Genomic DNA, 72,089 nt, shown 5'->3' with positions numbered 1-72,089 from the left:
TGTGTTCCTGATTACTGTACACCTGTCACTGTGTTCCTGATTACTGTGCACCTGTCACTGTGTTCCTGATTACTGTACACCTGTCACTGTGCTCCTGATTACTGTACACCTGTCACTGTGCTCCTGATTACTGTACACCTGTCGCTGTGTTCCTGATTACTGTACACCTGTCACTGTGCTCCTGATTACTGTACACCTGTCACTGTGTTCCTGATTACTGTGCTCCAGTCACTGTGCTCCTGATTACTGTACACCTGTCGCTGTGTTCCTGATTACTGTGCACCTGTCACTGTGTTCCTTATTACTGTGCTCCTGTCACTGTGTTCCTGATTACTGTACACCTGTCGCTGTGCTCCTGATTACTGTACACCTGTCACTGTGCTCCTGATTACTGTACACCTGTCACTGTGTTCCTGATTACTGTACACCTGTCACTGTGTTCCTGATTTCTGTGCACCTGTCACTGTGTTCCTAATTACTGTACACCTGTCGCTGTGCTCCTGATTACTGTGCTCCTGTCACTGTGTTCCTGATTACTGTACACCTGTCACTGTGTTCCTGATTACTGTGCTCCTGTCACTGTGTTCCTGATTACTGTACACCTGTCGCCGTGCTCCTGATTACTGTACACCTGTCGCTGTGCTCCTGATTACTGTGCACCTGTCACTGTGTTCCTGATTACTGTGCACCTGTCACTGTGCTCCTGATTACTGTGCACCTGTCACTGTGCTCCTGATTACTGTACACATGTCACTGTGTTCCTAATTACTGTACACCTTTCGCTGTGCTCCTGATTACTGTGTTCCTGTCACTGTGCTCCTGATTACTGTACACCTGTCGCTGTGCTCCTGATTACTGTACACCTGTCACTGTGCTCCTGATTACTGTACACCTGTCACTGTGCTCCTGATTACTGTACACCTGTCGCTGTGCTCCTGATTACTGTACACCTGTCACTGTGTTCCTGATTACTGTGCTCCTGTCACTGTGTTCCTGATTACTGTGCACCTGTCACTGTGTTCCTGATTACTGTACACCTGTCGCTGTGCTCCTGATTACTGTACACCTGTCACTGTGTTCCTGATTACTGTACACCTGTCACTGTGTTCCTGATTACTGTGCACCTGTCACTGTGTTCCTAATTACTGTACACCTGTCACTGTGCTCCTGATTACTGTGCACCTGTCACTGTGTTCCTAATTACTGTACACCTTTCGCTGTGCTCCTGATTACTGTGTTCCTGTCACTGTGCTCCTGATTACTGTACACCTGTCGCTGTGCTCCTGATTACTGTACACCTGTCACTGTGCTCCTGATTACTGTACACCTGTCACTGTGCTCCTGATTACTGTACACCTGTCGCTGTGCTCCTGATTACTGTACACCTGTCACTGTGTTCCTGATTACTGTGCTCCTGTCACTGTGTTCCTGATTACTGTGCACCTGTCACTGTGTTCCTGATTACTGTACACATTTAAAAAAATATATATATATATACTGTACTTTTTCTCCTGATGAAGTCCTTTAATCCTATGGACGAAATGCGTTGAGGTTTCATTTGTTCATCTTGATACTCTGTGGACACTGGATGTACTTATTTCTAGGGATGTGCACCGCCGACTTTTGGTGTCTCGTGTTTTGTGTTTTGGATTCGGATTTTCGTGATGTTTTGGGTTCGTATTTGTTTTGCAAAACACCTGCCGAAAGGTTTTGGTTTGGATTTAAGGTTTTGGATTCGGATTTTTTTTGAAAAAAGCATAAAAAGTTCAAAAATCAAGTTTTTGGGCTTATTTTCACTCCTACGCTATTATTAACCTCAATAACATTCAATAACAAGCATTTCCACTAATTTACAGTGTATTCTGAACACCTCACAATATAGTTATTAGTCCAAAACGTTGCAACGAGGTATCTTTCTGGACTGCGTAGTGGAGTGGTCCCCACAATATAATAAGAAAACCATCAACTGGTCTTAATCGCACCAAAAAATGTACCTGGACTGCGTAGAGGAGTGGTCACCACAATATAATAAGAAAACCATCAACTGGTCTGAATCGGCACCAAAAAATGTACCTGGACTGCGTAGAGGAGTGGGTCACCACAATATAAATTAAAAACCCTGAACTTGTATGATTCGCACCAATAAATGTATCTGGACTGCGGAGAGGAGTGGTCACCACAATATAATAAGAAAACCATCAACTGGTCTGAATCGCACCAAAAAATGTACCTGGACTACGTAGAGGAGTGGTCACCACAATATAAATTAAAAACCCTGAACTTGTATGATTCGGAACCAATAAATGTATCTGGACTGCGTAGAGGAGTGGTCACCACAATATAATAAGAAAACCATCAACTGGTATGAATCGCACCGAATAATGTACCTGGACTGCGTAGAGGAGTGGTCACCACAATATAAATTAAAAACCCTGAACTTGTATGATTCGCACCAATAAATGTATCTGGACTGCGTAGAGGAGTGGGTCACCACAATATAATTTAAAAACCCTGAACTTGTATGATTCGCACCAATAAATGTATCTAAACTGCGTAGAGGAGTGGTCACCACAATATAATAAGAAAACCATCAACTGGTATGAATCGCACCAAAAAATGTACCTGGACTGCGTAGAGGAGTGGGTCACCACAATATAATAAGAAAACCATCAACTGGTCTTAATCGCACCAAAAAATGTACCTGGACTGCGTAGAGGAGTGGGTCACCACAATATGATTTAAAAACCCCGAACTTGTATGATTCGCACCAATAAATGTACCTGGACTGCGTAGAGGAGTGGTCACGACAATATATATAAGAAGAAAACCATCAACTGGTATGAATCGCACCAAAAAATGTACCTGGACTGCGTAGAGGAGTGGTCACCACAATATAATTAATAAAAAACCCTCCACGGCTCTGAATTTCCCCCAAAAAAATTCTGGACTGTGTAGTGGGGTGGCCCCGGTACTAAATTTGATGCCGGGGCCACAATATAATAAATAGTTACACCCTCAACTGGTCAGAATTCCACCAAACAATTATCTGGGCTGCGTAGTGGGGTCGCCCCGGTATCAAATTTGATACCGGGGCCACAATATAATAAATAGTTACACCCTCAACTGGTCAGAATTCCACCAAACAAGTATCTGGACTGCGTAGTGGGGTGGCCCCGGTACTAAATTTGATACCGGGGCCACAATATAATAAATAGTTACACCCTCAACTGGTCAGAATTCCACCAAACAAGTATCTGGACTGCGTAGTGGGGTGGCCCCGGTACTAAATTTGATACCGGGGCCACAATATAATAAATAGTTACACCCTCAACTGGTCAGAATTCCACCAAACAAGTATCTGGACTGCGTAGTGGGGTGGCCCCGGTACTAAATTTGATACCGGGGCCACAATATAATAAATAGTTACACCCTCAACTGGTCAGAATTCCACCAAACAAGTATCTGGACTGCAAAGTGGGGTGGCTCCGGTACTAAATTTGATACCGGGGCCACAATATAATAAATAGTTACACCCTCAACTGGTCAGAATTCCACCAAACAAGTATCTGGACTGCGTAGTGGGGTGGCCCCGGTACTAAATTTGATACCGGGGCCACAATACCTCCTCCAAGTTCCAAGTGTAGTGTTTATAACATATTAACACTACATTAATTCTAGCACGTCAAACCCTCTTGTTTTAAATAATGACAGGGCATTTAACTTTTCATTAAATTTTTTGAATTTGTTGACATTTTCTTTTACTTTTTGAACATGGCAAACGACTGTTGAATGGTCACATAATGCCCAAAAAAATAGTTGCAAGATGGAATTGTCCTTGGGCCCTCCCACCCACCCTTATGTTGTTGGAATAGGACATGCACACTTTAACAAACCAATCATTTCAGCGACAGGGCCTACCAAACAACTGTGGCTGAAATGATTGGTTTGTTTGGGCCCCCACACCAAAATAACAATTCATCTCTCCCTGTACAAACTAAACAGGCTCTAAATGGACCACGTTACTTTGGTGGCTATCTATGCCCCCCCCCCCCCTACCCCCGCCCTACACTTGTAGTTGAATATAAAAAAAGCAGCCTGCATAGACTGTAGAACTAGAAATTCAAATATACAAAGAAATGGACAAAGGCAGTTTGGTATCTGTCTGCATCAGATCCCCTCTCCACTAGGTGTACAATAGAAAACTATTCAGCCGTTATATAATCTAGAATATAAATAGAAATTGAGAAAGGCAATTTGGTATCTGTCTGCATCATAATCATCAACATCCTCCTCAGCGCCAGCTACATCAATATCCTCCTCCCGGTGTACAACATTCACACCTTCATTAGCCAGATCTGTAACTGGACTGTGGGTGATCCTTCCAGCATATGCAGAGGGCGTGCTGCAAATGCTGGATGGAGTCACCTCTTCCCGTACAGTGATGGGAAGGTCAGGGTTCACAACCAACAACACCCTTGGACTCGCCTTGGGGATTTGTGATGTCATCTGTTTAGAAGGCAGAGTTCTTTGCTGTTTTGTTGTTGTTGCTGACAGCATAACTCTCTTAAATTTTTTGTAGGGGGGGGAGGAGGAGGGCTTAGATCCTTGGGTGAAGCTGGACCACTAGTCATGAACACGGGCCAGGGCCTAAGCCGTTCCTTGCCACTACGTGTCGTAAATGGCATATTGCCAACTTTACGTTTCTCCTCAGATGATTTTAAGTTTCTCTTTTTGCTATTTTTTGAGAACTTGGGCTTTTTGGATTTTACATGCCCTGTACTAGGAGATTGGGCATCGGGCTTGCCAGACGATGTTGATGGCATTTCATCGTCTATGTCATGACTAGTGGCAGCAGCTTCAGCATTAGGAGGAAGTGGGTCTTGATCTTTCCCTACTTTATACTCCAAATTTTGGTTTTCCATTATATGTAGCACAAGAGAGCGTACCCCGAAGCCACACACACTCGGCAAAGCCTTTAAAAATGATATGCGGCACAGGAGAGTACCACTGGACTTATACTGCTGAATCAGTGAACTTTGTAATATATCAGTACCACTGGACTTATACTGCTGAATCAGTGAACTTTGTAATATATCAGTACCACTGGACTTATACTGCTGAATCAGTGAACTTTGTAATAACAGTACCACTGGACTTATACTGCTGAATCAGTGAACTTTGTAATATATCAGTACCACTGGACTTATACTGCTGAATCAGTGAACTTTGTAATATATCAGTACCACTGGACTTATACTGCTGAATCTGTGAACTTTGTAATAGCAGTACCACTGGACTTATACTGCTGAATCAGTGAACTTTGTAATAGCAGTACCACTGGACTTATACTGCTGAATCAGTGAACTTTGTAATAGCAGTACCACTGGACTTATACTGCTGAATCAGTGAACTTTGTAATATATCAGTACCACTGGACTTATACTGTTGAATCAGTGAACTTTGTAATATATCAGTACCACTGGACTTATACTGCTGAATCAGTGAACTTTGTTATATATCAGTACCACTGGACTTATACTGCTGAATCAGTGAACTTTGTAATATATCAGTACCACTGGACTTATACTGCTGAATCTGTGAACTTTGTAATAGCAGTACCACTGGACTTATACTGCTGAATCAGTGAACTTTGTAATAGCAGTACCACTGGACTTATACTGCTGAATCAGTGAACTTTGTAATAGCAGTACCACTGGACTTATACTGCTGAATCAGTGAACTTTGTAATATATCAGTACCACTGGACTTATACTGTTGAATCAGTGAACTTTGTAATATATCAGTACCACTGGACTTATACTGCTGAATCAGTGAACTTTGTAATATATCAGTACCACTGGACTTATACTGCTGAATCAGTGAACTTTGTAATATATCAGTACCACTGGACTTATACTGCTGAATCTGTGAACTTTGTAATAGCAGTACCACTGGACTTATACTACTGAATCTGTGAACTTTGTAATAGCAGTACCACTGGACTTATACTGCTGAATCAGTGAACTTTGTAATATATCAGTACCACTGGACTTATACTGCTGAATCAGTGAACTTTGTAATATATCAGTACCACTGGACTTATACTGCTGAATCAGTGAACTTTGTAATATATCACTACCACTGGACTTATACTGCTGAATCAGTGAACTTTGTAATATAGCAGCACCACTGGACTTATACTGCTGAATCAGTGAACTTTGTAATAGCAGTACCACTGGACTTATACTGCTGAATCAGTGAACTTGGTAATATTGCAGTACCACTGGACTTATACTGCTAAATCAGTGAACTTGGTAATATTGCAGTACCACTGGGCTTATACTGCTGAATCAGTGAACTTTGTAATATATCAGTACCACTGGACTTATACTGCTGAATGTGTGAACTTGGTAATATTGCAGTACCAATGGGCTTATACTGCAGGATTGGTTTTGCAAATTTTGTTGTAATTAATTTTTTTTTTAATTTTTTATTTGTCTTTTTTTTATAACTTTTTTTTAATTTTTTAAACACTTGGGAATAATGGGGAAATAACTATGCCCTTAGAAGCACAGAGCACAGGACACAGCACCACTGGACTGAACAGGACACAGCACAGGACCCAGCAGCACCACTGAACTCAAAATTGACAGAGCACAGCACACAGCACCACTGGACTGATACTGCTGAATGTGTGAACTTGGTAATATTGCAGTACCAATGGGCTTATACTGCAGGATTGGTTTTGCAAATTTTGTTGTAATTAAAAAAAAAATTAATTAGTTTTTTGTATTTTTTTTTATAACTTTTTTTAAATTTTTTAAGCACTTGGGAATATTGGGGAAATAAGAACTATGCCCTTAGAAGCACAGGACACAGGACACAGGACCACTGGACTGAACAGGACACAGCACAGGACCCAGCAGCACCACTGAACTCAAAATTGACAGAGCACAGCACACAGCACCACTGGACTGATACTGCAGAACACAGCACAGCACAGCACAGCACAGAACTAAACAGCACAGCACGAGATCTACCAGGACAGAGGACCACCTAACACACCCTCCCTCTACCCTGATCAATGCCCGAGTGAAGATGGCGGCGACTAGCGGGGAATTTATAGGTTACGAGTATCGCGAGATCCGACAGCGGGTTTATGACTCCGAGCCTCGGTTTCAAGTTTTCATTTGGCGCCAATACCCGGATCTGTCTCGGATCCGACTCGGATCGGCAGCGTTCGGGTGGGCTCGGATTCAGGAAATCCGAGTGCGCTCATCTCTACTTATTTCCAGCTAAGCGGCTGTGGGATCACAGTAAGAACTTTACGCTGTAATTCCACAAGAAGATATGTTTTGCCAGATGAATATTATTGAAAGAAACCTTTATGTGCATTTGCCTTACTATTTCATATAAGTGGGATACTTACTGTTTTATTAAAATTAGTGTTTTACAGTATTACACTATTTTAGTCTTTTTATCATGTTTATGCTCTGAGAATCCATCTGTAATTGATGATTGTCCCACTGAGAAGTGGTCCTTCTACATCATAGCTGATTCTGGAACATCACCTGCTTCAAGTTTGAGCTTGTTAAGTTCTCTATCTGGTACGCAGAATCGCTTATCAAGGGTGATCTCACTTGGGAATTAACTTGTTGCACTCAGTATTGTGGTTTCCCTATACTATTTGCACCTTGGAATTCACCATTATCCCTATAGGGAATCTATTTTGGTATTTCCTATTTTTCAACTTAATATTGTGTTTGGTAATACACTATGTGGCGCTCTGTTCTTTTTACATTATTATATATATATATATATATATACTTACCACGTTGCAGCGCCGGCGCCCCTCCTCTCTCCTCTCTGCTCTGTTCGCATTGAATGTCAGGCGTGACGTCATCAAGCCCGACATTGATTGAGGAGCGGCGCAGAGAGGACCCAGCATGGAAGAAAGAGGAAAGAAGACAGAAGAGAAAAAGAGAAGAAAAGAAATGAAAGAAGCCAATAGGAGGGTAAGTAAAAGAACAGAGACAAGGGGAGGGAAACAGAAGGCGACAAATTGATGAAGAAGAGGGGCGGTTGCACAGAGTGATGAAGAAGAAGAGGGAGGGAAGGCACAGAGTGATGAAGAAGAAGAGGGGGGGCTAGTCACAGAGTGATGAAGAAGAGGGGAGGAGGCACAGAGTGATGAAGAAGAGGGGGAAGGCACAGAGTGATGAAGAAGAAGAGGGGGGCTAGTCACAGAGTGATGAAGAAGAGGGGAGGAGGCACAGTGTGATGAAGAAGAGGGGGGAGGCACAGAATGATGAAAAAGAGGGAGTGAAGGCACAGAGTGATGAAGAAGAGGGGGAAAGATACAGAGTGATGAAGAAGAGGGGGGAGGCACAGAGTGATGAAGAAGAGGGGGGCACAGAGTGATGAAGAAGAAGAGAGGGGGGATGGCGCAGAGTGATGAAGAAGAAGAGAGAGGGAAGGCACAGAGTGATGAAGAAGAGGGGGGTTTAGAGTGATGAAGAAGAGGGGGCACAGAGTGATGAAGAAGAGGGGGGGAGAAGGTACAGAGTGATGAAGAAGAGGGGGAGGAGGCACAGAGTGATGAAGAAGAGGGGGGAGGCACAGAGTGATGAAGAAGAGGGAGGGAAGGTACAGAGTGATGAAGAAGAGGGGGAAGGCACAGAGTGATTAAGAAGAAGAGGGGGGAGGCACAGAGTGATGAAGAAGAGGGGGAAGGCACAGAGTGATGAAAAAGAGGGGGGAGGTATTGAGTAATGAAGTAGAGGGGGAAGGCACAGAGTGATGAAGAAGAAGAGAGGGGGGAAGGCACAGAGTGATGAAGAAGAGGGGGGGTTTAAAATGATGAAGAAGAGGGGGCACAGAGTGATGAAGAAGAAGAGAGGGGCGGTTGCACAGAGTGATGAAGAAGAAGAGAGAGGGAAGGCACAGAGTGATGAAGAAGTGGGGGGGTTTAGAGTGATGAAGAAGAGGGGGCACAGAGTGATGAAGAAGAGGGGGGGAGAAGGTACAGAGTGATGAAGAAGAGGGGGAGGAGGCACAGAGTGATGAAGAAGAGGGGGGAGGCACAGAGTGATTAAGAAGAGGAGGGGGAGGCACAGAGTGATGAAGAAGAGGTGGGCACAGAGTGAGGAAGAAGAAGAGAGGGGGGATGGCACAGAGAGATGAAGAAGAAGATGGAGGGAATGCACAGAGTGATGAAGAAGAGGGGGGGCACAGAGTGATGAAGAAGAGGGGTGGAAAGGGCACAGAGTGATGAAGAAGAGGGGGTGGAGGCACAGAGTGATGAAGAAGTGGGGTGGAAGGCACAGGGTGATGAAGAAGAGGGGGGAGGCACAGAGTGATGAAGAAGAGAGGGGGGAGGCACAGAGTGATGAAGAAGAGGGGGGGTACAGAGTGATGAAGAAGAATAGGAGGGCGAGGCACAGAGTGATGAAGAATAGGGGGGAGGCACAGAATGATGAAGAAGAGAGGGGGAGGCACAATGTGATGATGAAAGATGGGGGGCACAGTGTGATGAAGAAGAGAGGGGGAGGCACAGAGTGATGAAAAAGATGGGGGGGCACAGAGTGATGAAGAAGAGAGGGGGCGTCGGCACAGAGTGATGAAGAAGAGAGGGGAAGGCACAGAGTGATGAAGAAGAGGTGGGGAGGCACAGAGTGATGAAGAAGAGGTGGGGAGGCACAGAGTGATGAAGAAGAGAAGGGGGGGGGTCACAGAGTGATGAAGAAGAGGGGGGCGGAGGCACAGAGTGATGAAGAAGAGGGGGGAATGCACAGAGTGGTGAACAAGAGGGGGGGAGGCACAGAGTGATGAAGAAGAGGGGGGGCAGAATGACACAGAGTAATGAAGAAGAGGGGGGCAGAAGGGGACAGAGTGATGAAGAAGAGGGGGGGAAGGCACAGAGTAATGAAGAAGAGGGGAAGAGGCACAGAGTGATAAAGAAGAAGAAGAGAGGGGGAAGGCACAGAGTGATGAAGAAGAGGGGGGAATGCACAGAGTGATGAAGAAGAGGGGGGGAGGCACAGAGTGGTGAACAAGAGGGGGGGAGGCACAGAGTGATGAAGAAGAGGGGGGGCAGAATGACACAGAGTAATGAAGAAGAGGGGGGCAGAAGGGGACAGAGTGATGAAGAAGAGGGGGAGGCACAGAGTGATGAAGAAGAGGGGGGGAAGGCACAAGTATTAATCGTGGGTACTAGTGATTTAACGCAGGGCCTGGTTTTAATTTTCCCCCAACATTCCAGGATCCAGACAAGCTGCAAATAAGAAACCAGCAGCCACAGGTGGTGAAAGTGACAAGAACAGGTAATACAGTCTATCAAATATTCTGATTCTAGTGGGACAATCCCGATTTTTGGTGACTGTTCCGCCCAATCTAAGGGGCAAATCAAGACTGTGTACTCTTTATATACACACTGCATTCTTTATATACTACACTATGGTGCCTGCTGTCCTTCGTGGGCAGACCACTCCCCCTCTAGTGTCTGGTCTCGCCTCTATGGTGGCTGGCCACACCCCTTCTTGTGCGCCCCTAGCATTGCAGTCCCCCGGTGGGCCCTTCATGCCCCAGTCCGACACTGCATAGAACTCACTGAATAATGAACCCAAAAAGCTGACAATGTCTAAATTTAAACTTTTCTTCCTTGTCCAAACCACCCTTCTCTATGAAATCACAGCAAGATATATACTGGTATACTAAAGCCTGTCTTACAACCATTTTATTGTCCTTTTGTCCAAGAACAGTTTTAAAAATGGGTTCTACAAAGTAGAATATAAATTTATTCTGGAAGATAGCAGAAATTGGGCATTAATTTCACTAAACATGGTATGCTTTTTCACACTTATACATATGAAACATGATGATGTTATATTGATTACCCCTAAGATTTGTTATGTGGTCTGTATGTCATTGCCACATTTTATCTGGCTAGTTCCAGGGGTTACACATTTGTATGGAGGTATTTTCAATCATGGAAAGTATTGCATTTATCCATTACATTTCTTATAAGGATTATACACTGAACTTGGGGTGAGCTGAGTATGATCCTTTCCAGCTAAAGGAATTTTATATTATTTTTCGGATCTGTGGGGTTCTTAACTGGGCAATAAAATGGGTTGATTGTTCTTTGGTGATAACAGGCGTCTTTGTATAGGCCAAGTGATATTAAGCCTCTAGAGCATGTCTACCTCCTTCATCCAAATTATTATTATTACTCTTTATTTATATATCAGCGCAAACTTTCCGCAGCGACGCACAGAAAACAGACGTTGGACCATACAGTGTAGTACAGTACAGTAAACAAAAATACCAGTACTTCAATAGCTCCAGACATAGCTAGTATAGTAGAGATGGAGGTGAAGAAGAGGTAGAGAGACAGAGGGGAAGAGGACCCTGCTCGTAAGAGCTTACATTCTAGAGGGACGGCAAACAGACCGTAGAGGGGGAGTCAGACATCTATCAAAATGCATTAACCCTTTGACTGCTGACAAACAATTATTTGCCTGAAATCCTGTTATCTAACCTAACTCCAGATTTTAGGATAGGTCATGGCCACATTAATACATTATGTAACTAATTATCCTAATTGGGTTATAATTCTGACCCTCCTAGTGGTTCTGCCGGTGTTGGAATTAACGTTTATACTGGTGCTAATGCTAACATTACCATGTCTGACATGGTCGGCAATAGGGCCCTTGGCAAGGGGCACCCCCTGCATAGTTCTGCTAATTGGAGAAAGGAGGATTTATTAATCTATTTGCTATATACTAGTGCTATTCTCCGTAGTGACTGAATATATACGTCTCTGTCCCATGTGGGGGCAGAGTTACTCTGTAGCTTAGTTTGCCATGTCGTTGATTTATGCCAGCAGGGTGATATTTGGCAGAGAGCTGCCCGGTAACCTTCACACTATACATTCTGGCATTTATTCACCCACAGGGAGTTCCCAATACAAGAATGCGTGTAAATGGTTCTGCCGGCTCCCGTGTAACACAGACAGATACAATGCAGCAGCTGTTGCACTGTTTTATTCTCCTGTCCAGCTACTTTCACTAAACACTTGACTTTCACAAATTGTAATGCAGAGAAAATGTCAGCGTGCGGCTGCTCCTGTGACTAACAGTCTGGTCATGTGGGCTTGTGGCTGCCAGACCTTTAAATGCTCAGTCACTAACACTTCAAGTTGTTACAGTTTATTTATCTGATTAATTATTAGTGAATTTAACTTTGAGTGTTTAGTAATCCCCTAACACCAAGGACGTATCCACACATCTAAACTGGTGCTTCAAGGGGTTAACACACCACGTAACAATGTTGGCACCTGTAAGGATCACGCCACATTTTCACTGCTTTCCACATACATACAATAATTTGGGAATGACGAATACAGTAACTATCAATGAAGAAAGATCCCTACAGTCTGTAGATTCTACATTGAATATAAATTAGTTCCTTTTTAAGTTAAACCTGTGTGCAGGATCTTTGGACCAGAATCAGAGTGGAACACAGGCGTAAGTGTAACGTCCAAACATGAATGAGTTGCAGATGTGTTCCTTTGTCTGTAGGAAGCAAGACTAGAGGGGTAGGTTTATCAAAGCTTCTAAGATCAACCAATCAGATTCTAGCTATCTAAGCACAAGACACTGCAAAACCTTTAATTCATGCACTCATCATCTCCCGCATTGACTATTACAATTCCCTTTTTACTGGTCTTCAGACTCTTATCCCTACAAACTATTTTGCAAGCAGCGGCTAGATTAATTTTCCTTGCAAATCGATCTTCCTCTGCTGAGTTGCTCTGTCAGTCTCTACATTGGCTGCCTGTTTTTCACCGAATCCAATATAAAATGCTTCTACTATCATACAAGGCCATGAAAAAAACTGCACCGACATACATCTCCATCTCCAACTCAATATCTTCATTTTGCACAAGATCTGTGTCTCTCGTCCACTCTCATCACTGTCTTTCATTCCTGGTTACAGGACTTTTATTGGGCTGCATTCACTCTGTGGAACTCCCTCCATCGCACAGTAAGACTTTCCTCTACAAACCTTCAAATGTTCTCTGAAAACCTACCTCTTTAGGCAAGCTTATAATATTCCTCAACCACCCTCTTATCATCCCTAGGTTACCCTATTACCACCGTATACACAGCTAACACAAGACAACAAACCTCTGACCAACATTGCTGTGTGACATACAGCCACTAAACACTTTCTACCTTTGCATTCTAGCTGGACTAATATACAATATGCAGCACTTACCCTCATGTATCAGACTCCCATTGTTCTATAGAATGTAAGCTTGTGAGCAGGGCCCTCTTACCTCTCTGTCTGTCTGTATAACCCAGTATTGTTTTATTATCGTGTTTGTTCCCAATTGTAGAGCGCTACGGAATATGCTGTCGATATATAAATAAATGTTGATGATGGAAAACAATGAAATGTAGTTTCCCTCTGAAGAAGGTATCACATTACCCTCCAGTGTCTATGATATATAAATGTGATGATTTCACACAATACCGCAACCGCTCAGAATTATTTTCTGCATTCTGGAAAACTTTCGTCAAAGTAAAAGTAACCTCTTGGCTGCTGATTATTAATCAATACTGATTGAATTCAACTCGGATGTTATCAGAGCCACGTACCTGTATATAGGTCTGTTGTGGATAGAATTCTGAAGAAAAACTAATTGCTTTTCCTAAGAAAATGAAGCAACAAAGTGTCCTTTACATCACTTGGTTGAAGGTTTTCCTCAGTAAAGTCAGAAATGATTTGTATGGCTTGAAAAAAAAACACAACCATGAAAATAATTTCACAAGAAAACTTCTCAGTGTAGGTGTAGCTTCCGCCTCCAAAAAACAATTTCACACTATTGCTCTGACCTCTGAACACCACAGTGTTTATTACACAATGGAGAACGTTTATGGAAACTGGAAAATGGTAGAAATAGTGCAGACAGATTTTTATTCTATCCCAAAAAGATGCTTTTTAAAACATTCTTACAAGTATTGGCACTGATCAGCCATGTCCCCCTCCAGCAACAGTCATACAAGTTGCATGAGGGCAAAAAGTACAATTTCAATGATTTAAACATGTATTTAGTGTGTTGTAGTGTTAGGTGGTTTAGGATGGAGATACTGAGGATAGAAGGAATGTGTATATAGTTCAGGTACCTGTGTCAGATTGGTACAGATGTAATTAATGTGATGTAGTGTTAGGTGGTTTAGGATGGAGATACTGAGGATAGTAGTAATGTGTATATAGCTCAGGTACCTGTGTCAGATTGGTACAGATGTAATTAGTATGTTGTAGTGTTAGGTGGTTTAGGATGGAGATACTGAGGATAGAAGGAATGTGTATATAGCTCAGGTACCTGTGTCAGATTGGTACAGATGTAATTAGTGTGTTGCAGTGTTAGGTGGGTTTGGGATGGCGATACTGAGGATAGAAGGAATGTGTATATAGTTCAGGTACCTGTGTCAGATTGGTACAGATGTAATTAGTGTGTTGTAGTGTTAGGTGGTTTAGGATGGAGATACTGAGGATAGAAGGAATGTGTATATAGCTCATGTACCTGTGTCAGATTGGTACAGATGTAATTAGTGTGTTGCAGTGTTAGGTGGGTTTGGGATGGCGATACTGAGGATAGAAGGAATGTGTATATAGTTCAGGTACCTGTGTCAGATTGGTACAGATGTAATTAGTGTGTTGTAGTGTTAGGTGGTTTAGGATGGAGATACTGAGGATAGAAGGAATGTGTATATAGTTCAGGTACCTGTGTCAGATTGGTACAGATGTAATTAGTGTGTTGTAGTGTTAGGTGGTTTAGGATGGAGATACTGAGGATAGAAGGAATGTGTATATAGCTCAGGTACCTGTGTCAGATTGGTACAGATGTAATTAGTGTGTTGTAATGTTAGGTGGTTTAGGATGGAGATACTGAGGATAGAAGGAATGTGTATATAGCTCAGGTACCTGTGTCAGATTGGTACAGATGTAATTAGTGTATTGTAGTGTTAGGTGGTTTAGGAGGGAGATACTGAGGATAGAAGGAATGTGTATATAGCTCAGGTACCTGTGTCAGATTGGTACAGATGTAATTAGTGTGTTGTAGTGTTAGGTGGTTTAGGATGGAGATACTGAGGATAGAAGGAATGTGTATATAGTTCAGGTACCTGTGTCAGATTGGTACAGATGTAATTAGTGTGTTGTAGTGTTAGGTGGGTTTGGGATGGCGATACTGAGGAAAGAAGGAATGTGTATATAGCTCAGGTACCTGTGTCAGATTGGTACAGATGTAATTAGTGTGATGTAGTGTTAGGTGGTTTAGGATGGAGATACTGAGGATAGAAGGAATGTGTATATAGCTCATGTACCTGTGTCAGATTGGTACAGATGTAATTAGTGTGATGTAGTGTTAGGTGGTTTAGGATGGAGATACTGAGGATAGAAGGAATGTGTATATAGATCAGGTACCTGTGTCAGATTGGTACATATGTAATTAGTGTGTTGTAGTGTTAGGTGGTTTAGGATGGAGATACTGAGGATAGAAGGAGTGTGTATATAGTTCAGGTACCTGTGTCAGATTGGTACAGATGTTATTAGTATGTTGTAGTGTTAGGTGGTTTAGGATGGAGATACTGAGGATAGAAGGAATGTGTATATAGCTCAGGTACCTGTGTCAGATTGGTACAGATGTAATTAGTATGTTGTAGTGTTAGGTGGGTTTGGGATGGAGATACTGAGGATAGGAGGAATGTGTATATAGCTCAGGTACCTGTGTCAGATTGGTACAGATGTTATTAGTATGTTGTAGTGTTAGGTGGTTTAGGATGGAGATACTGAGGATAGAAGGAATGTGTATATAGCTCAGGTACCTGTGTCAGATTGGTACAGATGTTATTAGTATGTTGTAGTGTTAGGTGGTTTAGGATGGAGATACTGAGGATAGAAGGAATGTGTATATAGCTCATGTACCTGTGTCAGATTGGTACAGATGTAATTAGTGTGTTGTAGTGTTAGGTGGTTTAGGATGGAGATACTGAGGATAGAAGGAATGTGTATATAGCTCAGGTACCTGTGTCAGATTGGTACAGATGTAATTAGTGTGTTGTAGTGTTAGGTGGTTTAGGATGGAGATACTGAGGATAGAAGGAATGTGTATATAGCTCAGGTACCTGTGTCAGATTGGTACAGATGTAATTAGTGTGTTGTAGTGTTAGGTGGTTTAGGATGGAGATACTGAGGATAGAAGGAATGTGTATATAGTTCAGGTACCTGTGTCAGATTGGTACAGATGTAATTAGTGTGTTGTAGTGTTAGGTGGTTTAGGATGGAGATACTGAGGATAGAAGGAATGTGTATATAGCTCAGGTACCTGTGTCAGATTGGTACAGATGTAATTAGTGTGTTGTAGTGTTAGGTGGTTTAGGATGGAGATACTGAGGATAGAAGGAATGTGTATATAGTTCAGGTACCTGTGTCAGATTGGTACAGATGTTATTAGTATGTTGTAGTGTTAGGTGGTTTAGGATGGAGATACTGAGGATAGAAGGAATGTGTATATAGCTCAGGTACCTGTGTCAGATTGGTACAGATGTAATTAGCGTGATGTAGTGTTAGGTGGTTTAGGATGGAGATACTGAGGATGGAAGGAATGTGTATATAGCTCAGGTACCTGTGTCAGATTGGTACAGATGTAATTAGTGTGATGTAGTGTTAGGTGGTTTAGGATGGAGATACTGAGGATAGAAGGAATGTGTATATAGCTCAGGTACCTGTGTCAGATTGGTACAGATGTAATTAGTGTGTTGTAGTGTTAGGTGGTTTAGGATGGAGATACTGAGGATAGAAGGAATGTGTATATAGCTCAGGTACCTGTGTCAGATTGGTACAGATGTAATTAGTGTGATGTAGTGTTAGGTGGGTTTAGGATGGAGATACTGAGGATAGAAGGAATGTGTATATAGCTCAGGTACCTGTGTCAGATTGGTACAGATGTAATTAGTGTGTTGTAGTGTTAGGTGGTTTAGGATGGAGATACTGAGGATAGAAGGAATGTGTATATAGCTCAGGTACCTGTGTCAGATTAATACAGATGTAATTAGTGTGTTGTAGTGTTAGGTGGTTTAGGATGGAGATACTGAGGATAGAAGGAATGTGTATATAGCTCAGGTACCTGTGTCAGATTGGTACAGATGTAATTAGTGTGTTGTAGTGTTAGGTGGTTTAGGATGGAGATACTGAGGATAGAAGGAATGTGTATATAGTTCAGGTACCTGTGTCAGATTGGTACAGATGTAATTAGTGTGTTGTAGTGTTAGGTGGTTTAGGATGGATATACTGAGGATAGAAGGAATGTGTATATAGCTCAGGTACCTGTGTCAGATTGGTACAGATGTAATTAGTGTGTTGTAGTGTTAGGTGGTTTAGGATGGAGATACTGAGGATAGAAGGAATGTGTATATAGCTCAGGTACCTGTGTCAGATTGGTACAGATGTAATTAGTGTGCTGTAGTGTTAGGTGGTTTAGGCAGGCCCGGCGCTCCCATTAGGCAACCTTAGGCAGTTGCCTAGGGCGCCGGGACCTGCAGGGCGCCGCTGACTAGATTTTCTAATCTAGTCAGCGGTTCAGCGGCTCGGGAACGTAGTGCAGCGGCGGCGGGGTGCCGCCGCTGTTTTTAAATGTCTGCAGTGCATCTCACACATGATCACTGACTGACGTCAGTGATCATGTGTTAGTCTGTCCGGCGGCGCCTCTGAAGTTGTTCCAGACGTCCCCCTCCCCTCCCCTCTCAGCATGCAGCTAGAGGAAGATAAGGTAAGAAAAAATCGAATTCTTTTTTTATTTAGTGTGTTCTGGGGGGGGGGGGGGCGGGGGTGCGGGCACGGGGGGCCCGGCGGCGGCAAAATTTTGCCTAGGGCGCCGCAAACCCTAGCACCGGCCCTGGGTTTAGGATGGAGATACTGAGGATAGAAGGAATGTGTATATAGCTCAGGTACCTGTTTCAGATTGGTACATATGTAATTAGTGTGTTGTAGTGTTAGGTGGTTTAGGATGGAGATACTGAGGATATAAGGAATGTGTATATAGCTCAGGTACCTGTGTCAGATTGGTACAGATGTAATTAGTGTGATGTAGTGTTAGGTGGTTTGGGACAGAGATACTGAGGATAGAAGGAATGTGTATATAGTTCAAGTACCTGTGTCAGATTGGTACAGATGTAATTAGTGTGTTGCAGTGTTAGTTGGGTTTGGGATGGAGATACTGAGGATAGAAGGAATGTGTATATAGCTCAGGTACCTGTGTCAGATTGGTACAGATGTAATTAGTGTGTTGTAGTGTTAGGTGGTTTAGGATGGAGATACTGAGGATAGAAGGAATGTGTATATAGCTCAGGTACCTGTGTCAGATTGGTACAGAAGTAATTAGTGTGTTGTAGTGTTAGGTGGTTTAGGGTGGAGATACTGAGGATAGAAGGAATGTGTATATAGCTCAGGTACCTGTGTCAGATTGGTACAGATGTAATTAGTGTGTTGCAGTGTTAGGTGGTTTGGGATGGAGATACTGAGGATAGAAGGAATGTGTATATAGTTCAGGTACCTGTGTCAGATTGGTACAGATGTTATTAGTATGTTGTAGTGTTAGGTGGTTTAGGATGGAGATACTGAGGATAGAAGGAATGTGTATATAGCTCAGGTACCTGTGTCAGATTGGTACAGATGTAATTAACGTGATGTAGTGTTAGGTGGTTTAGGATGGAGATACTGAGGATGGAAGGAATGTGTATATAGCTCAGGTACCTGTGTCAGATTGGTACAGATGTAATTAACGTGATGTAGTGTTAGGTGGTTTAGGATGGAGATACTGAGGATAGAAGGAATGTGTATATAGTTCAGGTACCTGTGTCAGATTGGTACAGATGTAATAAGTGTGTTGTAGTGTTAGGTGGTTTAGGATGGAGATACTGAGGATAGAAGGAATGTGTATATAGCTCAGGTACCTGTTTCAGATTGGTACATATGTAATTAGTGTGTTGTAGTGTTAGGTGGTTTAGGATGGAGATACTGAGGATAGAAGGAATGTGTATATAGCTCAGGTACCTGTGTCAGATTGGTACAGATGTAATTAGTGTGTTGTAGTGTTAGGTGGTTTAGGATGGAGATACTGAGGATAGAAGGAATGTGTATATAGCTCAGGTACCTGTGTCAGATTGGTACAGATGTAATTAGTGTGTTGTAGTGTTAGGTGGTTTGGGATAGATATACTGAGGATAGAAGGAATGTGTATATAGCTCAGGTACCTGTGTCAGATTGGTACAGATGTAATTAGTGTGATGTAGTGTTAGGTGGTTTGGGACGGAGATACTGAGGATAGAAGGAATGTGTATATAGCTCAGGTACCTGTGTCAGATTGGTACAGATGTAATTAGTGTGTTGTAGTGTTAGGTGGTTTAGGATGGAGATACTGAGGATAGAAGGAATGTGTATATAGCTCAGGTACCTGTGTCAGATTGGTACAGATGTAATTAGTGTGATGTAGTGTTAGGTGGTTTGGGATGGAGATACTGAGGATAGAAGGAATGTGTATATAGCTCAGGTACCTGTGTCAGATTGGTACAGATGTAATTAGTGTATTGTAGTGTTAGGTGGTTTAGGATGGAGATACTGAGGATAGAAGGAATGTGTATATAGCTCAGGTACCTGTGTCAGATTGGTACAGATGTAATTAGTGTGTTGTAGTGTTAGGTTGTTTAGGATGGAGATAATGAGGATAGAAGGAATGTGTATATAGTTCAGGTACCTGTGTCAGATTGGTACAGATGTAATTAGTGTGTTGTAGTGTTAGGTGGTTTAGGATGGAGATACTGAGGATAGAAGGAATGTGTATATAGTTCAGGTACCTGTGTCAGATTGGTAGAGATGTAATTAGTGTGTTGTAGTGTTAGGTGGTTTAGGATGGAGATACTGAGGATAGAAGGAATGTGTATATAGTTCAGGTACCTGTGTCAGATTGGTACAGATGTAATTAGTGTATTGTAGTGTTAGGTGGTTTAGGATGGAGATAATGAGGATAGAAGGAATGTGTATATAGCTCAGGTACCTGTGTCAGATTGGTACAGATGTAATTAGTGTGTTGTAGTGTTAGGTGGTTTAGGATGGAGATACTGAGGATAGAAGGAATGTGTATATAGTTCAGGTACCTGTGTCAGATTGGTACAGATGTAATTAGTGTGTTGTAGTGTTAAGTGGTTTAGGGTGGAGATACTGAAGATAGAAGGAATGTGTATATAGTTCAGGTACCTGTGTCAGATTGGTACAGATGTAATTAGTGTGTTGCAGTGTTAGTTGGGTTTGGGATGGAGATACTGAGGATAGAAGGAATGTGTATATAGCTCAGGTACCTGTGTCAGATTGGTACAGATGTAATTAGTGTGTTGTAGTGTTAGGTGGTTTAGGATGGAGATACTGAGGATAGAAGGAATGTGTATATAGCTCAGGTACCTGTGTCAGATTGGTACAGAAGTAATTAGTGTGTTGTAGTGTTAGGTGGTTTAGGGTGGAGATACTGAGGATAGAAGGAATGTGTATATAGCTCAGGTACCTGTGTCAGATTGGTACAGATGTAATTAGTGTGTTGCAGTGTTAGGTGGTTTAGGATGGAGATACTGAGGATAGAAGGAATGTGTATATAGCTCAGGTAACTGTCAGATTGGTACAGATGTAATTAGTATGTTGTAGTGTTAGATGGTTTAGGATGGAGATACTGAGGATAGAAGGAATGTGTATATAGCTCAGGTACCTGTGTCAGATTGGTACAGATGTAATTAGTGTGTTGCAGTGTTAGGTGGTTTAGGATGGAGATACTGAGGATAGAAGGAATGTGTATATAGCTCAGGTACCTGTGTCAGATTGGTACAGATGTAATTAGTGTGTTGTAGTGTTAGGTGGTTTAGGATGGAGATACTGAGGATAGAAGGAATGTGTATATAGTTCAGGTACCTGTGTCAGATTGGTACAGATGTAATTAGTGTGTTGTAGTGTTAGGTGGGTTTAGGATGGAGATACTGAGGATAGAAGGAATGTGTATATAGTTCAGGTACCTGTGTCAGATTGGTACAGATGTAATTAGTGTGTTGTAGTGTTAGGTGGGTTTAGGATGGAGATACTGAGGATAGAAGGAATGTGTATATAGCTCAGGTACCTGTGTCAGATTGGTACAGATGTAATTAGTGTGATGTAGTGTTAGGTGGTTTAGGATGGAGATACTGAGGATAGAAGGAATGTGTATATAGCTCAGGTACCTGTGTCAGATTGGTAGAGATGTAATTAGTGTGATGTAGTGTTAGGTGGTTTAGGATGGAGATACTGAGGATAGAAGGAATGTGTATATAGCTCAGGTACCTGTGTCAGATTGGTACAGATGTAATTAGTGTGTTGTAGTGTTAGGTGGGTTTGGGATGGAGATACTGAGGATAGAAGGAATGTGTATATAGCTCCCTTACATAGATTCCCAGCCTTCTCACATACACTCTTGTTGTGCCACAAGTATAAATGCCCTCTGTAATGCAATCAGAACTGTTGCCCCCATTACCACTGTCTGGGGGTGACTATACTGAGAGCTGTGAGATTCATAGGGGTTTTGAACTCAGCAGTTCCCTTAGGGGCTGATTTATAAATAAAATACAGTCTTTAGTGCTTCCGCCCCGTTATTTTCCAAAATCAAGGATATTTTGAGAACCTGCAACTCAACTCTTGGGAGTTTTTTGCCTTTACAAAAACAACATTTTACTTCTGAGCTGATAGTGAGTATGGGGAGATCTTCTCCAGACATAATATACCAGCTTTCATCATGTCGTGGAAAACGACAGAAATTTTGGAGATTACTGGGGATTAATGGTAAAATATTTATTAAGCTTTTGCATTTTGCACCTTTTGAAGTTGACTTATTAATTTGTGTGTATTTATGTTATAGTAAAAGCCTCAAAAAGAAAACCTTATATAAATACACAAAGCATTAATCAATATCTTCATAGGCACGTGTTATGTATTACAACATGTATTATTTGATGCAACAAATGTTACAAATAAAAAAACAAAACAGTACACTTAGTAAAACACATTAAACGTAGAAATTAATGAAGTACTACGAATGGGAAGTACATAGTAAGCTGGGAGTACTCATATTCACTTGTGCATTCTCTGCATTAAACGTAGAACCATCAGGTGCTGATTAAATCATTTATATAAATAAATGATGATGATGATGATGATGAAATGATGATGATTAAGACCTAATAGGGCCCTCGATAAGATTCTGGTTTTGCCCCCCCCCCCCCTTTCCTGCATTTGTCCCACAAAAATAAACCGCACAATGAAACAGAGATTAATTCGGGCCCCTATATGAGAGCCTATATTGCATAATGGATAACTACTTAGATAAAATTTAGCTTAAGATACCTTTGAAATATTGATGGGGGATCATAGTTCCGATTATATATCATATTACACACAATATTTAATGCAGTTTCATGTTTTATTGCAGTAGTAAAAACTTACGCAACGAAACTTTAGTCCTTATCCGCCATTAGTAATCCCACTTCTACAGTCCTGTCAGGTTCAGCGCCACATTTTGGGAGGTAATGAGGTGTGAAGCGTATTAAACTGGCCTCGCTTGTTGCTGTACAGGTGTCAGAGAATAAAATACTGCGGCTTTTCACCAGTGGATACCGAAATAGAAATCTATTGAGAAGAAACATGAAAGACTAGAGTGAATGTAGATAAAGGTGACGCAGCTGCTTAGAAGGAGGGGGTCTGATTGGCTGACACTATCGGGCTCAGGTTGGGGTTGTACGGAGAATGCTAATGATTCGGGGGGTGTTCGGATGGTCAGTGGGGTGGCTCAGACCAAAGGGTTCAAATAGCAGAACCTGAGAGTAAATCTAGGGGGTAGATTGATCAAAGCTTCAAAAAAGGGAAAGTTTAGGGGTTGCCTATAGCAGCCAATCAGATTCCAGCTATCATTTTCTAGCATGTACTACATATATGATAGCTAGAATCTGATTGGTTGGATAAACGACTGTTTTATTGATACATTGTCACGCGACAGAGACACAAGTCTGACAATACCGGAAAACAAACTATAGCAGCCAATCAGATTCTAGCTCTCATTTATCCAGTACATTCTAGAAAATGATAGCTAGAATCTGATTGGTTAATACGGGGGACTCCTCCAATTTTCCTTTTTAGAAGTTTTGATGCATTTACTACAAATTCTTTAGACATTTTAGAAAAACTTTCATTAAATCGTTTGGCTGCACCTTGTTTGCACAAATACAACAATTTATCTTAAATAACGTTTATTTCAAACTTATTTTTCCTATACATTTTTTTTAAATGTTTCCAACCATATTGCTCTCTATTTGCTTCTATTAACACATCTGAATTAAAACTGAAATACATAATAACTTTTCAGCAACGTGCCTCTCAAATGAAAACAGTGACACGATTACATTCACAATAACAGTTTTAAAATACTTATGTTGTTTTTAAATGAAGTCAATGTGTAAATATAACGCCCTTTGCTATCCAAGGGCCTGATTCATTAAGGATCTTAACTTGAGAAACTTCTCATTTCAGTCTCCTGGACAAAACCATGTTACAATGCAAGGGCTGCAAATTAGAATTCTGTTTTGCACATAGTTAAATACTGACTGTTTTTTCATGTAGCACACAAATACTTGATAGCTTATTTGTACACTGAAATTTAAAGTTGATATTTGTGTGCTACATGAAAAAACAGTCAGTATTTAACTTATGTGCAAAACAGAATACTAATTTGCACCCCTTGCATTGTAACATGGTTTTGTCCAGGAGACTGAAATGAGAAGTTTCTCAAGTTAAGATCCTTAATGAATCAGGCCCCAAGTTCTTTGTATGATACTTTTTTTTTTGTCTCCCGGACGATTTTCTATCCTTTTCTGAGCCCCTAATATCCGCGGAGGGCTGGCACACTGGAAAAAAACATATCTGAATTAAAAAACAGCATTTCTTCCTGGAAGAGACTGATGACATAAACACCATTCTCTGCCATGGTTATGAATCACTGGGGATTATCAGGAATGCCATCATGTTGGTATTTGAAATATGTGAAGGGTTATAGATTAACATCGGGGAAAGAAAAATTCCCCTCTTCCCTTAAACCACGTCATTTTGTTCTCTACAATTGTTTAACTCCCTACAAACATTATAAACACCGGAAACAGCTTGGAATCAATTTTACTGGCACAAGTCAATATCTGGATTGGCCGCACAGTGAGGGGGGGGGGGGAGAGGGGGGATACACTGAGAGCTGCTCTTTCCAGGAAATATAAAAAACAACTAAGTAGCTAGAGAAGTAATTGAGAAACAAATTCATCTGTTAGGAGGACTGATATTTCCCTCTAGATATGAGCCGTTTATTAAACAAGGTACTCTGTGATTTTCATGAGGGGGGGGGGGGGGGGTTATTACTTCTTTTAAGAAAAAAATGTACCCCCAGCTCCCAATTGCCTGGTCAGACCCTAAGCCGAAATTTCAAGAGATCACCTCTGCCAGTGCTTGTTAATGATGGGCACCAGGCGGCCCCGGGGCTGCATGTGGCCCTCTTAACCTTTACTTGCGGCCCCCAGGTCCATCCTGCTTTACTGTCAGATATCGCTTGCGCTTGGAGTTTTTTATGCAAATACCAAGACGAGTCCAGAGATGTATACGTTAAAAATGGCTATCAGAATGAAAACTGGAACTGAAAATTAATTAAAAGCAATATTTACAGTTTCCTACAAAGAGAAAATAAAAATGACAAACGAATCGACAGACATTGTAAGGATATTAGTATATAATGGTCAGTTTCATAGTCAGCGTTTTATACCGTTCTTTGAAATTGATTACTCATATCGTAGGGGCTAAAATTTAGCCTCTGGAAAGCATTAAATATGCAGTTACATTCCTATACGTAACTTGTATTGGAGCGTGATCAATAATCTCCACCAGTTTACTCAGAACAGAATTTATCTGATGCCAGATTTTGTATTCTTAGAAAACATCATTTAAATCTTCCTAAGAAAGCAAAAAAAGATGCTCTTTGTCCCAATTGACAATTGTTGCATTTCAAGATGGAAGAAATGACATTGAGACACATAAGAACTTTTTTCAATTTCTTTATTTTAGGTTTTTCCTTTTATCTCACTTGTTTACTGTGATGATAATCTGTTGGCTGCACGAAAAGATCAAATGCAAAGTTACAATTCAACACAGAAACTTCTCCGGTTCTGTACAATAGTAAATATGTTTGTACAAAGTTGAACAAGCAGTTTTGATGTTTCACAGCGGATGTTGATTATGCTGACAGTGCACAGATATTATCGCCTGCTCTGCTGATGCTTTAAAGGGGAATATCAGTTAAAGTTTAAGAGATAGAAGGTTAAACTGCCCATTATAACACTATTATTATTATTAGTCATTAATTATAGGGCGCCACAAAATTTCCGCAGGGCCGTACAGAAAACAGCCATTGGAACATACAGGGTAGCACAATACAGAACAGTACAATATACATATATATATATATATATATATATATATATATATATATATACACACAAGTTAACCTGTGCATGATTCTCATGCATTCTAGTCAAATCAAGCTACTTAAGGTGTTAAAAAGGTTCTTATCATGCATTTGGGCCTAGCCCAGGCCTCCTCAGGGGAAGAGCGTTACTTCCCGACGCAAGCGCCCTTTTTTAACGTGGTTTTGTCCACATGTCACCACCTCATCATTCTTCTCCATCACCTCATCCTTCATCTTCATCGCCACATCCTTCATCAAGCTACTTAAGGTGTTAAAAACTCCCCACTGTCACCCCCGGCAACCACCAACCACTCCCAACTGTCACTTCTCCTTCAAGAAATATATAGGTCAGTGTATAACTCTGCCCAGCAGGTGGCGCTGCAGCTTGTTTGTTTGTTTTTTCTCACACACGCCACTAGGCATTTATATAGTAGATATATATATATACACACACATATTGGCAGAAAATTACTGTATTTAATGTGCATGTTCTGGACAGAAGATGGTATTTCCCTCTGCGCATTCTAATTCCTAAACCTCTGGGTGGCCCTAATGCGGTTGCTGCTTAAGAAGCATAAATCTGTCTATATTACGATTTGTAACAAGTAGCAAGTGAGGTATTCATGAAAAACAAAAGGAAGTTAAACTCTTTTAGGAGACAACCATAAGCAGGGAATGAAACATTGTATAACACTTTGCACAGTCTACTCGGCCAGACAGAACCTTGTCTGCCGAGGAAAAACATCTGTTCCTGTAATTAATTGTAACTTCCCAGTGACATAACAGTATATTAACTTAGAGATACGCCCTCTGCGTTACACAGACAGATACAAACACCCTAGGGATACAACACAATAGGTTAAAATTAAAACATAAAAGTATTGAGGAAGATCCCACTCTTTGATCTTATCTCTTTTAATCATTGTCCTTCTGAAGGTGAAATCTTATCATTGTACTCCAATAAAATAATATGACTGATCACTGTTTCTCCTCCTCAGTACATTATTTTACACGTGTCAGCATTAATGCGTATATTGTTTTTACCATTTGTGATGTTATGCAGCAGTTGCAGTACAGAATATTTAACAGGATGGGAGGTGGTTAAATAATTTGCATTTATTGCATTTGCAAAAGAAGGAGCAAATTTGCACCTGGACACACCATGTTGCAATGCAACAGGTGCAAATGGGTTTATTTGTTTTGCATGCAGGGAAAATACTATGTGTGCATGTAGCACATGGACTGCACAGCTTAATGTTTACACCACATAAGCGCTGTATTTATTGTATAACTGAGCACCTCAATTATACAATATTTGCAGTGCAGTTGCAGGTTAAAATGATTCTCTGTGTGTTCCTAATAGAAAACGGCATTCATTGTTGTCTTCATTGCATTATTTAAACCAGTCTGGTATTTTTTACAAGGGCCCCATCCCAATGAGCTGCCCCAGGGGCCCCAACAATCTAAGGCACCAAGTATATGCTAAGAAAATCTAATCACAATCTGTACATCTTTGCAATTATCCAAGGCTTTTTGCATAATGCCAATATTAGCAACTTTTTAATTTCCTAATTTAGATATACATGTTTTGCAAAGGACACTTTGTAACAATCACAAATATATTGCATTAAAGAGTATTCATACTGAAAGATGGCTGGGAGGGGACAGTTGACAGTTAATATGTATAAAACGTATAATGTGCCGTCGATGTGTGAACACTGGACCACAACGTTAATGCAGCCACATAGTTGCTTTTCCCACAAGTACAGGAAATAGAATATTTGCACTTTGCTGTTTCTGTTGCATAAGTTATATAACAGAGTTGTCATTTCAGGAAGTTTATATAAGCTGATAGGATTTAGATTCACAAATGGATACAACAGTGTAAAGCAGGGTACACACCGATGCAATTATCTTGCAGATCACACAATTCACGACCGTTTGGTCAGATACTGCATTAGCGCGCACGCTCCCGCGATCATGTTTTATTGTACCAAAGCACATCGTATCGTTTGATATGATTTTATAAACTGGCTAAAAATCACGATCAACAATTGAACGATGTCAGGTAAATGTGGCAGTGTGTACGCACTAACTGCCAGCAGTGTAGGCAGATATCTGTACAGCGTACAGAGTCACCATCTTTTCAGCAGATGGTTATGAGAGATGAAGATCACAGATCTGATGGTAAATCGTGTAGGTGTGTACACATGAATCTTCTGCTCATCGGGACTTTCAGTCGTTGGAAAAATCATTACAGAAATCGCATCTGAAGTAAGATTACATAGGTGTGTTCCCAGTTTTAGCTGCAATTTAATGCTGACAAGTGTAAAATAATGCAGATCATCGTGTTGGGGTGCAGTCACAGCCGAGAGAAGAAAGACTTGGGGTGAATTTTTCAGGCAATCATAAAGCAAGTAGACTATGTAGCTATGCAACAAGTAAGACTACCAGAATCCTTGGTTGCGTAGAGGAATTAGAAGCGAGAGGATAGGGACAGCTCACAAGTAACATTATTTTACCAAAAGAGTAGTACATTCTTGGAACAATCTCCCTTGTTTTATACACAGTTCTGTCCAGGGTATAAACCATTAATAAGTACAATGGACGGAATACATGGATCAATTGGTCTTTGCCTGTTGTCAATACTTTGTTTATATGTTAATGGGTGTTGTGTGTATCTGTGATTTAGTGCACAGTGTTACTGTCTGTGTTTGTAAGGCAGAGTGTGTATCTCTGTGTCAATGTAGCATTCACGTCACGGGAGTAGCATTTAATCACAAGAAAGGATGTGTTGTCTGGCTGAGTAGACTGCGCTAAACGTTATACAATGTTTCAATCCCTGCTTACCAAATGGCTAATGTTTCACTTGCTACATGTAACAAATGTCATTATATCGACACCGATATCAGTAGACCCCAAGGTTTAGGAAGTAACAATGTGCAGAGGAAAATTCCATGTATATTAGATAATATGGATTTCTGCAGCTATCTGTGTACGTAATCAGTTGCTTAATTTCATTCTGCTAAGTCGTGTGAGTGACAACATTTAAGCATATATTATATTTTATGAATATATTATTAAAAGATAATTTAGTGCTGTTAATAAATATGACAAAAAGTGATAAGGGGGGCTGGTACACAAAAATAACTTGGAAAATCAGTCGCCAGCCCATGTTTTTTGAATCCTGGCTAATAGGTTAAGAAACTTTGCTCTAGATACTGATTTTTAAAAACTAAAATAACTATTTAACAGAAACATATGTATGTACTTAAGGAAACAAAACAATTCAAATGGTTAATAGAGGATCTTCCACGTTATGCTCAACACTAAACATAACAGTTTTGAAATGTTACAAAAATATTCAATAGGGGAATTAAGTTTAATTCATATACTAAAACATCCATCTCTGTAAAGAAAGAAAAATATTTTTTAAATCACATTCAGCAGTGTTTTTATAAATAATAATAATAATAATAATAATAATAAAAAATAAATAATGATGCCAATGATCTGCCCCTATGATACGTACAAATAAAATCAGTGTATAAAGTGGATATTGCACTACAGAAAAAACATGTGTGAAGGAACCACAACAAATAGTTCTAGTATAACAGCTTTAAAATAACAGTTTAAAGGACAAAGCCAGGGCAGTCAAGCAGTGATTGTGCCCAAACGTATATACATGGATATCTGGGCACCCAAATGATTGTTGGTAAAATGGGTCCAGACTCTGTTGGCGCCCAGCGAAGTGTTTAGTATCTTTATGCCACAACTGCTGTACGGTCTTCGCCCAGCCATCACTGGGGTACCAGGTGGGCAGTGATATCGAGAGACACACCTAGCTCAATGCCGCCAGAATAGAACTGGCATCATTAGACTGAGGGTCATTATTTGGGGGGGGGGGGTCTAACTTGCCAGGGCTCATTGTGTAGCAAGTCAGCTGGATTTTGATGTCTTAAAGCTGTGTGAAAGAAGGTGTGTGGGGAGTTTTTAGATTGACTAATGTTTTTACACAGTGCCAGTCTCTTTATTTTTTAAAGTATTATTTTCCCCTGGTGCACTGCAGGTCCCAGCAAGTCCCGGATGCCAGGACATTCTGGCACTTTTAGCTCTACAGACACCAGCTTGATGACTGGCGTCTATACAGCATGATAATATTCTTAAAGCATATGATACACATTAAGGGTTATATTTACTAAACTGCGGGTTTGAAAAAGTGGAGACGTTGCCTATAGCAACCAATCAGATTCTAGCTGTCATTTTGTAGAATGCACTAAATAAATTACAGCTAGAATCTGATTGGTTGCTATAGACAACATCTCCACTTTTTCAAACCCGCAGTTTAGTAAATCTAGCTCCAAGGGTCTGATTCATCAAGGAACGCAAAGTGAACGCAATTTGCATTTTTTAAAACAGACAGAAATTTCTCGGCATGCCCTTACTGTACATTGTCTAGGTGCCTATGCCCAATCCCTCCCTTCGAATCGCAGGCAGTGGGAAGAGTCGTTTGCGTTCACAGATTATTTGGCTGCACTTGCGCTCAGTGGCGTAAAGTCCGTTACTGAGCAGCGCAGAGCAATTGCACGCAAAATACGGCGCACAACGGGACTCTCAGTCCTTAAGGAACCAGGACCTAAATCTTCATGCAGCTGACACTACAAGTAATCAATCTACTTTTCTATATCTGTTCACATGGGGGAAAAAAAATTAAACCATTTATAACAAAAATAAATCAGAGTAAAGATTTTCCCTGATACTTTTTTCTATTCTTTAGTTACAATTTTTTAAAAAAATGTTTGTGGAACGGATCATTTTCACCTATGTCTAGAAATGTTAGAGACATAGATGAAGGCTGAGGGGTGACAGAGAAAATTACATTTTATTTACTGCTTAGGAGAGGGGTTGACGAGATGTATGACTTTATTTCACACACTGGGGATAACGCTAGACTACAATGGCTATAAAGGTTTAAATATTTATGTTCATTTGTTTGACGTTCAGAAAGAGCAAAAATCAAACCTCAGTCATGACCCGAACACGTTCTGTTTTTATATTTTTGATCACACAGTGAGCAGATATATAATATAATACATATAGACTGTGTTTGACATTAATACAATGTAGTACATTTAAAAGTCATAATTAATTTAGTCAACAATATGTTCCCATGTTTAAATGTTTTCATGGGTGTACTACTTAATGCCCTATCCTATCTACCACCTAACAGATACATAGTGATATATTCTGCAGATTATTACATTACTGGCCTCTCTATAGATCTGCAGAACATTGATCTGTTTCATCTACCCCCTGACAGATACATAGTGATATATTCTGCAGATTATTACATTACTGACCTCTCTAGAGATCTGCAGAACATTGTACTGTTCCATCTACCCCCTGACAGATACATAGTGATATATTCTGCAGATTATTACATTACTGACCTCTCTAGAGATCTGCAGAACATTGCTGTGTTCCATCTACCCCCTGATAGATACATAGTGATATATTCTGCAGATTATTACATTACTGACCTCTCTATAGATCTGCAGAACATTGCTGTTCCATCTACCCCCTGATAGATACATAGTGATATATTCTGCAGATTATTACATTACTGACCTCTCTATAGATCTGCAGAACATTGCTGTGTTCCATCTACCCCCTGATAGATACATAGTGATATATTCTGCAGATTATTACATTACTGACCTCTCTAGAGATCTGCAGAACATTGCTCTGTTCCATCTACCCCCTGACAGATACATAGTGATATATTCTGCAGATTACTACATTACTGACCTCTCTAGAGATTTGCAGAACATTGCTCTGTTCCATCTACCCCCTGATAGATACATAGTGATATATTCTGCAGATTATTACATTATTGACCTCTCTAGAGACCTGCAGATCATTGCTCTGTCCCATCTACCCCCTGACAGATACATAGTGATATATTCTGCAGATTATTACATTACTGACCTCTCTAAAGATCTGCAGAACATTGCTCTGTTCCATCTACCCCCTGATAGATACATAGTGATATATTCTGCAGATTATTACATTACTGACCTCTCTAGAGATCTGCAGAACATTGTTCTGTTCCATCTACCCCCTGATAGATACATAGTGATATATTCTGCAGATTATTACATTACTGACCTCTCTAGAGACCTGCAGAACATTGCTCTGTTCCATCTACCCCCTGATAGATACATAGTGATATATTCTGCAGATTACTACATTACTGACCTCTCTAGAGATCTGCAGAACATTGCTCTTTTCCATCTATTCCGACAGATACATAGTGATATATGCTGCAGATTATTACATTTCTGACCTCTCTAGAGATCTGCAGAACATTGCTCTGCTATATTCTGTTCTGATTATGCAAATTAAGTGGATGTAAACACACTGCACCAGAAAAATGTCATGTACCCCCTGCCAACACATATATTAGAGAAGTTATATTTGTTCAATTTAGGAGAAGAAAACACATTTAGGTTAAAATTAAATTGCTGTTCAAGAGTGAAATATTTACAGGTCACTGGGTTTGCACATTACACAATTTTCCCTGTCTCATAAAGACCCCATTAGTATCCAGATATATTTATATATTGTGCCTAGATAGAAAGAGACAGAATCTCCAAAACCTTTCCCATTAATTCAGTGAAAATGGTGCTGTAAGGATAATATATCTGGATTATATTGAAATAATAACATTGTTTTATTGATTCCTTCTGCACCGTTATGTCGTTCAAAATTTTTGGAAAAATTCACTTTTATCCAAATCCCAAATATTCAAACTAATCTACAATGTCCATTCCATTATGTTAATATCTGTAAAAAAAAATGTTTCCCTTATTCTAGCTTGTATACTTTTTGTTGCTATAATTCCTAACTTGACACATTATTACAAACAGGGTGAGGTGATCTTCTAAATCAGAGGTGGGCAAACCTGTCCTCAAGGGCCATATCCAGTTCATGTTTTTAGGATTTCTTTAATCATGTACAGCTGAGTTAATCTATTTGGCTGGGTCAGTAATTATCCCACCTGTTTCTACAGACAGAAATCCTAAAAACATGAACTGGATATGGCCCTTGAGGACAGGTTTGCCCACCCCTGTTCTAAATAAAGATATATGAATATAATTCACAGTCACCAAAGAATAGATTCAGATAGATCTGAAACCATGAGGACGGAATTAGTAACACAGATAGCCGTGTAATATTTAGGGAGAACAGAGTTAGCGGATAATACTGAGATACAAAACTAATAGATGGGAATGGTATCAAGGCGAGATTGATTGAGAACTGAGTGAATAGAAGAGAATGCAGAGAATACTGACAGATGGATTATGGTTAGAAGTGAGAGTGAGATACAGAAACAAAATAACAACAAATACAAAACAAATCTTGCAACAAAGCAACAAAGATAAATTAAATAGAGACAAAAAGACAACAAAAGTCAAATAAACAATAAATAAAAGTTGCTTTACTGTAATCTCTGTCCCCCAGTGATAAAGGTCAGTACAGGGGTGTTTGAAAGATCTTGCCACAAAGATGACAATGAAATGATAAATTCTGACTATAATAAAATAATGGAGATAACACCTACAACTGGAACGCACTCTAATTTAAACTGATAACCTCCATTAATAGTAAAAGAAGGACAAGAACAATGAATCCGGGCGACCTCTGAGGGGATGAGAACAAGGAATAACAGTTTTATTAATGGAGTGGAATTTTGAGATCGCCTTGACACATTGTAACACTCTGATCCTTTTCTTTTCCACACAACTTACCCATAATTTAAATATTATGCTCGCGGATTGAGAAATAAATAGTGTACCTGCACCTAAAAGTAAATAAATATTATGAAAGAAGAAATTAAATAAAGTGTTTTTATACTATATAAGTTATCCCACATGTCGTGGTTCTTAGATAACTCTGACCTTTCCCTTTACTTCTTTGTAAAACTATATTGAAATAAAACAATCTCATAGAATCAGTTTTAATCCATATCATATATTCCATAAAACAAAACACTATCTAGACCAGGGGTGTCCAACCTTTTAGCTTCCCTGGGCCACATTGGAAGACGACGAGTTGGTTTGGGCCGCACATAAAATACACTAACGATAGCCGATCATCCAAAAAAACATAGAAAACATAGTTAACATATTAAACTTACTTGGAAATTAAGTTAGTAAGAGTTAGGAAACCTGTTGCAGAATCATGATTAAAGCAGTAGTCCCATTACCAGCTGCAATTTAACTTACCTGCATCTGCCCCTTAGTGGGGTTCGGGGAATTAAATGCCAAAAACTTTTTTTTCATCTCTTTCTGCACCCATGAACCTTTTTTTTTATTGACCGGTTTGAAATGGTCACCGATATAGGTAGCATCAGGAGGACTAATAGAAATCTACAGAGATTTAAAGATAGGGTGGCTAGAAAAATGGCTCATGGAGCAGCCTCCGATGAGGGTAACAGTGGGTGATAATTTCACCCTACTCAGCACTGCACATTTAAAATGGTTTAAAATATTAAAAATAATGATATTTATATTAGATACATACAGAGAACACAGCGGGTTCATAATTGCATGGTGCAGAAAGTCCAAATTCAGAGTAACAACAAGAAGATACTGGATAATCTTTCACTGCTGCTGATCGTTCGCGCGGGTGACTCCTCTGTGCTGCGCTACACAATGGATGTCGGGTGTGATGACGTCACCTCCTGACATTCACTGCGAGCACCGCACGGAGGAGGAGACCAGGGAGGGAGCCGGAGCGCCAGCTGACGTGACCGCAAGATTAGTATTATTTAAAATTTTTTTTTGCAGGATATTTTATTCATTATCAGCGCTGCCCCCTTGTCACAACCGCTGGGCCACATTTACAGGCGGGCTGGACAACCCTGATCTAGACGCTGTGTTTATCTTAATGTAGTGAAAATAGCTTTTATTGTCTGCCTGATAATTATTAGACTAAGGGTTACCTGTGTATGACCAGCAATCAGTATACAAACATGGCAGCATTTGTAGACAGAGACACAGGTTGGAGAAAGCATAAGTAAACCAAGGGGGATTCCTGGTGCCTGGAAACCCCCCTCCAAACCTAGGGCACTGTATAATGAAGGTGGCTGGAGTACAGGAGAAAAGAGGAAACACGTGCACAGTACAGGAGACATGTACAGGACACACATGTACAGTACAGGAGAAAAGAGGACACACGTGTACAGTACAGGAGACATGTAGAGGACACAAATGCACAGTACAGGAGACATGTAGAGGACACACATGTACAGTACACATGAGGAGGACACACATGTACAGTACAGGAGACATGTAGAGGACACACATGTACAGTACAGGAGAAATGAGGATACACATGTACAGTAGAGGAGACATGAGGATACACATGTACAGTACACATGAGGAGGACACACATGTACAGTAAACATGGGGAGGACACACATGGACAGTACATATGAGGAGGACACACATGTACAGTACAGGAGACATGTAGATGACACACATGTACAGTACAGGAGAAAAGAGGATACACATGTCAGTACAGGAGACATGAGGATACACATGTACAGTACACATGAGGAGGACACAAATGTACAGTACAGGAAGACATGAGGAGGACACACATGTACAGTACAAGAGACATGGAGAGGACACACATGTAAAGTACACATGAGGAGGACACACATGTACAGTACAAGAAGACATGGGGAGGACACACATGTACAGTAGACATGAGGAGGACACACATGTACAGTACAGGAGACATGAGGAGGACACACATGAACAGTACAGGAGACATGAGGTGGACACACATGTACAGCACAGGAGACATGAGGAAACACATGTACAGGAGACATGAGGAGGACACACATGTACAGCAGAAGAGACATGAGGAAACACATGTACAGGAGACATGAGGAGGACACACATTTACAGTACACATGGGGAGGACACACATGTACCGTACACATGAGGAGGACACACATGTACAGTAAACATGGGGAGGACATACATGGACAGTACATATGAGGAGGACACACATGTACAGTACAAGAAGACATGGGGAGGACACACATGTACAGTACACATGAGGAGGACACACATGTACAGTACACATGAGGAGGACACACACGTACAGTACAAGAAGACATGTAGAGGACACACATGTACAGTACACATGGGGAGGACACACATGTACAGTACACATGGGGAGGACACACATGTACAGTACACATGGGGAGGACACACATGTACAGTACACATGGGGAAGACACACATGTACAGTACACATGGGGAGGACACTCATGTACAGTACACATGGGGAGGTCACACATGTACAGTACACAGGTAGAGGACACACATGTACAGTACACATGGGGAGGACACACATGTACAGTACACATGTGGAGGACACACATGTACAGTACACATGAGGAGAACACACATGTACAGTACACATGGGGAGGACACACATGTACAGTACACATGGGGAGGACACACATGTACAGTACACATGGGGAGGACACACGTGTACAGTACAGTACACATAGGGAGGACACACATGTACAGAACACATAGGGAGTACACACATGTACAGTACACATGGGGAGGACACACATGTACAGTACACATGGGGAGGACACACATGTACAGTACACATGGGGAGGACACACATGTACAGTGCACATGGGGAGGACACACATGTACAGTGCACATGGGGAGGACACACATGTACAGTGCACATGGGGAGGACACACATGTACAGTGCACATGGGGAGGACACACATGTACAGTACACATGGGGAGGACACACATGTACAGTACACATGGGGAGGACACACATGTACAGTACACATGGGGAGGACACACATGTACAGTACACATGGGGAGGACACACATGCACAGTACAGGAGACATGAGGAGGACACACATGTACAGTGCACATGGGGAGGACACACATGCACAGTACACATGGGGAGGACACACATGTACAGTACACATGAGGAGGACACACATGTACAGTACACATGGGGAGGACACACATGTACAGTACACATGGGGAGGACACACATGCATAGTACACATGGGGAGGACACACATGTACAGTACATATGAGGAGGACACACATGTACAGTGCACATGAGGAGGACACACATGTACAGTACACATGGGGAGGACACACATGCACACTACAGGAGACATGAGGAGGACACACATGTACAGTACACATGAGGAGGACACACATGTACAGTACACATGAGGAGGACACACATGTACAGTACACATGGGGAGGACACACATGTACAGTACACATGGGGAGGACACACATGTACAGTACACATGGGGAGGACACACATGTACAGTACACATGGGGAGGACACACATGTACAGTACAGTACACATGGGGAGGACACACATGTACAGTACACATGGGGAGGACACACATGTACAGTACACATGGGGAGGACACACATGTACAGTACACATGAGGAGGACACACATGTACAGTACACATGGGAAGGACACACATGTACAGTACACATGAGGAGGACACACATGGACAGTACACATGGGGAGGACACACATGTACAGTGCAGGAGACATGAGGAGGACACACATGTACAGTGCAGGAGACATGAGGAGGACACACATGTACAGTGCAGGAGACATGAGGAGGACACACATGTACAGTACAGTACACATGGGGAGGACACACATGTACAGTACAGGAGACATGAGGACACACATGTACAGTACACATGGGGAGGACACACATGTACAGTACACATGGGGAGGACACACATGGACAGTACACATGGGGAGGACACACATGTACAGTGCAGGAGACATGAGGAGGACACACATGTACAGTGCAGGAGACATGAGGAGGACACACATGTACAGTGCAGGAGACATGAGGACACACATGTACAGTGCAGGAGATATGAGGAGGACACACATGTACAGTGCAGGAGACATGAGGACACACATGTACAGTACACATGGGGAGGACACACATGTACAGTACACATGGGGAGGACACACATGTACAGTACACATGAGGAGGACACACATGTACAGTACACATGGGGAGGACACACGTGTACAGTACAGGAGACATGGGGAGGACACACATGTACAGTACACATGAGGAGGACACACATGTACAGTACACATGAGGAGCATGAGGAGGACACACATGTACAGTACACATGAGGAGGACACACATGTACAGTACACATGGGAAGGACACACATGTACAGTACACATGAGGAGGACACACATGCACAGTGCACATGGGGAGGACACACATGCACAGTACACATGGGGAGGACACACATGCACAGTGCACATGGGGAGGACACACATGCACAGTGCACATGGGGAGGACACACATGTACAGTACACATGGGGAGGACACACGTGTACAGTACAGGAGACATGGGGAGGACACACATGTACAGTACACATGAGGAGGACACACATGTACAGTACACATGGGAAGGACACACATGTACAGTACACATGTGGAGGACACACATGCACAGTGCACATGGGGAGGACACACATGCACAGTACACATGGGGAGGACACACATGCACAGTGCACATGGGGAGGACACACATGCACAGTACACATGGGGAGGACACACATGTACAGTACACATGGGGAGGACACACATGCACAGTACACATGGGGAGGACACACATGTACAGGGATGGAGCAGTGAGGCGGCCCCCGGGCTGTCCCAGCTGGGTGGGGGGCAGAGTCGGGGGTCTGTCCGGCCAATGATGGAGCAGCAGAGGGAGGGGGGAGACTGGTAATTACATAAGTGAAACGTCAATAATTCGCGGGAAAAGCAGCGGAGGAACATGGCGATGTGCGGGGGAGAGAGCCGGGGAGCTGCAGCCTGGAGGCCGGCCTGACCGGGGGGAGAGGAGGTGAGACCCCCAATACTGCTGTCACTGAGCCGGGGGACAGGAGGTGACCCCAGTACCCGGGGGGAGAGGAGGTGAGACCCCCAATACTGCTGTCACTGAGCCGGGGGACAGGAGGTGACCCCAGTACCCGGGGGGAGAGGAGGTGACCCCAATACTGCTGTCACTGAGCCGGGGGAGAGGAGGTGAGACCCCCAATACTGCTGTCACTGAGCCGGGGGACAGGAGGTGACCCCAGTACCCGGGGGGAGAGGAGGTGAGACCCCCAATACTGCTGTCACTGAGCCGGGGGAGAGGAGGTGACCCCAGTACCCTGGGGGAGAGGAGGTGAGACCCCCAATACTGCTGTCACTGAGCCGGGGGACAGGAGGTGACCCCAGTACCCGGGGGGAGAGGAGGTGAGACCCCCAATACTGCTGTCACTGAGCCGGGGGAGAGGAGGTGACCCCAATACTGCTGTCCACTGAGCCGGGGGGAGAGGAGGTGACCCCAGTACCCGGGGGGAGAGGAGGTGAGACCCCCAATACTGCTGTCACTGAGCCGGGGGACAGGAGGTGACCCCAGTACCCGGGGGGAGAGGAGGTGAGACCCCCAATACTGCTGTCACTGAGCCGGGGGACAGGAGGTGACCCCAGTACCCGGGGGGAGAGGAGGTGAGACCCCCAATACTGCTGTCACTGAGCCGGGGGAGAGGAGGTGACCCCAGTACCGGGGGGAGAGGAGGTGAGACCCCCAATACTGCTGTCACTGACCGGGGGGGAGAGGAGGTGACCCCAGTACCCGGGGGGGAGAGGAGGTGACCCAATATTGCTGTCACTGAGCCGGGGGATAGGAGGTGACCCCAGTACTCGGGGGGGGAGGAGGTGAGACCCCCAATACTGCTGTCACTGAGCCGGGGGACAGGAGGTGACCCTAGTACCCGGGGGGAGAGGAGGTGAGACCCCCAATATTGCTGTCACTGAGCCGGGGGGGGGGGAGGAGGTGAGACCCCCAATACTGCTGTCACTGACCGGGGGGAGAGGAGGTGACCCCGGTACCTGGGGATAGAGGAGGTGAGACCCCCAATACTGCTGTCACTGAGCCCCGGACACAGGAGGTGACCCCAGTACCTGGGGGATAGGAGGTGAGACCCCCCGCCCCTAATACTGCCGCTGTCACTCTGCTGATGTCGCTACTTTTCTGCTGGGGCTGTTACCCGGGGGGAAGGTTTATTAGTTACTGGTGTTTTCTATATTGCTGTTGTCACTGGAAGTTTAAGGGGGGGGGGGGGGGGGGGGCTCTATGTTACTCCATCACCCAGAAATTAATGACCTGGGGGCTCTGACTGCGGCAGTCACTTAGGGGTTAATGAGAGGATGCCTCTTTCTGCAGCATACTAGGGGTTAATGCTGGATTGCCCCTGCAGCTGTCACTTAGGGGTTAATGCTGGATTGCCACTGCAGCTGTCACTTAGGGGTTTAATGCTGGATTGCCCCTGCAGCTGTCACTTAGGGGTTAACGAGGAAGCCCTCTTTCTGCAGCATACCAGGGGTTAATGAGCTCAGTCTGTAACTTTTCTGCTACAGTTGTGGCCAAGCAGGGGTTAACAATGGTGGTCTCTGCTCCTGTACTACCCCCGGGGGGGGGGGGGGGGGTTATGAGGGTGGTCTCTGCTACTATTACACCTGCCAATCAGAGATGTTCAGGCTTCTACTGCAGCTGTCACACTGGGGTTAATGAGTCTGGGGTCTCTCATGCCAGCATTTGGGATATTACAGGTGTTTATATTAGTGTTACATTCAGTCTGAGGAGAGATCTGTACATTTATTATAAATAAGGTGTAAAGTCCCCTATACAGAACAGCTGGAACCCACTACCAGAAATATGATATAATGTGTTACTAATGTAATGTATATTGCAAACAGGAGTCCTACAGTTTACCAGAGGGGTGCATACATTGTTGCTAATAATGCATGCCTAACGGTGGCAATTTACTAACAATAAATAAATATATATATATATTACAATGTACACAGGGGGATGTGTCTGCAGTGTGTGTATTTGCCTAGGAGATGGTATACACAGCCTGTACCATATAGGAGACATATAGGGTGTGTATAGTAGTGGTATTAAGTCTGAGTGTCGCATGTATGTATGCATATATGTTTGTATGTATGTATGTATGTGTGTGTGTGTGTGTATATATATATATATATATATATATACACATACTATACACACACACACACCAGGTGTGTGTCAGTATTTGTTGCATACAAATGCTGAGAGATAGCATAAGGTAAGAGATTATAATGCTAATATACCTATTATTATTTTTATTATTATTATTATTATATGTATAATATTGCCTGTTTATCTGTTTTATTATACATTTCTACATCTTCTTTTCCCCTTTTATATCCTTTTGTTAACACACATTCTTTTCCACAATATTCCACAGCTTTGGAGAACCTAGTGACTGGGGGCGTAGGAGAAAGGTTTCCATGTATGTATGTATGTATGTATGTATGTACATAGCGTGTGGTTAGTGACTGTAATCCGTGTAGTATCCCATTCTGCGTGCACTCTGCACAGAGCAGTGAGTCACTGTCTCTACCAGTGATGCTCTCTGTAATGAGACCATGCACTGGGTCTGAGGGAGTCTGAGTTTTTGAACCAGCCAATCGGCGGCCAGCAGCGGAGGCTGCTTGTTTTTTTGGGCTGACCTGTTGGGCACCTACTGTAACGTACTAGAGGAGGTGCCGGAGTGAGTGGGCGCCCCTTGGGCGGAGGAGATCCCACAGAAGGCACAGAGAGGGGAGAAGGGAGGATGCACAGAGGGAACTGACAGTTTGTGGACCAGAGGATGCACTGATCTGAGAACTGCAGTTTGTGGCTCTGTTGTATTTCACTAATAAATATATTCCCTGGATCCCTGCAGAGGACTTGTCTGCAATCTTTGTTAGGCCTGATATATGCAAGTTAAGTAAGGTAGGGAGCAGGTTTTTAAAGATTGCAGTTGCTGATATTTTAATTATTATGAATGCAACACTGAATGACTGGAAACATACCTTAATTGGAAGGGGGGGGGTGCTGTCAGTACGGTGGGCTGTAGGCTACTGACAAACATACTGCAAGAGGTCCCTGTATATGGAAATAAGATGCCTAGAATGGCCATCTGTTTGCCTGACCAGCTATGTAAACCTGGGTCAGTGATATGCACCATTGTAACAACATAGATGCTTCAGCTTCCACTATAAAACTGAATTCTCTGCATCCTGTGCGGTGGGTTAAATAATTGTCCTGGTAACACTGCTTCTACCACACGTCTTTACTGCCTTATTTTTGTGTTTAATACGCTCATGTCAGTGTCTGCCTTTCCTAGCCCTGAGGCCCGCAAGTTAGTGGTTGCCGTTTTAAACCCAGCAGCGCGTCAAAGCCATTTGTGGCCGGTGAGTAATGCTGGAGTCACCTCGTATAATGCCTGTAAGTGGTTGGAGAACGATCCTGTGTATTATCTCTGGTTCTTAGGCAGCTCAAGTGTCTATTCTTCATCTGAAGACTGTGGGATTATTGTCAGTCTGTGGTGAGATATCGGTGCCGTTCCTAAAATAGGCTCCACCGATGACTTGATGGGTAATTACAGACTTATCCCCATGTAACGGGGCTGTGTTATAAAAGGCACCCGGAGAGATAGCAAGAAATTAGAGGCGGTCGTTAATGGTCTGAAAAGACGTTTTGGGGGTATATTTACTAAACTGCGGGTTTGAAAGAGTGGAGATGTTGCCTGTAGCAACCAATCAGGTTCTAGTTATCATTTAGTGAGTGCATTCTAGAATATAATAGCTAGAATCTGATTGGCCGCTGACTGATACATGTTACACTGAATCTTTTAGTGATCTCCTATCAGATATGTTCTATGGGCTGTTTGCGGCTCCGTATAACACACACAAGTGCACGTTTCGGAGGCAAGTTAGCAATTTATGTATAGAATCCTATACATTAAATTTAAAAATAAAAACGCCACATGAGGTAAGAGTTACGAGTCCCCACCATTGACCTAATAATTCTTAAACTTCTATGGACTCAACCATCCGTTCTACCAGCAGCGTAAAGAATTAGCCAAGTCTTAGATGATGGTTAGTTAGAATATTTTCGTTAATTAAGAGCTATTCACTCAGTTATGTTTTTTTTTTTTATTAATATCAGGCAATCGATAACATGATGATATGCAAATATTGACATTCAATTAATTTTCGACTCTGAGGATCGAAAAACAACTTTTTAAATGTAACCCTGAAAAATCTGCTGTTTGTTGCAGATAAAATCAATATTGTTTCAACAAAGTAAAATCAGAAACTGCCCTGACTGCCAAGTTGTATTCCAGTGCATAGGGGGGGAAATATAAGAACTTAGACCGGTCTCAGACTCCAGTAATACATGTCATGTGATATCTCTAGCTAATACGAAGATGGGTTGGAAACTAACTTCGATATAAGATTAATTTCCCACCTGAAATATGGAAAAGAATAATTTGCAAATCATTTTTAGTATCACTTAGGGATGTGAATGTCACCTTTAATGCACCTCAGAGTGTTGACGGCAGCCGGGGTTATTTTTTTGTTTGCTGTAAATATGTTTCGGCCCGTCACACCCCGTCAGCATCACACAAAGGTAATGCAATGTGTTTTCTTCGCTGGGAAGCAGGAAATACAATGATAGCTGGGATTTCCGTTCTAGATTAAACCTTTGTTTCACCTTTATATCCTATGTAGCAGATCAAGATATTATTGAATTAGAAAATGCTAATTTATGTAGAAACCCGGCTATAACGCATATTTTGAATGATTGCGGACCTCCTTCAGGTTTGCCTGTGATGATGGCAGTGTAGTAAGTATATCTGTGTCGCATTGTGTCTATTAGGGGATAGTGAGTCCTGTTTTTCTCTGGTGAAAATGGCACCACTGGATTCCATTGAGTCATTTCTTTCAGTTCACCGTAGCATTTTGCATATTATACTTAATGAAGAAGTTAAACGAGGCATCCTCTGACACAGGAATAGGAAGTGGCTACTGACTCATACAGAAACCAGTGTCAACTGCTGCAAGAAATTCTCATTTCTAGCAAAGCAGGACCTAATTAACTCTATAATGCCACTAAGAAGCCGCCCGTCTTCCCTAAATCTCTGGTGGGCACCCTTCTTCCTGCACATCAAACTAATCGAAGTACCCTCAGTACCCTGAGCTATGTGTAGTATAAAACAAAACATCTATGCCTTCAACAGACGTATCTGGGAAGTGTGCAATAACAGTTTAAGTTGAAAAAGAAATACGTTGGCAAGTTTCCTCTCTCTGATACTATCTCTTTATTTTTGTTAATATTACCCAAACACGCAGTACTCCTTTCCTGTTTATGTGTTCCAGTATCTGTATTATGGTGCAGGCAGTAGAGGCAGCTGTCTTGGACTTATCTTGCAGCCCTGAAAACCTGCTTCTATGTTTATTTGATGTTCATCTGTCTTTTATGTTTACCACGAATATCCTTAATGCAAATAATCATGTGGGTGCTGACACCTTCAATAAGTCTTTTCCTATATTTATTTCTAGTTTCCCTGTAATCCATACGCAAAGGGGTCAGTAGTTTGCTAGTTAAGTTGTATGAGCACGTAGGAGATGCGTGTCATCTAGTCCTCTTCTATCAGAATTAAGAATAGCCTAATAGTGTTGTGCTTGGGGGTAGACGGTGAGACGGCAGCTTTACATAATACTCTGTATGAAATAAGAGATTGCTGTTTTGCTCCTCATACGTGAGGAAGCTCTGATTGGAAGATTTTCTGCCTCTAACTGATTACAATGGTCCATAAAATGACACGAATCCTGGACATGTTATAAAGGAGCCACCTTGTGTTTTATCCGGCAGAGATCCTCCGCTGGCGATGGAGGACAGTAGCTTGGAACCGGCGCCGCGCGATGTCTACGCATCCTGCGGCCACCTGCACCACTCGGAGATGGAGTCCTCTGTAAGGAGCGGGCAGGGATGCACGGAGCTGATGATCAGTCAGGCTGAAGGGCAGTACGTGCTGTGCCGATGGACCGACGGGCTCTATTACCTTGGGAAGATAAAGCGGGTAAGAGCCATCAAACGTTCTAGGCTTCGGTCTGCTTTGCTGTTTATGGATGCAAAATTTGGGCCTAGAGTAACCGGCAAAACGGTGGCGCATGTGTGGCTGGCGGTGGCCTTGTTGCTGGCGTATGACTGCGAAATTCTGATCCAGTTGATTCCGCTGTAGGGTAAGCTTTGTGGGGGTGGGTGGGGCTCAGTGCCGGAGAGGGCGTGGCTTATCACAATGGTAATGTACGGTGGAACAGGTCATCAGTCTGGTTCTGGAGTTACCAGCAATTTATTTAGATGTATTATTGGTAAACTTCCTCTCTCGTTGTGCGCTTGGTTTCAGCTGTACAATTTGCACCAGCTAGAGAGCACAGAACGTGTATGCAAGGAAGATAGACTTTAAAAAAAAAAAAAAAAGCATTGTATCTATAATACAAATTTAAAAGCCTCTTGATTTATGTATTTAATGTAAAAAAAATATATTATTATTTTTCTTTTAAATACATTTTTAATAATGATTATACTGTCTCCATATGACAAGTAATGTTCAGGCAGAGCATACTTACACCCAGATTCATATGGAAAGGTATCGAGATACATTCGGATTTGAATACAGTGGGAAATACGCACAAGTTCCGCGCTCTATTTTTAAAACTCAACTGATGATGATGATGATGATGATGAACTTGCCAGGACGTTGCGTCCGACCGTGAATCGTGGCCCATTTAGATCGGATTGCTTCTTTCATAAACCAAAAAAAACACACCAATGCTGTGACTAGATCGGCCAATCAGGAATCAGCTTTTATAAGCACAGTCCTGCGCCCTCTTGCCACTTTGTCTGTCGATTAATACTTAGTATTGTTATATTGCTGTGTTTGTTCCCAGTTGCGGAGTGAAATAAAATGATCTGTTTGCACAGCGCTGAGCGATATAGTAAATTCTAGTAATGAGAATAAATTGCATCAGGATGATGGAAGCACCTTCTGCCGGTCTCTCTCTGTGATTACATTTACTGCTGTGTGTTTCTTCTGCAGTGTGTTCTCATTAAGCAGAACTTTCTCTGTGTTGTAGGTGAGCAGCTCTAAGCAGAGCTGTCTGGTGACGTTTGAGGACAATTCCAAATACTGGGTCCTTTGGAAAGACATTCAGCATGGTAAGTACATGTGTTCTGACAAATCATGTACAAAAGAGCAAGTAGACCTTTTAGAACCTGTTTCAGACCTATACTAAGGGGTAGATTTACTAAAGCTTCTGAAAAGAAAAAGTGGAGGCGTTGCCCATGTCAGCCAATCAGATCCTAGCTTATTAAGGATGCTCTATGGCTCGCCCCATGTGAACTATTAACCCACGCTTCTTATTGCCAACGATTACCCAGCATGCAAGCAGTTAACTCTGTTACCTTTACGGGCGAGGCTTGCGGCCTTCGACTTTTCAAAGTGTACCAACCGTATGCGCACGTGGCAGGCAGCCATTTTGTTGGGTGAACCAATGTTCATTACAAGGCAGCCTAATAATTTAGTTAGAAAACGGGTGCCTCATGACTGATGGTCACAAAGTGCCTCAGAGATGTCACCGGTGCCTGATGGATTCATAGACTGCAATCTCATGAATACTGGTTCAGCTCTGAAAATGGCCACCGTTTCTCTACAACAGGCGTTCTGAGAGGAAAAGGTTGTAATATTTGTCACTAAATATGATTTTACATTGCCAAATAATGGCGCTGCCACTCACCTGCTTAACATGGGGCTCTGTGACAATATTATCGCATATATATGTAGGTTGGTGTTTTTTTTTTTTGCCAATAAACGTATTAGTTGATAATCAAATAAGTTCTTCTGAGTGAGTGGATTAGGGGCTTGCTTCGACATGTGAGGAAATTGGGGCAATATGTTCCTGTTTATACTATTCAGTAAACCACTGCGGATAATCTATCCACCGCAAGGCTGTGGTAGCGACTTCTTTCCTCATGATGCAGCGAGGCAGACAGGAGCCGAGCGGACACAGGCGGCCTGAGCTGAGAAACAGATGTCGTGTTTTCAGTGGGAAAAACAACCAGGAACTGAAGTGAAAATGAAAAACTTTGCTTTGCAGGCGAGGTAGATTTACTAAAACTTCTTAAAAGCAAAAGTGGAGGTGTTGCCCACAGCAACCAATCAGATTCTAGCTCTCATTTGTCCAGTACCTGGTAGAAGATGATAGCTAGAATCTGATTGGTTGCTGTGGGCAGCACCTCCAAGAAGTTTTAGTACATCTACCCCTCGGACCTGCGGATCATCTCATAACTTATTATTCATCTGAAAAACAATTCTTTCTTTATATTTTGAATTGTCAGCAACTGTGGATCCTCTCCAGTGATTACCAGACCTGGCGAAGGGGGGGGGGGATTGATGGGTACGGTCACGGGTGTCCAGTGAGGTGTAATTATTATCGTCATGTGTAATTACACATTTGTGTTTTTATGAAGCACGCCATACCTAACGGGTACACATGGGGGGGTGGGTGATTACTGATAACATTTAGCACTGTAGTAAGACCCGCACAGAGCACTTCAATACTGACTGGCTTCAATTAGAAGATTAAAGCTCAGCAATTTGTACTAAATTGCAGATAGAAAAGCGTCAGACAGAGAGCGACAAAGTGCTGAATAACCCGTTATAGCGCACACAGCGGCTGTACCGAGGGCTGGACCAGTATCGTACCTCCTATGCATTCATTAGAAACCATCTGTACATTGTGAGGTACATTGTGCCTCGTGCCTCATCGATGTCTGCTGAATCCCACCAATCCACCACAGTGTTACTGCCTCCACCACTAGAGGCAGCACCTGCATGTTAGATGGACCCTCAAAGGAGCATCTGGCATTGCAGTGGAGAGGGGCAAATACATTTGTTATCTCTGCATGTAGCAGCTCTATATTGACACCATCATTTAGAGTTTAGCTGACACCTCCCAACTCTAAATCTGCCTGCGGGGTAGGGGGGGGGGGGTCACACAGTGTATTGTCTTTTAAAATTGAAAGCACAGAAGTTTCTCTGTAATTTGTTATGCATTCTCAGTGGTGGTGAGTGTGAGTGTGACACTGGATCCTCTCTGCTGTAGTGAGTGTGACACTGGATCCTCTCTGCTGTAGTGAGTGTGACACTGGATCCTCTCTGCTGTAGTGAGTGTGACACTGGATCCTCTCTGCTGTAGTGAGTGTGACACTGGATCCTCTCTGCTGTAGTGAGTGTGACACCTGATCATCTCCGCCGCAGTGAGTGTGACACTGCGACAACTAATCTCTTGTTTTGTGCCCACAGCCGGGGTCCCGGGAGAAGTACCGAAGTGTTATATCTGCATGGGAAAGACATCGGTCCACCAGGACGAGATCCTGATCTGCGGGAAGTGCAGTCTGGGTAAGTGGATTTATGTATTTGCCGTCAGGATATTTAGCCTGGTGTGTACATTAGTGTATTTTTTTTATGTGGTTTTAACGCTACATTTGTTCAAAGTTCCCTCTAACAAAGAGACGAGCTCTGGAAATAACAGTTAAAATCTTACTCCCCCGAAGAGCTGATTTCGGAATCTGCTGTTCACTGCAACCCAGAACATTATTTTTCAGTATAATAATTTAAGCATTGAGCGCTAGGACTTCCCGAATGAGAACTTTATCTGGCGGCCTGTCAAACCAAGGTCAGGCTCCATTATGTATAATGTCCTTTAAGTGGTAGAGGTGGAAATGACAAAGTACAAACCAATAAATGAAAGTTGCATGAAGGTGCTCAGCGCCTCTGAGCGTTAGCCAGCGGCTGCGTCCTATTGTGAGCGTCCTTTGCTCCCTCTAGAAGATAGAACGGAAGCCACCTCCTTTGAGTTGTGCGTGCGGTCTGCGGTTCCCTCTCCTCCCTGATCCAGGTCCGCTAGAAGCGAGCGAGTCAGCGGACACTTCTAGAGCACCGGCGGGTCTGCGGACCTCACGTCTGCGCTACATCCCGCCTCCTGCAAAACAAAAAATGGGAACCGGTGGGTATTGGGGTAATAAATTATTAATTTATATGCGCTGGGTTTTTTTTCCCCCGTGGACCTACTGGTCACTGGTCCCAGGAAGCCACTGCGGTACGCAGCATTTGTAGATCTACAAATGCCAGCCCATCCAAGCAGTTTATAGTGGCAAGGGCTTGCTGGGATCAGTAGTGCTACAGGGAGAAAATGCTGAAATAGACCAACAGGGATGTTGGGAGGAGTCCCAGTGCTTTTTTTCTAGAAGGTGGGGGGCCTAGTGCATTGTATTGTTGTGCTCCTTCCCCCCCCCCCCCCCCCCAGAAATTGCCATAACCACCCCAAGCTATGAGCGTTGCTGCTGGTATCACTCATCCATCTCATTATCATTGACTCTTTATGCTGTGGAGTAGTATGTATTTCTTCAGATATGAGCGGCTCAACGTACCAGCATATTATTTCCGTGAAATGCATCTTTGACTGCCCTACCCTAGGGGCTCCCCATATACCCCGTGTACGGGGGTGACGCTGGTCCTTCAAACCCCTCGGACAGAGGTCTGTGGTGCTTAATATGATCGCCGTTTCCGCTCACTCTGGAGACGCGTTTATCAGATTCCTACTAAGTTGGGGCATTAATATCCTGTTCAGGTGTCAGTAGTCGGGTATCGCTGTCTGTGCGGCTGTAGGGGTACATGCAGAGGGGGTGTCCCTAAAATCCTGTGGTTATCCAAAATACCCAGTGACACTTGGAAAAAGTGTCTTCTTCATTGCACAAGTCTCTTACTGATATAATGAGGGTAACGTGAGCGTATCTGACGCGTATCTGTAGTATGTTGTATTATTATAGAACGCTGTGTGATTTTGTCAACGTAGACATTAGCACAATTTCAGCACAGAGCTACACTAACAAGTCTAGATGATTATTATTATTATTATTATTATTATTATTATTATTATTAAAGCAGAAATTATACTATGTGTTACTATTCCCTAGCGCCTTCATTCTTAATATGCAGATAAATTCATTATAGATTATAATTTGCGACCTAAGAAACTTAGAAATAGCGCCCCCTAGCGAGGATTTCAGACCCCAGGGAGGAGGTATTGTGGGTAATTCTCAGATAATGTCTTTCTGCGGTAAGAAGATTGTTATTACTGGGAGAGTTGGGACATTTGCTGGTAGGGATGGATGGAAATCTTCGTTTGGGGAATCCGGTTCCACACAATCAGCTCTTTCCACCGTAAACTATGACTTATATGAGCAGAATTGATGCTTCATCTTTAATGGATACCTTATGTGTCCCGTCTGCCTGACTGCGTCAGGGGCTGCGGAGTGTTGTACGTCAGGGAGAGGGTCATTAACCCTCCGATCACCATGCTGGGTTGTGCAGAAAGCTCGTTGCCTAAACACAGCGGATGAAGATGTTTTGTCAGCTAAAAAAATATTCAGGAGAATGCAGTGTATCAAATTACTAATAACTACTGACGTTAATGAGGCATGAGCTACTTCGCGCCCCGTGCCTCAGTTATTCTCACTAGCTCTTAGTGAGTTTATTAACACGTGCTTGGCCCATGAAACAGCTGCCACCGCTCCAGCGGGTACAGACACACTGGTCTGGTTACTTCCAATCCTTGCTGCATGTCTGCATAAGTTCAGGCAACTAAAAGTCTGGCCGATGAGTCGGGGGCTATCCTTAGACTCTGGCCGGTGAGCCGGGGGGCTATCATTAGAATCTGGCCGGTGAGCCGGGGGCTGTCTGGCCAGTGAGCCGGGGGCTATCCTTAGATTCTGACCGGTGAGCCAGGGGCTGTCCTTAGATTCTGACCGGTGAGCCGGGGGGCTGTCTGGCCGGTGAGCCGGGGGCTTTCCTTAGACTCTGGCCGGTGAGCCGGGGGGCTATCCTTAGACTCTGACCGGTGAGCCGGGGGGCTATCCTTAGACTCTGGCCGGTGAGCCGGGGGGCTATCCTTAGACTCTGGCTTTGTGAGCTGGGGGGCTATCATTAGAATCTGGCCGGTGAGCCGGGGGCTGTCTGGCCAGTGAGCCGGGGGCTATCCTTAGATTCTGACCGGTGAGCCGGGGGCTGTCCTTAGAATCTGGCCAGTGAGCCGGGGGCTGTCTGGCCAGTGAGCTGGGGGCTATCCTTAGAATCTGGCCGGGGAGCCGGGGGCTATCCTTAGAATCTGGCCGGGAGCTGGGGGCTATCCTTAAAATCTGGCCGGGGAGCTGGGGATTGTCTGGCCGGGGAGCTGGGGGCTATCCTTAAAGTTTAGGACCATATTTTTAACCTGTTGTGAAGGACGAAAGAAAGCACTTTACTAATTACCTGACCACTATCCTCATCATCATCACCATATATTTATATAGCGCCACTAATTCCGCAGCGCTGTACAGAGAACTCACTCACATCAGTCCCTGCCCCATTGGAGCTTACAGTCTAAATTCCCTAACACACACACACAGACAGACAGACAGGTAGAGACTAGGGTCAATTTTGATAGCAGCCAATTAACCTACTAATATGTTTTGTGTGTGGGAGGAAACCGGAGCACCCGGAGGAAACCCACGCATAATTAGGCTCCTCTATGTCAGAGGTTTCTGCACCATATCAAGAATCATATTTCTCATGTAGTAATAATTTGGGAATTCTAATTTTCACACTAACTGGTGGTTCTATTAGTAGGAAATGACACTCTGAACTTTCCAGGACTTGTCTGTGAGACATTATATTGATGCTTTCATTTGTCTTTATTTCCTATTTTTTTGTATCGTTTTTAAAGCCGGCAGAATGCACACGATTCGCCCCCTAAACCTCTACGTGTGTAACGTTTGTGCGCGCGCGTCCTTGAATGAGCCTCGCCTGTTTTTCCTTTGTGAATGCTCAACCGTGTTGAACTACAAATCCCATCATCCTTTCCTCCTAGGATCGCCGGGGTTGTAGTCAATGATTGTAGCCGGACACAAGTTGTTCTAACGTGTTTGTGTTTCAGGTTATCATCAGAAGTGTCACATCCCGGTGGTGGAGAGCGGAGAGAACGGGGTCCTGGAGCCTTGGTTCTGCAGACGTTGCATCTTCGTCTTGGCCGTCAGGGTAAGAAGAGCCGACGCTCTAAGGCAGATCTGATACCTACATGAATATTAGGACCATAAACACACAACAGGTTGACAGGAGAGAGATTCTGAGAAAAAAGGCAAACAATGGAACTGTTCTTAATGGTGTGCTCTGCAAGCGGTCTCCCTACCCTCATCGTAAAAACTAGATCAAGTCTTATGACCAGTATCATTTTAAACCTTCCTTAACGTTTCCGTTGGCCAAATCCAAGAAGAAAATAAGATACAAGTGGGAGCGAATCCCTTTAATTGGTACGTGATAGAATGTGCGTCTCTGTTTTATACGACTGTGATCTCGTCCAGTCCAGACGTATAACGTTTGTCGGGTGATTTTATGTTGGGTTATCTGCCAATCCTTGTGCCGGATAAATAAAAGCATTTACTGCCTCACAATGACATAGTGTCTTCCCCGACCAAAGTGGAGGGAATAGAGAAAGTCCCTCTTGTCATGTTCTGCGTTGGAAAATCACCCTGTACAGTAGTAAGTCTAACGCCGGTGCCAGGGAATCTAGACCTCTCCTTTTCAGTTACTATGGTAGAGACGTTATTAATTCATGCTAATATTTGACTAAGGCAGCTGACTGAAAACTGAGTCACTTGTTGACGTTCAGGTCGGTGGAATGGGGGGGGTGGGGAGTAATGACTGAGAATGACCGCTAGGTGGCAGCATGGCACACTCATTCACTGGGGCTGTGCAGAACAGTTTGTATAAACTGCCTACGTTTATCCAACATGGGAGTCGTATTTACATATAATATCCGATCTCAGAACTCTTGTTTCACCCTCATTTTGTGATTAAAAAATATTGAACGTAAAGGTGCTGCGTCAGTTTTAATATTTTAAAGCTTCTTCCACCTTCAGATTACTTGAATTTATTGGTGCTACAAGTTTTACTACATTGCCCGATCTTGCTAGCTTTGCTCCGCATCTTTCAGTCATGTTTGTACATCATCAGGCAGAGCTGTTTATTAAACCTGGCATACGACACAAAGCTGATACATTTGTATCCCATGCAGAAGGCACAGCAAGGGTCATGTGCTATCCCAGGGAAACATTTTGGCTGATGTTATATAGACATGGCTGGAAACCCCCCGCCCCCCAGAAAGAAGCAATGTAATTAGTAAACATTGCAGGAGTCTTATTATTTTCTTGCTGAACAGAGCAGCCGACTGTTGTTAGAAAGTCAGATTGTTAATGGGACGCAGCACTCAGCTGTGGGACGTGACCATGTTGTCCTTTGTCTCCACCGCAGAGAGGTGGCGCCCTGAAGAAGGGGCCCGATCGCTAAGACCCTGCAGGCGGTGAAGATGTTCCTGACGTACAGTCCTGAGGACCTGGATTGGGATTCGCCGCACAGAACCAACCAGCAGCAGTGCTACTGTTACTGCGGAGGACCCGGGGAGTAAGTTATATACACTGATGGCCACGCCCACTGCGCTCTCTGATGTTGCTCTCAGCGGTTGTAGCGCTGATTGTTTGAGGATTAACTTAAATGAATAAGGCTCAGAGTATAATACTCTGTAGTAATACTTTATAAATACTTTATAAATGATCTTTTGCAGTGTGGTACCTAAAGATGATCCATTGTTACCGGTGCCGTCAGTGGTTTCATGAAGCCTGCATCCAGTGCCTGAGCGAGCCCATGATGTTTGGAGACAGGTAGAGTCTACGATTAGGGATCAGGCAGAGCCCAGACATGTAACCACCCCCCCCACGACTTCTCCTGCAGTGTGGAAATGACTCGTTTGTTTATTCAGTGTCTCGGCTGTTAACACTCATCCACGCTGGCTGTTAACAGCCAGTAAATGGTCCAAGCGCTGACGGCTTATTACCTTTGTAAATTGTACTGGAACGCTCTGTTTAAACAACGTGTTTTTCCGTTCTGTAGTGTAAGTGAGCGGAGGACCCTGTAAGAGGAACGTCAGCTGTGCGGTATTACAGGGGGACTTTCTTCAACAAGAAAACACTATACTAACACGTTACCCACTCTGCAAGAACGTATTCATCTGCGCTTATCCAATATACTTTTTTATAAAACTCATTGGCCATTTGTACGTTCTATGGGGCATATTCAATTGTGCCGTTTCCCACTTGGACGCTAACACTACTACCGTTATTACGGTAGTAGTTAGCTGGATTTCAGCTCGCACCTCCCTGAGCCGCGAGCTGAAATCCAACGACAAAACTACCGTAATAAAGGTTTTTCCGCGAGATTTTCAGCGTTTCCGCCGACAATTGAGTATGCCCCAATATTTGTGTTTTGCCAGTTATATAAATGAATCACACGTCGGCTAGTTCCTGCTCCAGACCTCGGCCTCCATGACTTTCGGTTGGCTGCTCTCTATTGGGTCCACCTATCAGAGCCAGCAACTGCTCTCAGGAACGTATCTATACATGTGATTCTCAGGGGGGAATTCAATTGGTCGAGTTACTGCTGAAAGTACGTGACCTGCGCACTATTACAGGTATTACGGTAATAGTTGCATTACTACCGTTAATACGGTAATCTCCAACGCTGGTTTTTGCCGCAAGCAGAAAATCAGGGTTAAAATGTCTATTAACGGTAATAGATTTAGCGCTGCGTTACTTGCAGCAGAATTGAATTCCCCCCTCTGATTGCTATGTACTCGTTAGCCGTTCATACATTGCGCGGCCGTAGTGGAGCTGATTCGTAACCCGTGAAAAAAAATATGTTGCGCATGTTGGCAAGTGATGAGTTACTGTAGTTTGGCCTGTGATCATGCGCCCGTTGTGGAACTACAAATCCCAGCGCGGTCTGAGCGGTTCTTAGAAGACGCAGTGTGTGCGCTGTGTTTGCGCCATGACAACTTGGGAGCTGTGTTTGGAAGGGACCGTGGGTGGGTCTGGCTCTATGTCTGAAGCGATGGCTTTATAACACACTGAGTGCGGTTTCCTCCACTCAATAGCATTCTGTGCATTCTTAGACATTCCTGAGAGAGGGCTTTCACAGCGGGTGGGGCGTTCCAGAGTTAGGAGAGAGAGCGCATTCCCCACATTAACCCTTTCAGGTCGCTGCTAATGATGAAAACACTGCGGCTGGTTGCAGATGCTTCTTTAACCCACGTTCCATGAGATCAATCGCAAGCGTAACGTAAACACTAGAGATCTGGTCTGCGGCCCATCTGTCGGGATTTCTGCAGCCTGAATTTCTCTGGTCGTGACTTATTCTCTCCAGCAGATGGTGCTGCTAACTGGTCCTACGCCACAATCACCGATCCTGCCTCCCGTGTGGTTGGGGGACGCAGATAGCGGGATTCAGCCCTGTTACACCCAAGTTGGCATAACGGCTGGCACTAACTCGTCTTCATATAAATGATTTACATCAGTAGTTTCTAGCAGAGTGCTTACAGGAGCAGCGGTAGGGCCCAATCACCCTGTACAGATCCAACTATCTGCCCGCTGATCGACGTTTAGGGCCTCAGTCAGAATCGGACACGTTTTGTGCTCTTACCGTACGTGTAAAATTACTGTCGCGAAAAAATAGCTCGCTGGTGTGAGCCGCGTGTATCTCAAGATGCGTCCAGCTGTAATCAGGGCGGCGTTTCTGCATCTGGAATGCGTTGAGGCCACAAATACGAATTCTGACACCCACCACAGAGTAGAAATACGGCCCCACAGTGTTGGTGCTACGTGCGAAGGTTGCGTTACCATGTCTGTACACAATACAATGTAATGACGTGTTGTATACATATTTTTTCTTGCTGCAGTCCTAATAGAAATGACAAATGGGCAATTAAAATAGACGTCCGCAAGTTGAAATAACGCTAATGAATGACGTACTATCAGTTGGAGGGGTCAGTACGCAAACAGCCAATCAGAATTGGCTAGATAGCGCTGCTAGTATCATCGTTAGTAGTGGATCTGAAAGGATCATTAGGTTGCATCTTGCAAGGGACCCTACCGCAATTCACTCTATATATCAGGGTACAGCACATATATTAGCGGGTACCTCCCTTCGGAGTTGCGCCATAGAAAGGAGAGATGCGACACAGCGCCTCTACATGACAGCCTTAGATCCGCCATGTCTGATCTCTTCCGCTGCCCGAGGACCTAGCGGCACGGAGCGTGATTAGAGGAGGGCCTGGCTGTACGCAGCCAGCGTTGTGCGAGTAGATTGTCCTTCCGTTGGCGTCACCATTGTAGCTGCTAATATATACAGTGTGCCGCTGCTTCTACTGAATTTTAAATTATATTTTTCTGAATGGAAACTTTATTTGCGTTATGCTTTAATATAACTCATCTCATCCTTTGAAATAATCTCCTTTTGGATTAATAACTTGCATTGTGTTTCCATCCAGCTAAATGTTTTACCCCTCTTCCAGTCTTACTTACTGTTTGAATTGCTGGTGCTTTCCCTGTCCATATCGGGCATTTATATTTCCTAATAATATTTATGTGCTCTTCTGTTTTCCTTGACCATATAGATTTCTGGTTATATTATAAATGACTTATTATCACCATGTAATGAAATTGTCTCGCCCAGCAGTAGATCACTATCTGAACTCTGGTTATTGTTGAACTACGGCTGTCGTCGCCCCGATTTGGTGACCCTCTAGGGATAACCGGGGTGTCGTTTAATGACTGTTGAAGTGTCTTTTATTTATTTTTTTATTTTATTTTTATTCATTTTTTGCAGGTTTTTTATATTTTTCTGCTCCGTTTGCAACCAGGGGGCGGAATTCATCAAGCGGCTGCCGCTGAGATGGTAAGATTTACCTGTTATAGCCCCTCCCTTCGCGCCGGACCAGTAACATTTAGTAATGCGCACGGGCTGCTGATTTACACCCAAATTTCCTGGTACTTTTATAATTTGTAAATAGAGATAAAAAGAGAAACATTTTAAAATATCAAGATTTCTCTATCGTCTAAAATTATTTTCCTAGTCTGCTGTGGTTCAATATTATAGAAATGTTGGTACTCCCACTGGAGTCTGTACAATGTTAGTATCGACCAAAGACCACTGCCTGCAGCTCACCCGTAATAGGGAGGTTAGTTATTTGCTTGAAATATTTTGCTAGCTTTTGGAGTATTGAAAATGTTTGGAGTGTTTCTTCTTTTTTTTGCATTCTTTGGATAAAATGATTATGAGCAGAAAATACTCCATTAATAATAATAGTTGGATAGAATACTTTAAATACAGAACGCAAATATTGTGAAATTGGGATGTGGTTTTCTATTAGAGGTTTCACGGTCTGTGGCGGTTAACGCAGCCTCTGACTGGCGCCCGCGCTCTGTGTTTTGTGTGATTGACAGGGTGGATACCGTGCACCTGGCCCTGTACAACCTGGGGGTCCTCAGCAAGAAGAAGTACTTTGATTTCGAGGAGATCCTGACTTTTGTGAATGATAACTGGGACCATTTGCAGCTCGGGAAGGTACGTGGTTGGTGGCCAACGGTCGAGGGTGGTCGTATAATTACACGGACGTAGGACAGAGACCATTACTAGAGATGAGATTTGCAAATCGGTTCGTGGAAAAAATGAACCATTTGCCCAAATAATAGCGGCTCTCACTACGGTTGTAAGAAGCCGAAAACATTGCAGGGATTTCCATGAGAAAATCTGTTTGCACAAGAAATATAAGCAATCTATCACTGGGGACCTTTGCTGTGTCTTTACCTTTGTGAGAGGGTAATGGAACAATTTGGAATACCAGGGGGTAAATGTATCAAGCTGCGAGTTTCTGGTGGGTTTGAAAAGTGGAGATGTTGCCGATAGCAACCAATCAGATTCTAGTTATCATTTATTTAGTACATTCTACAAAATGATAACTAGAATCTGATTGGTTGCTATCGGCAACATCTCCACTTTTCAAACCCGCCAGAAATATTCAACTTGATACATTTACCCCAAGAGTCTGCAATATCACAGCAGAAATTTCGGAAGCCCCCCTCCTCTTTCATAAGTTTATATCGCTGCCCTTGCTGTTAGCTGAGTCAGAGATCACTGAGAACACTGAAGGTCAGGATCTGTCCATAATGCTTCAATGGAAGTTTAGGAAAGAAATACGGACGCTCGTTATCCAGGAAAAACTGTCAGGAATAAGCAGCAATCCGGCTTTCCTATTCATGTAACGGGGAAAGAGAAGCACAGTGTGGAAAATGAGGCTTGGCTGCCCCTTTGTGGTCAAAGTCTGAATTGCTGATCCTCTTAATCCACACATAAAATTGCTCCGATGTCTTTAAAGTGGATCTGGCACCTACACATAGTGGATGCGATTATTTTGTGGGCTGACCCGGTATGCAGCCTGTCAAGTGCTAGAAACCAGTGACATCACTGAGGCACTGCCTGATTAATATTCATGAGGTGCTGGTTCCTAAGAAATTGATAGGCTGCATGCTCGTTCCTCAACAACATGGCTGCCTCCTCAGTGTGAAGGTTTATGTTAAGACGTAGCCTTAGGCACAGGTTGCTAATCCAACACGGCTTGTAGCGTCATGGCGGCTTGAAAGCAATGGGTTAACTAATTATGCTTTACAACATCAAATAAGCTTTGTTTAGCTAAGTGAGTGCTGTGTTGGAATTAGAGTATGTGAATTAATGGGCACCAGATTAATCATATTCTACAGTAATATAGTAGTGAAAATAATTTAGCGGCACAGAAATAATTTGACATTCTGGTCAATATTAAAGCAGCAATCCCATGAAAATTATGTGTGCTTTTTAACATAAATCATTGTGGCAGACATTTAAGAAGAATCTTAGTATTTATAATTTTTTCCCCCTTGGTTTGTTGCTTCAGGCTGCTATTAATGACTTATAAATCTGTATAGTGTCATGTGACTACCATGGCAACAACAGTCGCATGGCAGATGATGTCTTGAGCAGCAAGGCTTTGAAATGCTGCTAATCTGCGCTATGCACTGAAAAATCACCCCACCACCGCCTTCACATGACATGCTGTGAGCCTTTGTTTTCTTTCTGAGAATCCTGAGAATTTTGAATAAAAAGTTGTTGCAACATTGCCATCTTAACTGCCATGTATTAAAAGCAGCTACTGCTTTCTCCCAGTGTTGATGTCTGAATTCAACATTTGATAATGGTGCTTTCTGACTTGTCATTTATTTCATTTTAGCTGTCGGTCACCCCAGTTGAAGACCGAGGTCAGCACCTTCTGGAAGCTTTAAACAGCTATAAGAGCAGGTGAGACATTTTCCTTTCTTCTGTGGTCAAAGTTTCCTTCTGGGTCTGGTTGAAAGCATCCAATAATTATTTTTCTATAGGAGTTTCAGCCACTGTGTTAGGGTGTTTAGCAGATAGCCTGGCTCGCCAAGACTACTGTTTGTTTTTTGTTAGAATATTGGCGACAAGTGCAGATCTTTTTGGACATTTTATTTTTGATTTAACCAAATTGACCATGCGTGTGCTACCCTCCCTCAACAGTTGTTCTGAATAAAAATTCACTTTGAAGTGCTTTGTGCCCCTACATTATATAATCTGCTCATCCGGTTATATCGCCCCCATTTTGAGCCTCCTCTACCGAATTATCTCTTCTCTTCAGGTTTCTTTGTGGCAAAGAGATAAAAAGAAAAAAGTGCATCTTCCGACTGAGAATCCGAGTTCCTCCCAGTCCCCCCGGCAAACTCCTGCCAGACAAACTGCTGGGGCAGACGGAGAACAGGTCTGGTGGAGACATAAAGAAGAGGGGACGAAGCAAATATTCTCACAAAAATAGGTAACATTACGTCCCTGACCAATTATTAACCATACATATTCAGGCTCAGATTTACATTTTTTTTTTACCTTCTAAGCCAGTTTTTCTGTGTCCTCCCTCCCCCCACCTCCCATATAATGTGTGTATATAAAAGAATAAATGTATTTTGCCAGCAATTAAAACAGACACAAATATTTCAGGCTGGCTGCATAGAAAATGTGATAACATGGGGTCTGCCGCCACCCTGGAAATTCTTTTGCCCTAAGTGGCTTTTCCAGAAATCCAGGGCTGCTGGCGTGAAAAAAAAAGACAATTGCCACTGATTTCTATTATGACGCAATTGTACTAATTCAGAGTATATACAGCACAGACATCGTCCTGTCAACAGAAGTTCAACGTAGCCGTGGATACAGATATACCAACACTACATTTTGTGTATATATGTATGTTTGTTTTTAGCTCAATAAAGTTTGGCTATTCTGTATTTAAAGCCATAGAGCTAGATTTATGTTAAGCAGAAAGTATCGTTTTATTGCATATTTTACAGAGCAGACTGGAATTATATATTGTACTTTTATCTATTTTTATATTTAAATGCCCACCAAACCTATATGCAAGTTGCATGATGCAAAAGATCCACTATTAATATTCCCAGATATACCTATATAAGGAATTAAGCAGAACTTTAGGCAAAACCTTTGATCACAGAGAGAGTATTTGTCCTGGTTACTTCACTCTTGCCGGCAACAACTCAGCGACACAACTACAGAACACAATCATAACCGCAGATGTTGCAGATTTATATTTTAGATGTTGTATAATTCAGCTAATGAATCTCTTATTTTACACAAGCATTGAGTGCACCGTCTTTGTTGCAGCCTACTTCCTCGTGATTGTCCGCGACAAACGAGTAGAGGAATCCGCAGGAAACAGTCCAGGTTCCTTCTGGAGGACGCGATTCCAAGTGTGAGCGACTATTTATTATTTTCTAGTATGGGATAAATTATATAGTTCTAGAATTCAGTCCGAATCTGTTCCCAGCACGATGGGGGGGGCTAATATATCTGGTGGGAGTAAGGAGTTCCGTTGTCATGGAAACGGCTTCCCTGGCCTATAGCAGTATTATATCCGTTCTCCTGATGACTCCCACTCATTTAGACAACATCGTAATGCAAGTGTTCAATTTTATAAAAGGCTTCTAGACATTAAAAAAATAAATGGTTATCGGTCAGAATTTGGTATTTGCTCCTCTTTACGAATGAAACATTTACAGTATGTATACATGACTCTTATCGGTGATGATAAATTTCCCAGACTCTGTAGAGCCGGGAACTGCAAGGTTTGGGGCTATAACTGCTGGTTCGTTCCTGCATCCGTAATGCAACAGCAGCCGGCATGACCTATAGAGCAGAAAATGTGATTTATTCACCGATCACAGTATCCCGTTCCATCTCTATGACTGTATAATGGGATGCTGGAAGTGCCACGCGTTTCTCACTCTCCGATTTACGTTGCAGAGCGATTTTACGTCGGCGTGGAGCACAAACCACCACCTGGCGAGTATCTTTGATTTTACCCTGGATGAGATACAAAGTCTGAAAAGGTATAAAAAAAAAAAGTATCGTACAGATGTTATTTATGGATGTTTCTATATGATACGGCACTTCTGTCATTTATATGGATATTAGATATTGTGAACCATACACAAATATACAGATATATATTAGCAGTCTATATAAAGGCACAAGTGGTCTTATACGGAAATCAGAGGTGACTTTTAGTATCTAATAATATACAGTAGATGCATTACTCCTTTTATAATACACAAGTTCCACTAATGAAGTGATGATGTCAGAACTCACTTATTATACAGATATTATTTAGAGGAAGTTTATAGAGCTATTAAGATCACATATTGGAAGTTTTGTATCTAATTGGTGGAGGGTTACTTAAGAATGTACATTGTAAGTGTAACTTGCAATACGTTTGTTACTGCTTTGTAATAGTTATATTTCTTTTAGTGCAAGTTCTGGACAGAATTTCACCTCTGACCTGGATTCGAATGACGCGGCCAGTACGTCCGGCTCCGCCTCCACTAGTCTGTCGTACGAGTTGCGGTAAGCATGCGGCACTGAGCGGAATTCAGCGTTCATCTTGATCTTGGACCCATTATGCTGCCATATTCAGCCAGCTCCTTGTCAGGCAGAATTGCGGCACGTACGGTCACCATTAGGGGGTATGTGTTTTATTCCATCCAGGCCGGGTTGCGACCCCTGCACTATAAGCGCGTAACGGCTGAGGATAAATCGTATCGTTCCTGCAACAGTTTGTGCGCTGGGGGGGGCAGCGTTCGTCGGAATTTTATTTTTTTCCGAAAATTGCTTTCCACACAATTAGACGGACCGGGCCCATTATTTAGAAATGGCAGCGTAAAATATGAGCAATATATTTTATGGGTTGAATAATGCATAAAACATCAGCGGAAAGATCACTTTTACTTGTGATAACATGTTTTTACTACTGTGGTGTCCGTACAGACGTCTGTTTAATGCGCACTTGTGTGTTGGCGACATGTGCGATTTAAACCACCGTTTATTTTACGTTGCCTATGATAAATTGAAAAATCTGTAATAAAACATATATTTTTTTGCTGCTTACAGAGGGAACGTAGGAAGCAGGAAGAGAAAGGCGACCTCAAAAATGTACACGTCCTTCGACTCGAAGCGACGGGCGCTGGATCACTCGGACAGACAGAGCGGCTGCATTGCTGAATCCATGGAGTACACCAGAGCCTCCGACTTAACAGACAACGGCATAGACTGCCACACCATAACCCTAACCGAAAGCATCAGCGAGGACGACCGGTCCCTGCCGCACCTCAAGACCTCCATCACCAATTACTTCGGAGCTGCGGGGAGGATGGCATGTGGAGAGAAGTACCAAGTGCTGGCGCGCAGAATCACCCCGGAGGGCAAAGTTCAGTACCTGGTGGAGTGGGACGGGACCACTCCGTATTGACCCCGATAAATAACTAGAGATATATATTGTGTATGTTAGTAAATAACCAAAGGAAGGTTCTCAGAGGGCGTGTAACGTCCCCCGCTGAGGACCCTGGGGAGGTTGTATTGTAGGTAATGAGAGGCTCGGCGAGTTGCGTTGGGGGCTTCTCATTAACTATTGCTGCAAATATGAAGAAAGCACTTAAACAGGGTACAAATACCGATTGGCCTTTTTCGGAATTTAATACTGACGTATTTTTAGTGACATTTTGTTTTTAATACACTCAAACAGTGAACTGAGCAGACTTTAGAACCAAAGACCTCACTCCACCTCTTGTAAATTCCTCCCTGGGTGCAAGACGCGTTTCACAGGAGAGGTTGATAAGCAATATGGAAAAGTGGCAGGAAACCAAGACAGGATTAATTGACTAGTGAACGTAAAATTGAAATGATTTTTATTTACATCCTGCCACGTGGCTGGATAGAGCCGCAGATGGAGCTGGCAGCTTTCATTGTTGGCGACCCAGAAGTGAGTGGACAATGAAGACTGGCAACTGTGAGTGGACCCTGCACATTTTCAGAAGGGGGTATGTAAATAAATATCATTTTAATTTAGGTTCACTTGTCCTTTAAGGTAAGACCCATTCCATCAAGTGGCGCACGCACAACGGCACTTAATAGGTTCTGCCCGACCATAAGCGTTAGCCCAGCTCAGCGCGTTTCCATGCTGAAGACGTTGCTTAAACTTAGTGCAAGTTCCAGTACTGTTGCGTTCCGAATACCAAACACCCCTTTAGAAGGGAAATCCTCCGTTTACAGTGGGTCAGTCGCCATAATTAGAGATATAATAGTTTTAAGAAATGATACGTTGTTCTAGCTGCTTGTTCTGGGTATTTCGTTTTATAATACTCCCTCCTACTCTTGGATGACACCTTCCCCAATGCCACTTGGCGGTTTATGCAAATGAGAGAGAGAAAAATTATTTTAACAGTTTAAAAAGAAACTTAACGGTGGACTGAACCTAAACTACATTTTTATTATTTGAGGCTCACTCTACAAGAGCTGAGGGCCTTATCTTTACTGCTTATCAGGGATTCTAAAGACTGGAATTAGGTGCCTCATTGTCGGTAGCATTTTAACAAGACAATAACACTGAAATAATAAAAAGGATTAGAGAGCGTTTAGGGACAGGCTGTATAATGTATCACTTCACATGCTGAGCAGAAAACCGTTTTGCAGCGATGAGTCCCAACAGGGGAGGAAACAGTCTGGCTGTAGGTGTGAATTCTGTCACCTGTCATGCTCTGATTCCCAAAGGGTACGACGTTAATTGAAAGGAATCGTGTTTCCTAGAAGTCCGTTCTGTGGAGTTTGTTTGGTGGAACGTAGGGATAACGTAGGGACCATTTATGAAAACTGTTTTATTGGTAACTGAAGAAAATGAAGCAACAACCCCATCAGACGTTGGCGTTCGTTCTTGAACCTGTACTAGAAAAAAAGTGCAGCTAGAATCTGATTGGCTGTTAAGACCGACGCCTTGTTCTACACGGTTTTCTTTAGAACAGTTTTCATCCACAACCTCCTTTAGAAATCACTGATGATCTAATGCTAAAGAAGCAACTAACAGATGATAATTAGAGATAAAGAGTTATATAATAACGCATTGCAACCCACGGTAGCCATTGATTATACATGTTTGCAATCATCTACAGCACTCTGGCGCAGCACAAAAATGTGCGTCTCTTTCTGCGCTCTTACGCCCCCATTTTTTGTCTTTTCCCTACCACATTACGATGGAATGTGAGCTCTCTGAGAGCCAATACCCGCGCACCACTTGTTCAGCCAAGGTGCCAGTTCTGTAGGTCTGTGCCCCCACTGTAGCACAACTTTAATGAACGCCATTGATTGTCCCGCATCGGGGATTTCACTTTTAACGACCTTGCCCACTGCTGCACAAGAGCACTTCAGTGTGTAACCGCTTCCTATTGCCATTCCAGCTTTATACCTGCCCTGGACTAGGTTATATATGAGGCCTTATACCCCAGTCGTCATTCAGTGTTATGGGAAACTTCTGGCTGTTTTTTCTGCACTGAACCAAATGCACAATTGTCTGACTAGAAACACCTACAGCTGTCCCACCCACCATGCAGTCTCCTCTGCAAAAATAATTCTTATATGAGGTTAGATCGACCTGTAGCCAATCGGACATTAAAGCAGGGTTAGACCGATCTGCAGCTAATTGGACATTAAAACATCCACTAGTTTAGATCGATCTGTAGCCAATCAGACATTAGTTAGATCGACCGGCAGTCAATCAGAATAATAGAACACTCGATACACAGAATTTGAATGTTTCTTTCACATAACCTTCCTGTACCAGTTTGAAAGGTTCTCTCGCTACTATGTACTATTGGAGGACCCCGCTCCTTCTACTACTTACATTCCAGTCTGTTGCTTGTTCTAACCCTGTCTGTGTCACACAGACATTCAAGAGCTGGCTCTTACCCAATGCACCTTAAAAAGCCACCTACAATAATATCCGCAACAGAACTAGATGTTAAATCCTCTTCCGTAGGAAACCAGCGTCATCCATCCAACACAGTCATTTGGTTCTGTGCAGAATCCCATCAACAAATGGTGGTAAATAATTAATTGGGGTTTTTATTTTTTCATTTGAAGCTGTGTCCTTTTTTTTTTGACCTAATGCCGTTTTCTATTTTATTTTGGTCTCTCCAGATAGAGCGATGGCGGACATCGTAGATTATTTCAGGGCCCTCACGCATTGCCCATAGTCATGTAGTATGTCCGCGGTGTGACTTTATAGTATATTTACAAAGCAGGGAAGGGTAGGGGGGTTTTATGAGGGTCTGGGCTGAGTACACAGTTTGCTGGTTTAATTAGAAATCGCCAGATGGGCATAACTGACAGGACAGAGGGTTTGGGGGTATTTGGGTGTGAAAAAAAAAGGGGCCGCTGAGAGGTATGAGCTATAAAAACCACAGGTAACTTTATTGCTGCTCAGTTAATCCACTGTTCTACCTGTAGGTGGCGCCGTTTTCCTCTTCCTGTTGCAGACACCGAGGTCTAAGCAGGATTTTAGCTGTGGACACTTTTTTTTACAATTCTTATATTTTTAAAAGGAATGAAATAACTCCTTATCTATGTGATCTAGATGCGAACTCACTCCTTAAAGCACTTATTTTTTTTTAACCTGGGGCTCTCTCGTCATGAGGACACCTCACGTGTTTGCTGACATAGTATATATATGAGCTGCTTATTATCAAATATATACTGCTTTTTATAGGTTTGCCGGAAATGGTTCATGTAAAATTGAATGTACTTTAATAATGTAAAGCTAATGTAAGTATATAACTGACATAAAATGTTTCTAACTATATTTCGTTGCCAGAAATGCCTTTTACAAACGACAGCAGGTGCCTTGGGTAGAGCGTTGGGCAATTCATTTGGATGCATTGTTACTGTATGGACTAATGAGCGCCACCATTTTGTTGTAGACCACTGTCTCTCGTGTGGGGATGGAGGAGATTCGAGGGGGGGGGCCTGCTTCATAAATAAAATCTTACGTTAACTCCAGGCCCTGAGCTTGGTATAAAGATGATTAGGAAGGTTTATAAATTTTATGTGCATTCATTTTATATTATTTAGGTGTTACATATAAATTGTGCCTAAACTGATACTAAAAACAAATATATGTGATAATCAAGACTGCACAGCGGTATTTGAGTATCTTCTTTTGCGAGGAGTTGGTTGACGGTAAAAGTCATATATATAACGGTATTAAATGGTCATACATACATTTGCCAGAATATTAAGGAGATTGAAACCCAAAAGGAGGTAAAAATCCTTTAACAGACACGTGAGCGGAATTCCTTCAATTCTGGAAACTGAATGGAGAACACACGTCTACACTTGCATAGCAAAAAAAAATATCCAAAAAGTAGACCCAAAGAATGGAACAGACTAGACGCACTCTATAAATTCTATGTTACTCGGGTTGTTTCTGTGTTTAAAGCACAGGGTGCCTTTGCCAGATTGGGGGGTACCTTTTCCAGATTGGGGGGGTACTTGGGCTGCCAGGACAACAATCTGAAGAACATTCACGTATAAAGGAGATAATCGGATGAGTTACAAATAATTGTCATCCACTTTCTGGAAGTTTGGGGGACAGTCCCTTTAAGAATGGAAATGTTTATATACTCTGTAGATTTATCAATGTTCCAAAGTGTTCTTCTTAAGGAACTTTCCCACCCCGGAAGAGTAACTTAGAGTGGAGAAATAACTCTTTTATAGAATGCTATTAAAAATGGTCAACCCCACCATAAATGGGATAGTGTCCCCTCGATCAGACTGCTCCAACATCAGTGTGTCAGGATTTCCCAGGTATGACCACGGAGAGGGGATAAGTGGTTATAATGAGTTTATTAACAAATACAGATGACAAGGTAACTCACGAGACAGTTCAATGTGCAGATGATAAACAACAGGAAACTGCAATAGTAGATTTCAACAGGCAGCGTGGAACTATAAGTCCCAGGTATAATGGTTGAAGATGCAGGAGTCCAGTAGCAGGTAACAGCAGTAGAGAATTCAATGAAGTAATTTGCAGGAGTCCAGATAGCTGACAACAGCAGTAGTGAATTCAATGGAGAAACATGCAGGAGTCCAGCTAGCAGGCAGAAGCTGAGCACAGGGAATCCTCATAGGAATGACCTGATGATCTGGCCCAGACTGTATGAAGCAGGCAGGTTTATATAGGCCTCATGCAGGTGACACAACTCTCAGTAATCAAGAAAAATGATCAAGGTAGCACAGTGGCCCCTTTGGTGGGCAGTGGTACTACAAGTAGAATACATAATGAATCCAATAAAGTCACTGCAGACAGCAGCTGCAGAGTGCAAGTCGTGACACAGTGACCTGAGAACATCGGAGTCCTATAGAGCACAGAGAGGCAGTGATGGTGTCACTGACTACAGTCACACTCTTGTAACGGGTTCATGTTATACAATAAGAGGGAGCTGTAATAAATATGGGACGCTGGGTCTGGGTGTAGCTGGGAGCCAACAAGGACGTTCCAAGGTGACCTGACAGATGCTCAAGATTTGGATGAGTTTTATTGTATTTCCTGCACATGACAACTGTCCCAGAGAATGGGCCTCCTTTAGAGGTGCTGCTGTGCAGGTCATCTTCTCTAGGGGGCGCTGTCCTCATACTGTCAGTGCTTCATTAACCCCTTGAGGACTGGACAAATTTAACTCTTTAAAGATCATGTAAACCCAATTACAGTCATTAATATACATGAAAGTCTGCACATTACTAACCTAAATAATACATCTGAAAAAAAAAATAAGGTTTATAATTGACGTAATCTGTCCAGCATGTTACTTGTGGTGTCCTTTAGGCCAGACGTGCACAATCTGTTATTGGTGGCCCCTGATTTTCAGATATGTAACACATTCTATAAGGCTCTGTCTCTTTTGGGGTCCCAGAGTTATGACATACACTTGGGGTCAGCACTGACCTAACCATGCTCCTGTGAGTGTGAGTGTGAGTAAGACCTGCGTACAGGTTTGTAAGCAGAGGATAGTACTTATCTTGCCAGAGATCTTGGGCCTGATTCATTAAGGATCTTAACTTAAGAAACTTCTTATTTCAGTCTCCTGGACAAAACCATGTTACAATGCAAGGGGTGCAAATTAGTATTCTGTTTTGCACGTAAGTTAAATACTGACTGTTCTTTCATGTATGTACAAAACAAAATACTAATTTGCACCCCTTGCATTGTAACATGGTTTTGTCCAGGAGACTGAAATAAGAAGTTTCTCAAGTTAAGATCCTTAATGAATCAGGCCCCTTGTGATTGGCTTGCAAGTCTCCTAGGTAACAAACTACAGATTGGTGGATACATACACAGGGGCATTGTCAATGATGTTATAAGAAGTATAAGTGACTTGCTCTTTAGCTCCTATGTCACAATCACGTGTATACTGGTCATTTGCTGTTTATGGGGTGGAAAATCAGGATAGAGCAATCTGTTTTACCTTCATGTATAATATAAAAAAACCTATAATTTTTCGGGTTTAGTTTTCCAGATCACCAGTTCTGTATGGTCTGAGTCTCCTGGTAAGCACTGTATGACCCCATCCTCTATACAAGTTTTATGCCTACCTGCCAGTGTCTTTAGCTGATCATTCATATATTGTAAACATTAGTTCCTGTCTCCATCCCGACCACAAATTACAAAAGTGCCGATTTGGAAAATTTTCTGCTGCCCCCTACGTAACATTCGCTGGGTGGCTTTCGGCAGAGGAATACAATGGTGATTAAGATAATTATATATACATTTTTAACCACGGCTGTGAAGATTCTGCTTCTGAGAATCTATAGTGAGAGTTCATAGCAATGTCTGTTACTAGTGCATGAATAAAACTAAGCAATACTTATTTTCCTGTCATTAAGACTCCTAACTAATCATTGATGGAAGCTCGTCCATGTCTGTTACTCCATCCTGTCATTTCAATTATCTTGAGTTCTTTACTCGCACTTGAGAAGCAATTTGTCCTGGAATGACCAGCGGGCATAGTCACGGTGAGTCTATGGTTTATAAATATCCAACCTTGTAAATGATGTAGGTGGTCGGCCATATGTGGACTGTATATTAGTTATATTATCTGATGTGTACTTAGCCTTAATCGCAGACATTAATAATAGTTTGTGAATCAGGATATGTCTGGGCAAATGTGTGAGCAACTATGTCCCGATTTTATCTTTTTTTTGTCCCTGAATTTGGGAAGAATGAATCTAACAATGATTGATAATATTTATCTTTTGTGGAAGATATTACATTTCTACAAACGTTCATTGTGCTTTGATTAAATGAGAGTCACGCGGGTTATCTCCTTAGGCAGCCGAGGGGTTAATTGCTCCCTTATTTGGTGTTAATTGCAAAAGTGTTTCCCATGAGATATGATTTTATGCTCCCCTAAGGACTGTGGCCCTCCCCCCTTTAGTTTCCGAGCCGCGATTATCTTGTCTACCTTGTATGTCCCTATTTTGTGGATGTCCCTCTTTCCCCACTACCCAGGGCCACGGAGCACTGTTGTCCCGTATAAATCAATGACCATATTAATAATAATATTGATCAGGCAGCATGACCGTTGTCTCCCAGTAGGAAAATCCAGCAACACAGTTACAAGTGTAATTTATTGTGTTACAGGTATAAGGCACATGTGGGGTTAATATGAAATACATTTACTGATCCAGTGTAAGAATATTTCACGATTCTGTTCACTTCTCTCCCCTCTTCTTTGCTTTATCCATTCTTATGCTGTTTATCCCGCTTCTACATACACAAAATATATCCTCTTCATCGATGCTGGACATATATTCCATATACTGTTGTCCAGATAACATTCAATCCACCGTGACCTGGAGAAAATGGGGGTCACTCCACCTTTTGCAGGAAAACACTGTCCAGTAGGCTTCATCATGAAGAGCTGCCACACAATATATCCTCTTCATCCATGCTAGACATATATTCCATATATTGTCATCCAGATAACGTTCAATCCACCTTGACCTGGAGGAAATGGGGGTCACTCCCCTTTTCCAGGAAAACACAGTCCAACAGGCTTCATCATGAAGAGCGCTCCCTGGTGATATTAACGACCAGGAACTCGGAGGCAACAAATTCCCCAGTAGATAAATTCAGACTTTTACAAAGTGTTTCTACAATAAGTAAAAAATGGCATCTACTTAAAACTGCATTATTGATATTCTAACAGTCTCGAGTGCTCCAAATTTCTGCTGCAATAGAACGTTGAGAGGGTCTCCAACCCCAAACCACGTTCATTTCTCTAACAAAACTTCTTCGATCCACTTGAAATAATCTGGGTTTCCCTGATCAATAGGAACGGTTACAAAATCTGGTGTCTCGAATGGATGAACCAACCTGTAAATAGAGGAAATTATGACCGGTCTATTTTGTGTGAATTAAGGGAACATTACATACAAACAACTGGGACCTTGAAAGAATGAGCGGCCACAGTTTCTACTAGAAAAAAAGCCTTAGGGCTAGATTTACTAAGCTGCGGGTTTGAAAAAGTGGGGATGTTGCCTATAGCAACCAATCAGAATCTAGCTTTCATTTATTTAGTACCTTCTATAAAATGATAGCTAGAATCTGATTGGTTGCTATAGCAACATCCCCACTTTTTCAAACCCGCAGCTTAGTAAATCTAGCCCTTAATCTTTTTAAAAGTAGACAGACGTAGCAGCCAACTTATCTTAAGCAACAAGAAGACTAAAATATCAGTGTGTTTATGTAAAACATTAATAATATGCAAATATATAAATGTAAAAGATTCAGGAACTTGTAAAGAAGATATCTGAAATATGCGTTTGGCCGTGGTGGAAGGACTTTTCCTATGCTCAGAAGACTTTCTGCCTGTTAGTCTATTGAAGGCCACTAAGGACGTTTGTACAGGGATGTGGTCATACCCTGTGGATAATGTTCACTCCAGACACAGACCAGGATCACTAATCTCTAGTGATGATAGTGGATGGTGGGGTCTAAGGGTGGGAAATTGAGAATCGGAGGAGCAGTGAGAGGATGAATGATGAGATAATATGTAAATACCGAACATATCCTGATAATTCATAAATCTTCGCTGTCATTGTTTTCACTACCTGTAAGAAAATAAAATCAAGATGTACGTCATAGGACGGGAAAATAATAAGACAATAAAATAAATAAAACATATTTGGGAGAATGAACTACAAATAAATCAGAACAATATTTAATGTTATCTTAAAGGGAAACTTAGTTTGGAAAATAGTTTCGATCAGCATTGGGCATGTGGATGAGCTCAGCTCTCGTGGGCTTCGAGTATAAGAAACTAAGGGCCTGATTCATTAAGGCGCGCAAAATGAACGTAAATTGCTTATTTTTTAAAAATGCATACGTACGTCCCTATTCAACTACAAGCGGATGTGAAGATACGTGTGATGAATACGGGTCTAGGTACGCTCTGGTCTAACAGACAATGCACTGCAAGATACGTCCAATATAAATGTGGAATATAAAGTCCTATAGTCTATATAGTCTTTAATAATAAAACATTTAAAAGATATATTTTTTTGCACCCCACCCCCCATAAAATAAATTTATAAGGATGTTATTAATGTGTCTTGTACATAAAATGCTTTTTTACAGTTGCTCCTGATTACAAACACATGTTCTAGCTGCATACACAGCCGTCATCACTAGTAATCGGCACTTACACCTGACCTGTAGCTTGTTCAAGTGATATGACTGAAAAGCCCGTACCTGAGAGATGCCCAAAGCTTGAATCAGATGCAGCTTGGCACGCCCCTACTGTACGTTGACTACATGCATTCGCCCAGTCCACTCCATGTTCCACCCATGAAATTGTAGCCTGTTGGAAGTGTCCTTTGTGCTCGAAGATGAATTGGACGTTGCTGCGCTCGCCGGCGTATAGTCCGGTTCTGTTCATGCGCAGGGCGATTTTTACGCAAAATACTCCAGGTATCGGCATTTACGTTCCTTAATGAATCAGGCCATAAGTGAGGAGGCAGAATGTTACTTT

General features: G+C 42.6%; 2 protein-coding genes across 4 annotated transcripts in view; one reads left to right on the top strand and one right to left on the bottom strand.

Moving 5' to 3' along the window:
* Positions 1-38,504: 38,504 nt before the first annotated feature.
* PHF19 (PHD finger protein 19) lies at positions 38,505-66,202 on the top strand. The gene is given in 16 exon segments (XM_075185666.1): positions 38,505-38,612; positions 44,508-44,715; positions 45,773-45,854; positions 48,001-48,096; positions 51,671-51,771; positions 53,044-53,064; positions 53,066-53,195; positions 53,357-53,450; positions 56,449-56,517; positions 57,066-57,186; positions 58,886-58,953; positions 59,312-59,485; positions 60,343-60,430; positions 60,982-61,067; positions 61,486-61,581; positions 62,125-66,202. Coding segments are annotated over 15 exon segments (1,776 nt in total). The 5' UTR covers positions 38,505-38,612; positions 44,508-44,523; the 3' UTR covers positions 62,483-66,202.
* A 3,463-nt stretch (positions 66,203-69,665) lies between these two features.
* The window catches only part of LOC142101302 (protein CutA homolog), a 9,597-nt gene continuing 7,173 nt past the window's right edge, over positions 69,666-72,089 (bottom strand). For 2 of the 3 annotated variants that reach the window (XM_075185664.1, XM_075185663.1), the window contains exons 5-6: positions 71,120-71,169; positions 69,666-70,432 (exon numbers count right to left, since the gene is read on the bottom strand). In XM_075185664.1, the coding sequence (XP_075041765.1) occupies positions 70,330-70,432; positions 71,120-71,169 (153 nt within the window). In that variant the 3' untranslated portion in view covers positions 69,666-70,329. The remainder of the gene's footprint in view (positions 70,433-71,119; positions 71,170-72,089) is intronic. The other variant, XM_075185665.1, reaches the window with a different exon arrangement.

This window comes from Mixophyes fleayi, chromosome 9 (assembly GCF_038048845.1).
Source record: "Mixophyes fleayi isolate aMixFle1 chromosome 9, aMixFle1.hap1, whole genome shotgun sequence".
NCBI lineage: Eukaryota > Metazoa > Chordata > Amphibia > Anura > Limnodynastidae > Mixophyes > Mixophyes fleayi.
This window is presented reverse-complemented; position numbering and strand designations above follow the sequence as displayed.